General features: G+C 52.0%; 2 protein-coding genes across 2 annotated transcripts in view; both read right to left on the bottom strand.

The window, feature by feature from the left end:
* PADI4 (peptidyl arginine deiminase 4) overlaps positions 1-23,799 on the bottom strand; it is a 38,341-nt gene extending 14,542 nt beyond the window's left edge. Inside the window, 11 exon segments of the mRNA XM_059899616.1 lie at positions 361-464; positions 599-777; positions 2,079-2,204; positions 3,676-3,790; positions 5,263-5,330; positions 6,871-6,937; positions 8,521-8,701; positions 13,990-14,058; positions 14,745-14,884; positions 17,125-17,305; positions 23,708-23,799. Of these exon segments, the coding sequence (XP_059755599.1) occupies positions 361-464; positions 599-777; positions 2,079-2,204; positions 3,676-3,790; positions 5,263-5,330; positions 6,871-6,937; positions 8,521-8,701; positions 13,990-14,058; positions 14,745-14,884; positions 17,125-17,305; positions 23,708-23,799 (1,322 nt within the window).
* A 3,497-nt stretch (positions 23,800-27,296) lies between these two features.
* LOC132348047 (protein-arginine deiminase type-1-like) lies at positions 27,297-63,340 on the bottom strand. The gene is made up of 16 exons (XM_059895197.1): positions 63,249-63,340; positions 47,001-47,181; positions 45,829-45,901; positions 45,112-45,173; positions 43,419-43,536; positions 43,207-43,332; positions 41,052-41,224; positions 40,800-40,903; positions 39,626-39,749; positions 39,087-39,194; positions 37,471-37,622; positions 33,774-33,918; positions 32,858-32,951; positions 31,706-31,785; positions 30,781-30,906; positions 27,297-28,099 (listed from the first exon to the last, which is right to left on the bottom strand). The coding sequence occupies exons 1-16, from the start codon at positions 63,338-63,340 to the stop codon at positions 27,866-27,868; spliced, it is 1,992 nt and encodes a 663-aa protein (XP_059751180.1). The 3' UTR covers positions 27,297-27,865.
* Positions 63,341-70,499: the final 7,159 nt, after the last annotated feature.

The raw sequence follows: 70,499 nt of genomic DNA, 5'->3' as shown, positions 1-70,499 counted from the left end.
TGTAAATGAGTGCCCAGGGGTTCCTGGTGCAGAAGGCTCACAGGCTGCCCTCTGAGGAGCCCTGGAGGCCTCGCCCAGGGACCCAGGGTTCTCATCTTCCAGGTCTGGCCAACTCTAGAGGCCCCCAGGAGCTAAAGCAGCCCTTGGCCTGCCTCAGGGCAGGATAGTGACACGGAAACACCACCAATAATGATTTTCCTGACCTTTTTATGGTTCTTAACAAGCCTCAGCCCTCAGCAAGTCATAGCACAGATATCACCTTTTCCCCATTTACACAGCAAGTGCGTGATGGGCTCCTGGTCCAGGGCTCTCCCTGGGGGTGTGTCTGTGCCCCGCCCTCAGCCCTCCAGGGCCCCTCACCTGCACACATACACCTCCTTCGGGGGCTGAGTATTGGGGGTCATGATCCAGGGAGCCACATGGAAGACCACGCTGTCTTGGAAAACCAGGGCCTTGGGGAGCTCCTGCAGGGGGAGGGGTAGGGGAGGAACTGTCACAGCAGCCAGGGCCCAACACCTACTGCTTCCCAGTGGCTGTTTGGAGCCCCCTCCCCAGCTGGGCCAGAGCCTGGAAGCCTAGATCCCCCCTCTTGGCCTACTGGGTTGGACGTGTCCAGCAGGGAGACATTGAGGGAAATGAGCCCTGGGAAGCTGGCATCTGGGAAAGCCAGGCCCTCCACGTAGAAGTCTGTGCTGTGATGTCTGTGCTGGAGCTCCAGGGGGTGAGAGGGGTGCTGTGGCCCCAGGATCATGCCGTACCTGGAGGGCTGTTTGTCTGCTGGGAGAGAGCAGGGGAGGCTCAGGTCTGCGTCCCTACTTCTGAGACCTTGTCTTCTTGGTGTGTGATGCCTTCCCAAGGCCATGGCATCTCACCCCTAAGGAACCCTCACAGCTGGATCTGGCAGGAGCCTCCCCTTAGGAGGAAAGGACTAAAGGCCCCGCCCTCACCCTCCCGATGGAGGTCCAGGAATGGAGTGATGAGGTTGCTTGAGTCATTCACAACTTTACAGAAAGTCCAATATACATTATAGTTCATTCATTCGTTCATCCATCCATTCACTCCCTATCACCTGCTCTCAGCTGACACCTGGAAAGACCAGGGCGACAGTCACTGTCCTGGTCCCCAGGGAGTGCACAGTCTCCTGGGTAAGTAGGGAGGAGCAAAGACAGTCAAAATTACAAATAGTAGTAAGTTCTGGAAGGTCAGGGAAGGCTTCCTGGAGGAGGTGATACCTCCACAGAGGCAAGGAGTTGGTTTGTGGCCAAACCAATGTCAGTCTAATCGCTGTGGTTTGAATGGAAGTCAGATCAAGTTGCACCTCTGCACAGCCCTCAGATGGCCCCCCACCTCCCACAGACTAAAAGCCACAGTCATTTCCTGCCTCCCTGACCCAGCCCCTTCCCCTCTGGCCTTTCTTCTCCACCCTCATCCCCCGCTTAACCTTTGCATGATGCACTCCAGCGGAGCCGGCCTCCCTACATTCCTCAAGCCCATGGGCACATCCCACCTCAGGGCCTTTGCACTTGTGGTTTCCTCTGCCAGGAGTGCCCTTCCCCTGGGTGTTCCCACACCTCCGTCTGCTCAGTGACACCTTCTGGGGGAAGCCTTCCCCGGCCCCCCTTCCCCACACCCCTCGTTCTCTTCCTCTTTGCTGTTGCATCCTTCTGTGTAGCATTTAATGCCGTCTGAGGCACTAGACACTTTACTTAATGATTTTACATATCATTGCTCTCAACCTGCTGAGATGAAAGTGACATGAGGGCAGGGACTTTGTTTTGTTCTTTGCTCCTTGCCCTGTGCCTAGAGCCGAGCCCAGCACTACCTTGGGAGGGAGGTCATTTCCTTCTCAGTGCTCATCCAGCCCCAGACATCATCTTGTTTGCCTGCATTTTGTCTGTGCCCTTTCTACAAGGTAATGGGCAGAGGTGTCCATCTTGCTCACTGCTGCATCCTCGGTTCTTAGAACCTGGCACAGGGTAGGTGCTCGGGAATTATTCACTGACGTGTGTGTGAAGGGGCTGAGTCCCATTGGCTGGGGTGGGAAGGGAACACCAAGGTGACGGCCAAGGGCGACTCACCATTGGCTCGAAACACCCTGACTTTGTCCATCTCGGATTTGGCCACATGGGGCACCAGCTGGTGCTTGCTGAAGAAGTCCCTGGGGGTCTTCGTGCTCAGGGTCACCAAGGACATGTCCTTCAGGTCTGGAATGAGAAGGGCGTGGCCTGAGACGCAGGCCCCTGAGACTACGCCCCCCTCACCAAGACCACCCTTCATCACGTCACCTGGCTTTATTTTCCTTATGCTCTTTCCAGTATTTAAACAATATTTTTCATTTTAGAATTAAAGGAATTCAAGGTTTTGGTCCTCTCCCACTAGGATGAGCTTAGGATGTAAGCTCGCCAAAGCAGAAATTACATTTATCTTGTTTGTTGCTCTATTCCCAGCTCCGAGAAGCATCTAGAACAATGCCTAGCACAAGGCAGGTGCTCAATAATTATTTGTGGGGTGAATGAGTGGAAAGGTTTCTCCCCGGGGCCTGCGTGGGAAGTGAGCCAACCTGAACAGTGGCCGGCAAAGGCTTGGGGAGATTGAAGCTGGACGAGAGTCAGAGGCTGGACAAGAGTCACGTGGTCAAGGGCACTGGAGTGGGCGGGGCTTGAACCCTGGATCTGTGTGAGCCTGGGGAGGTATTTCAGCTCTCCGTGCCTCTGCTTCCTCGTAAAAACACAGGGCTAAGCGCAGAGCCCACACGGAGGGAAGGGTGCAGTCACATGTGTAAAGTGCGTATTACAGCGCCCGGCATCCTGGGAGGGTACATACGGGCTGTTTGATTATTACTGGGTGCCAGGCACCGTGTAGAAGCTGCTCCCTGGCATCAGGCCAGGCCAACTCCACGCAACTTTAAAATGCATCCATTTCTAGGCCCTTCTAGCAACTCCCCAGGAAGGCGGCAGCTGCTGCCCTGGCCAAATGATCCTGCCTCCCTCAGTGCCCTCCTCCAGTGCAGGTCTTCCACCCGTGCAGGTCTTCCACCCTGGCCACGCCTCAGAGGTGTGCCAGCAGGGACCCTGCGCCCAACTTGTGCCCCTAAACCTGCCCTGGTGTTGGGATGCCCAGGTTCAAATCCTGAGCCTATGACTTACTAGCTGTGTGACCCAGAGCAAATTGCTTAACTTCCCCATACCTCAGTTTATCCATCTGTAAAGTGGGGGTGAGGACCATACATACTTCTGAAACTTGAGCTGAAGGATCAAATGAGTTAAGAATTCTGAACTGGTCCGAGCAGTGCCCAGCCTATGGCAGGGGCTCAGGGCTGCTCTGACGTGAATTTGGGGCTCTAGTCAGGCTTTCATTTTGAATTATTTTGGGCCCCAGGTTTGACCCAAGAGCAGAAGTTTGGGTTGGTCAACGGGCTGGGGATGGAAATTGGGCCCTGGAGGAGGCATTGGGAGACTCAGCATTGCTCCCAGCTCTTCCCTGGCTGCTGTGTGACCTTGGGCAGGTTACTTGCCCTCTCAGGACCCCTGTCCATTCCTTCACCTCCATAACGGGCATGTTAACAAGAACACGCTTCCAATAACCCTGGTTTCTGAGGGTTGTTACAAGGCTCAGGACAAAAGGCTTCACAAAAAGGCAAAGCTCTATTCCCATTGGTTCTTGGGGGGTCTTTACCTTTGCTGTCAAGCTGGTCATCCTTGCAGTCCACAGTGGAAGATATGGGACTGTCTCTGTCACAGTTCACAAGCAGGATGGCGCCCTGCCCATGAGGGCCCCAGGTCCAGGTCCTCTGTGGACACCCAGCAGAGATGGGACACACTTAGGATCCTGTGTATGTCCCTCCAACTCCTGGGAAAGCCCAGCCACCTTGCCCTAGCACCTCGATACCCTTGTGTGATTTACACATTTTGTTCCCACATCAGGTAATTTTTTGGTCCCAAGAGTGGATTTTTGCCTGCCCCAAAAGTCATAAACAAATTCCATTCATCCACTTAAAAAAAGGAGCCCAAGACAGTAAAATTGATTTCAACAGCTTTTAAAAACTGTTGGATTAGCAAACCAAACTGAGCTAAATATTTGTGTCTAGATTCAAATCTAAATAGCTCCTCTTCTGAGAACTCTTAATTACTCGTTCACCAAAGTGTGGGCACTGTTCTTAGCAGCTGGTTACTGTCTGCCCAAAGATGAAAGCAAATTGAGCAGCCCCTCCCAGCGGGAATCTAATAGTGATGACATCTTCTGTTTGTAGGAGAGCATTCTCCCCCAGGGAATGACTGCGTTTTGGGAGGGACCCAAGGATGAATTCCACTCCCAGAGCTATAATTCTTCCCCCCACTTTTGACTGACCCCACAAAGGGATCTTAATTTTTGACAGGTCATATCATCCTAAAGTGCACACCAGCATATGGGGAATTCCCTGGCGGTCCAGTTAGGACTCGGTGCTTTCACCACCCAGCCGGGGAACTAAGATCCAGCAAGCCACGCAGTGTGGCCAAAATAATAATCAATCAATCAATCAATCAAATCAAATCAAATAAAGTGCACACCAGCACAAAAATGTGCAGGCAGCTTTGGGGTTTCAGGGACACCCTGAGGTTTATCCACGCACCCCAGTTAAGACGATTCATCACCTGCATACCACACCACCCTATATTTCTGCAACATACATTCCCTTCCCCAACCTGGCTCCTTCCCTCCTCCACCCCCTGCTTCTTTTCTCTATTATTCACCCCATGTGAACCTCTCTCACTAGTCGCTAAAGTCTAGTATAGGGGATTTTTTTTTTTTTTTTTTTGGCTGCGCTTTGCGCTTGCGGGATCATATTTCCCAGACCAGGGATTGAACCCGTGCCCCATGCAGTGAAAGTGTGGAGTCCTAACCACTGGACCACCAGGGAATTCCCCATAATATAGGGGATTTTTGAGCCAGAGTTGAGACCTCCCTGCAAATTTTTTCTCTGCTGTGCATGAACTGGGTGAGGCTAGTTTCCAGTTTGTGGGACACACACATTCTCTGAACCCACAATCGTGAAAATCTAGCTTTGTAGGATAGATGGGACCTATGTAAACCAAAACGGTAATGGTATTCGTGATTTTAATTTTCTTTTTTTTTCCCTGTTCTTCTTAAATTTGTGTTTCTTTTACTATTAACATGGATACATGAGACAGACCGCTGTTCACCTCATCACCACCAGGGGGCGCGCTAGGAGAACCCAGTGGAGTTACGGGAGCATTTGGGGTGCCGGACAAGGTCGAGCCATACCTGGTCCTTCCTGCCTCCGGTGGACTTCATTTTGCCAGTGCGAGTGAAGTCCGCGCTCAAGGAGATTTCTGAAATCCCGGAGAGTAAGAGGAGAGGGTTAGCGAGGGTGCAAGGTAGGAGCACTCAGTCTGGTCCCAGATGGACAATCCTTTCCCCAGGAGACCTATCTGCACAAAGGCTTCTTTCTCACCGGTTCAGAGGAGACACAGGTTCTAAGACACCCCCATGTCTCCCAAGAAGAAGTCTGGCTGCAATTCTGACAGCAGAGCCGGGGCTTCTAACCACACGCATTCTCCTCTCATGGAGGACCTGCCACAGCTCTGATGCCAACCAGACCCTGCCTGTCTGGCCACCCCCAGGGGTCTCAGAAAGAGTTCCCGGCCACCCCAATGGATGTATGGTACGAAGTCCCTGCAAGGACACCTTGCCAGGCTCTCAAAGGCCTCTGGCCCCAACTCCAGCCCCCAGTGACTTTGGGGTAGGGGACACAGTGGTTATTCCAACCCCACCTAGCTCTTCGTTCTGTGTAGTGTGACTGCACTGGGGACGAACCACAGCCCCAAACATACCCTGCTCTGTCCAAATGGCATGGCTGAGAAAGTATATGTTCGCTTCTGAATCCTTCCCCTCTCATCAGAACGCATGACTATACGGTCATTCCAATGACATCGTGTAGCGACCTTGTGAGCTCACAGAATGAGATTGACCTAGACGACCTTTTAAACATATCCATAGCCATGTATCAATGTTGGGCCATAGAGCATAGCGCTTGGTGGCCAGAACTTCCTGGCTCCTTTGCTAACCAGCTGTGTAATCTTGGGCAAGTCCCTTTACCTCTTGTACCTCAGTTTCTTCATCTGTAAAATGTGGTAATAATAGTGCCAATTTCATTGGATTGTTGTAAGGTTTAAATGTAAAGGCTTGGCACCCTGCCTGGCATAGAGTAAGTGCTATATAATAATAACAACAACAATAATAATTATTATTATGAAAATGTGTATTAATGAAATAAATGAATGAAATTCATTAATGAAAAGAAACCTGAAGCTTTCACATGCTGTTCATATATTTAATGCATGTTTAAGTAGTAATAATAATATTATGATATTATTGCCCCAGATGAGGTCAAGTTAAAAATGTACTTTATTTAAAGAAGAATGCTAAATAAATATGAGTACAGGCAGATCACTGATGTGGCAAAAATGGTGAAGATGGGATGTAAATAATGGAATTTGGGGAACACTGGTCTATATTATTGTGTAAAACAGTCTTATCATCTACTTTTTCTCATAAATATTTGAGGTTTCAAAAAGGTATAGAGATTCATATGTTGAAAATCCACGTACCACTTCCTAAGCTGAGAAATAAAATTTTGAGATGTAATTGAAGCTTCCTGCAAACGCCCTCTCTCCCGAGCTCTATTCGGGGTTCACTGACTGGGGAAGGAATACTTATGAACTACCAGATGCATGACCGGCTAGAAATTATCCTTTTCTCTGCTCAGTCTAAAGTAAGCTTCAGGGTGTAGTTTCTCCTGGAGAGATGCCTTGCATGGGTGTGTGTGTGGAGGGAGAGGGGTGGTGCTCCAAGATCCCTGGCGTCACTTACCAACCCTGGTGACGTAGAGCAGGGCTTCAACTGGAGTGGTCTCAGGTCCATAGTATGAAATCTGAACCTATAGGACAGGAGCAAACCACTAATGATTTCCCTTAGTCATTCAACAAACACTAACTGGCCTGCTATGTGCCAGCTCAGAGCAGGGTGCTGAGGAGACAAGGAACAGGCGCCCAGCCTGTTAGGGACACCCCAACTGGTGGGAGTGGAAGGGGAGCAAAACACTCAAGTGACTATGATGTATAGAAGAGGGTCCTTTGGGAGACCAGGGAGGCAGGGGCTTCCTCTGCCTGCATGGTGTCAGGGAGGTACCCTTTGAGGTAGATCTTGGAAGGGCAGCGGGAGTTCAGCAGATGCAGATGTGGTGGAAGAGGCATTGGAGGGAGAGTGGCACCACCAACTCCCACTACCCAAGGTTACAAATCCAGGAAGAACCCATCTGATTGGCCCAGCCTGGCCAGAAGAGGGCAGAGTGTCAGGAACCACACTTCTAAGCAAGATGATGGAGGGGAGTTCCCCAAAGCAAAACCAAAGAGCTGCCACCAGAAGAAGGGGAGCTCCTGAGGGTCGCACTGAGGTGTCTCGACCTGTCCTGCAGATAATGGGAATCCAGGGAAATGTCACAGCCACTGTCACCTTGCATCTGGACCACGGCATCAGCCTCCTGACTGGTTGCCCTGCCCCCAGTCTGCTGCCTAGATCTAACTGACTCACTACACTGCAGCCAGTGGGTCTTTCTAACATACATATGTGGTCTTGTTACTCCTGGATGAAAGGTTTTCATTGGCTTCCTGTTGTCCTAAGAGAATGAGGTCTCTGATGCCAAACCCTCTAATACTGGCTCCCTCTCTCCCTCACCTTCCCTTCTACCTTCCTTTCTTTCCATACAGCTCTTCCTCAGCTTCCCCCAACACACATCTCACCCTCTCTTATCCAGAGTGTGCACACAGGCCACATCCTCTGTGTAGAGCTCTCGCTCCTCTTTTCCTCTCTTAAGCAGGTCACTGATACCATCCATCAGCTTGCCACTTCTCCCAGGAAGCTTTCTCTGATTGCACCCTTGCTGACCGGCTTTGATGCCCAAGGTCTGTATTCTTACAGCAGGCAACAACTCTGCCCCAGGAGGTATCCTGCTTGGCCTGTCCTGCTGGGAACAAGTGGTTGTTATCCCAGATCCCTGTGGGAATCCTGGAGGGTCCTGTTGAGTCCATCTATAGTCAATGCGGCTACAGTGGGTTGAATGGTGATTCCCCAAAAGATATGTCCACATCCTAATCCCTGGATCCTGTGAATCTGACCCTATTTGGAAAAAAAGATCTTTGCGGATGTAATCAAGGATCTTGAAATGAGATCATCCTGTATTATCCAGACAGGTCTTAAATCCAATGACAAGTGTCCTTATAAGAGTGAGGCAGAGGGAGATTTGACAGGTTGAGGAGGAGGTAATGGACCACGGAGGCAGAGATTGGAGCGATGCGGCCACAAGTCTAGGAATACCAGCAGCCACCAGAAGCTGGGAGAGAAAAAGAACTGATTCTCCCCAGAGCCTGCAGCGGGCTGGGGCTCTGGGTCGATTGAGTGGCTGACCTGTTATGACCTGCTGACCTCCTCCTACACATCCCAGCCCACGGCTGCCACACTCACCTTCCGGTCACCTGTGCTGTCGCTGGCAGCTGTCATCTTCAGGCTCACCTCCAGCCCAGGGTCCAGGGGCCACTTGGAGGAACCTGTGAGATTCTGCTTGGCTGGAGGGCGGTGGGCAACATCCACGACCACTCCTGGGGAAGCATTGATGCTAAAGGATGTGCAGTCCTTGGGGGCAAAGCTGTGGAAGAGACAGATGGGGAGGACAGGGGGACACGGTGAGGCAGTGCCTGGCCCACTACTGCTCTCCCCAGCCTTCTTCCTTTTCCCACCAGTGTGGACACCAGAAGGCAGCCAGACTGACCCTGACCATGGGAGTAAGTACTGGTAGGTTGTCAGGAGGTAGTGAGAAACAGAAAGAAAATCCCCTAACCTGAAGAGGTTACGTTTGAACTAGGAAAAGACACACACACACAGATGTATGCATAGAGCGATGTGTGCACCCAGAGGTTTATACTACACAAACATGCACACACAGTGTTGTGCATATATGAAGAATCACACGAACAGTACAAACAGTTCTCTGAAGGACCTTCCCCTTACAAAACAACTGGATCATGTTTAGAATATACTTTTCAAAGCATTGCTGAGATGTGAAAAGTAAGGGAAATTGCCAAGAATTCCCTTCTCTGCATACACACACACACACACACACACACACACACACACATCTCACTGTGGTTAAGAATACCAAAGACAAACAGATCTTAAAGGTATCCAGAAAGAAGAAAAGTCAGGTCACCTATAAAAGAATAATAATTATCAATAGATTGAAAGCAGACTTCACAACAGCAGTAATGAAATCCAGAAGAGAGATGAATAATATCTTCAAAGTATCTTGAAAAAATAACTATTAACTTAGAATTGTGTACATAAAAATTATATTTTAGGGCTTCCCTGGTGGCGCAGTGGTTGAGAATCTGCCTGCTAATGCAGGGGACACGGGTTCGCGCCCTGGTCTGGGAAGATCCCACATGCTGCGGAGCGACTAGGCCCATGAGCCACAACTACTGGGCCTGCGCGTCTGAAGCCTGTGCTCCGCAACAAGAGAGGCCGCGATAGTGAGAGGCCCACGCACCGCGATGAAGAGTGGCCCCCGCTTGCCGCAACTAGAGAAAGCCCTAGCACAGAAACGAAGACCCAACATAGCAATCAATCAATCAATAAATCAATAAATCTTTAAAAAAAATTATATTTTAATAAAAACAGTTTCAGATGAAGAAAAACTGATATTTTAAAACCAACACACTTTCACTAAAGCAACTTCTAAAGACATACTTTAAGAAGAAGATACCTAATGTCAGAAGCATCTGGATGCAAGAAAAAATGGTGAACAAATAACATGGTAAATATTTTGGTAAATCTAAAAAATATTGTCTGTATAAAAAAAGTTTATAAAAATATCAAAATTGTGAGATTAAAAAAAGAGCAGAATGTAAACTGGGAGAGGTAATGAGAGTTAAAGTGTTATGAGGTCTTCAATTGAAGAGGGAATTAAGATAGTGTTTAATTCTAGATTTTATAGAGTTAAAAATTTATTATTAAAAGGTAAAAGTATTGACCAAAAGAATAGAAATGGAGTTCATAAATTTTTATACATGGAGAAAATGCAATAATTTTTAAAAAGAATGGATAATTCCATACAAAAAGGCAATTACATAGAAAAAGGCAACATAGAAAAAAATAGACAACTAAAAACTAAAAAGCAAATGGTAAAAACAAACTCAAATATATAAATAATCAAAATAAATATAAATAATGTTACTAGTTAAAAGAGAGTTTTGGACTAGATAAAGAAAAAAATCCAGCTCCATGCTATTTATAAGAGATGAACCTAAAATACAAGGATCCAGGAAAGATGAAGTTTTAAAAAAAAAAAAGGAACATACATTAAGCCAATATTAGCCAGAAGAGAGCTGGGATGGATACATTAATATCAGACAAAATTAATTTTTAGACAAAAACCACACTATTAGCATATAATTTACATTAGGAAGAAATACTGTAAAGTACCTAGGATAAACCTAACAAAAGATGTGTAAGGCTTTTATGGAGAAAAATGATCAAACCTTATTGAAATCAATTAGAGAAGACCCAAATTAAAAGAAAGAAATACCATGAACATGGTTAGGAAGGCTTAATATCATCATGGTATGAATTCTCTCCAAATGGATTCATGTGGTCAGAGAAATTCTGGGGTTTTACTTGAACTTGACAAGTTGATTCCAAGGTTTACTTGGAAAACCAAGAGGCTAAGATAGTCAAAGTACCTTGTAAGAAAAAGAAGCAAAAGGTGAGGGACTTGCTCTACCAGGTATGACTTACTGTAAAGTAATGGATTGCGTTGTAATGGCTTAGGTAAAGACAATGACAGATGCAACTTAAGAGAGATTCTACTTGATCTATGACAGAGATGGTCTTGCAAATAACTGGGGAAAGTGAAGATTGTGCAATAAATGGTGCTGGGACAATTGCTTATCCATATGGAAAATGATTACATTGAATAAATAATTAAATTGATCCCATCCTCACATCATATACTAAAGACTTAAGAAAGACAGAATTTTGCATCTTTTTAAAAAAAATAGCTCATTTTCTAGAGAACTTTTAGGTTCACAGCAAAATTGACAGGAAGGTACAGAGATTTCCCATATGTCTCCTGCCCCAACTCATGCATAGTCTCCCCTATTATCAACATCTTCCCCCAGAGTGCTACATTCATTAGAGTTGATGACCCTACATTGACACATAATTATCACCCAAAGTCCACAGTCTACATTAGGGTTCCCTCTTGGTGTTTTACATTCTGTGGATTTGGACAAATGTGTAATGACATATATCCACCATTATAGTACCATATCGAGTAGTTTCACTGCCATAAAAATCCTCTGTGCCACGTCTAAAGACAAGTTGGCTATATCTATGCGTGGCCATTTCTGGTCTCTATTCTATTCCATTGTTTCATTTCTCTATTCCTTTGCTAATACCACATTGTCTTGATTACTGTAGCTTTACAGTTAAGTCTTTTTCTAAAAATAATTTTTATTAGGGTATAGTTGATTTACTTTATAGTAAGTCTTGAAGTCAGGTAGTGTCAGCCCTCCAACTTTATTCTTCTTCAATATTCTGTTGGCTATTCTGGGTTTTTTTTTGTTTGTTTTGTTTTGTTTTCTTTGTTTTGTGTCTCCATATAAACTTTAGAATCAGCTTGTTGATATCCACAAAATAACTTGATGGGATTTTGATTGGGATTGCACTGAATCTACAGATCAAGTTAGGAAGAACTGACAATATTGACTTTTCCTACCCATGAACATGAAATATCTCTCCATTTTTTTACTTCTTCTTTAATATCTTTCATCAGAATTTTGAAGTTTTTCTTGTACAGACTTTATACATACTTTGTTAGATTTATACCTAAGTAGCTAATTTGGGAGGGGTCAAGTGTAAATGGCATTGTGTTTTTAATTTCAAATTCCATTTGTTCATTGCTGGTATACAGGAAAGCAATTGACTTGTGTCCTGCAACATTGCTATAATTGCTTATTAGTTCCAGAAGTTTTTTTTGTCAGTTCTTTGGGTTTTTCTACATAGATGATCATGTCATCGGTGAACAAAAAAAGTTTATTTCTTCTCAGTAGGTATCCCTTTTATTTCCTTTTCTAGTTTTAACGATTAGCTAGGACTTTCCATATTGTGTTGAAAAACAGTGGGGAGAGGGAGCACATTTGCCTTGTTCTTGACTTTAGTGGAAAACTTCAAGTTTCTCACCATTAAGTGTGATGTGAGCTGTAAGTCTTTTGTAGATATTCTTTATCAAGTTGAAGAAGATCTCCTCTATGCTTAGTTTACTGAGACTTTTTATCATGAATGAGCATTTGTATCTTTCAAAAGATGTTGGAGACATCTTGATGACCTTACTTAAATAAGACACAAAATCCATAAACAAGAAAGACAAGATTGATAAAATTCAACTAGATGAAAATAAATAACTTCTGTTCATCAAAAGACTCTATACAGTGAAAAGGCAAGCATAATCTGAGAAGAAGATATTCACAGCATAAAACCTACAAAGGCTTAGCATCCATAATATTTAAAGAACTTAGGCTACTCAACATGAAAAAGACAAACAACTCAATAGAAAAAAATAAAAGGGCAAAAGATACAAACAGGCATTCACAGAAATTGTAACGCAAGTGGATAATAAACATATAAAGAGGTGCTCCACATCACTAATAAGTAAGAAAATGAAATATTAAAGCCTTGAGACAGGGTTTTACACCTATTTGATTGGTGAAAAACAACATCATAGACTATATGGTTCAAAGGCAACTTTAACACACCACTCATGGGAGTGTCAAGTTAAGCATTTTGTAAAAGAACTTGCTGTTATCTTGTAAAGTCAAACATTAGCCCACCCCAAACCCAGCAATCCCACTCTTGGAGAATCTTTTGCACACGTACACCAGGAGACACGTTCAAGGATGTTCAGAGCAGCCCTTTCTGTGACAGCGAAATCCCCACAGACAGTGAAATCCCCACAGACAGAAGGGCTAATAAATTGGAGCAGATTCAAACCGTAGTGGAAACAACTTAGAGAGGCAGCCCTCACTCCATCATGTCACAAGACATGGATTTTATGATTACACTTTTCATTTTTATTTTTGTAATAAAGTTCTTTGTCTCCATATCAAAAGCTGTAGGTATTCCTTATAGAGAATTAGGAAAATACAGGAAAAGTACGTGGCAGGCAGGCTTCTGAGATGTCTCCGATAATCCCCACCCCGGGTGTTCATGCCCTTGTGTAACTCCCTCCCCTTGAGTGTAGGAAGTCTCCCCAGAGACTTCCTTTCAACCAACAGAAAATAGCAAAACTGATGGGCTGTTAGAAAAGACCTCTTCCTCTGTCTCTCTTTTTCTTTCTCTCTCCTCTCTCCCTCTCTCTCCCCCGCACTCTCTCCCTCTCTCTCCCCCGCACTCTCTCCCTCTCCTTCTCCTTCGCTCACCTTGATGAAGCCAGCTGCCACGCTGTGAGCTATGGAGAGGCCCACATGGCACGGAACTGGGGGAGGCTTCCTGCCAACCACGTGAAGGGAACTGAGGCCCTCAGTCCACAAGCCCACGAGGAGCGCAATCCTGCAAGAGCCACATGACTGAGCTTGGACACAGGGCTGCCCTGGTCAAGTCTCAACATGACTTTAGCCCCGCTAACACCTTGATTGCAGCCTTTGAGCCCCCAAGGCAGAGGGCCCAACTAAGCTACACTGGATCCTGACCCACAGAAACTGTGAGATCATAAACGCTATTGTTTTGAGCCAGCACGTTTTGGGGCAATTTGTTACATGGTGATAGATAACTAATACAGGATCAGTCCTTGACAAAGATACCATTCCACTTCTGCTAAACTCTAACAGCAGGTGTCCCTGTGTGTCCCCTGGTGCAGGCACTGACTTTCCTACCTGCCCCCACCTGCTCCCAGCACAATAGTGGCCGGAGAGCAGGATGGCTGGGTTGTCGTCCCTGGGAGGCACTGACTGTCTGGGTCGGGGAGACAGCCAGGGTCAATGTGGACGAAGTATACAAACTATGCCTGCCACCACATCGAATAGCCCAGGGGCCAGTCTGTCTACACCAGCTGGCTAGGGCACATGTCTGTGGATGTGGTGTCTGCAGCCGGCTGGGGCTCTTTGTGACCAGACACTTGCCTGCAGACTAGCGGGGACGCAGGGGCTCAGCTGCCCATGGGAAACCTCTCCCAGGCCAGCCCGGGAACAGCAGGCAGTCTCAAAGGGCTGGAGATTGGCGATGGGCTTGGGCCACTTCTGACAGGCTGTGTGACCTTGGCCTAGGCACTGACCCTCTCTGGTCTCAGTTTCTTCCTCTGTAAAATGGGAATAATGTTTACTACGATGATGCTTTCTACGATGTTGTGCAGATTGAAGGGACCACGTGTGGTGCTCGCCCCTCTTCAGTAGCTAGGTAATAATATCAGAAATGAAGGGACATGATAGTAACAGTAATAATAAAGAATGCGTGGCCCTTGCTGGAGGAGAGTTCACATCCAAGGGATGGTACAGCAGAACCAGTGCCCCTCTGCTCAAGTGCCTCAGTTGACCTTACACCTCCCTGGCCAAACCAAAACTTAAGAAAGGCCCTGGGTTTCTCTGCCAAAGCCTGGAGGCTCCTTCTCTGCTCCATGCGCAGCTGTTTGCCTTTATGCTCACAAAGCCGAGGTGGGAAGCCGGGCGTCCCCAGCTGCCCAGGTGCTGCGGCAGGAGGATGGGGATGGGAGAGGGACACGCCATGTGTCTGTTACAACAGGAGAACGAACAAGCAGCTCAAAGAACAATGGGGAGACAGAGACCTGGAGACAGAGACAGTGGGGGACAAAGCAGGATGCAGGACCTGCCCGCGGGGCGGTTCCCCTCGGCTCGCTCTGCCCGGCATGGCTTCCGCTCCAGAACCAAGAGAAGGGCGCGGACAGATGGGTCTGCCACCTGCTGGGGCTCTACAGCCATTCTCTCTGCCAGATGGGAAACCGAGGCTCAGAGAGGTGAGGCCCTGCTGGGAAGTGGCACCACTGGGATTTGATTTAGGATGCGTGTTCTTTCCTTTGGCTGTTTTCCAGACCCTCTCAGGTCCTAAACAAGGGACTTTCATAAACACACAAGGGTTTTTATTGTGTTGGGGGCTGGGGGACCCGTGTGCGCTATTATAAGATAAACCAGAGCTGAATCTTCTAGTAACTTCCAATAGCCTCATAGAGGCAGCACCAAGAACTTGAGCCCCAGACAAATGACATCATTCCTTCAGCTCCTGCATCTAACATTTCCTTACAACGATCACCAGCTGGACAGCAGCGTCTGCAACACTCTCACGTGCAACAGCACATGCAATCCTTACAGAAAAGGGGGACCACTCTGCCAGACTCTTGGCATGCATTTTATAATTTAATCCTCACTGCAACTCAGCAGGGTGGGTGTTAATTTCCCCATTTTACAGATGAGTAAACTGAGGCTCAGAGACACTAACAATCTTTTAATTTCCCCATTTTACAGATGAGTAAACTGAGGCTCAGAGACACTAACAATCTTGCCCTGCTCCCCACTGTCACACTGAGTGGTTTCCTCACCCCAGTGATTGCAGCTCCAGAATGCCCACGGTCCTCCGTGGTTGCCACCTCCTGGACCCCCCACTCCCACCCTCACCCCTCCGTCCTGGGAGCCCCTGAATCCTGCAGTTTCTGACCCCCATGTGTCAAGCCCCAGCAATGATGCTCACCTCAGGCATAAAATTACCTGGATGTCCACTTCAGGGGAAGTAGGGGACACTCCGATGACCCTCCTCAGTCCCTGCGGTCCTCGGTGCCACGGAGCTCAGACTGGGGAGCTATCCACACAGCCTCTGGCTCAGTGCAGGGCACCCAGGAGCGGCCCCTCACAGGATGGCTGGTCCCCTTGCCCTGCTCCGGGGGCCTCTGTTCTGACTCCCACCAACTCCGCTACTTACTAATCATGTGACTTCAGGCAAGCCACGCCCCTTCTTGGTCCGTTTCCTTGTCTGTAAAATGGGTTCATTGAGTCCTGCCCCACCTGCCTCATGGAACTCCCTGGATAGGATAATTCAGACACATGGATGGTAAAGATGTGGGGGTGATGGAGGGAGCCTGTCCCCGGGTGTCGGGCAGCTCTGACACCTGAATTCTAGCCCTCCCACTGATCAGCTATGTGGTTCCAGGACAGTTACTCTGAACCTTGGTGGCCCCACCTGTGAAGTGGGGATCAGACCCTGCCTCTCAGGGCTGTTGTCGGGGCTGGGGGAGGTCACGGCTGCCCCATGCTGGGTGCATGGTCAGTGCTCCTTAAAGGGCCAGTTTCCCAAAGTATCGCTCCCGACATGGAGTGGGGACCTGCCACCCACACGACAAGGCCTGGTTCCCATCACCCCTTTAGGGGGCATCCCCTGTGCCCTGTGTCGAGGGACACCCGACTTCTCCCACTTTTTAAATCCCCCCCTGCCCTGGGGCCAGAACACTGCCTCCAGCTGGGTCTTGGTCTCAAACTTAATGGGCAGAGAGAGGAGAGGAAGCGGAGGCATCCTGCCTCTGAGAAGTGAATGGGGTCAGGAAGAGAGTGGCTTAGGGGAAGGTGAGGCCCCTGGGCAAAGGGGTCTCCCCAGGCAGCGGCTTCCCTCCCCCATCTCTGCTTTCTCTCCCTCATTCAGAGTATCAGAGACCACGAGTCAACCCTCAGCCTACAGATGGGGAAACTGAGGCCCGACACAGAAGAACTAGGACAACTCCTCCCTTCACAAGGGGTCCTGGGAAGCAAGAGAAGGAGCAAAGGCTGGCTCCTGTTCAACACTAGGAGGAAGGTGCTATGATTATCCCCATTTTACAGTTGGGGCAACTGAGGCCCAGAGCGGTGATGTGACTCACCAGCAGACTCACAGTTTGTGTTTGTAAGTTGCAGAGCTGGCTGGCTCCAGGGCCAGGTGCTTACCCACTGTGCTACCCTGCACTCTGGATAAAGAGAGGGCACTGGGCCCTTGTGGAGTGAGATCACTGCCTCCCCATCACTCCCTCAGACCAAGGGACCTGCTTACGTGACTGTCATTGAGGTCGTTGCTGGGAGAGTTCATGACCACGACGATCTGCAACCCCGCATCAAAGCACCACCACCTGGTGTCTGCATGCTCCCAGTCCCTCTCCACTCCAGGAGAGATGTAGATGTCCACGCCGGGGGTTCCGTAGACCTCAAACATCTCTGTTCCCTCAGGTACTGACCTGGGAAGAACAGGGAGCCACAGGAAGTGCTAGAGGGCAGCCCTTGTTCAGATGCTTGAGCTCTGGCTCAAACTCTTGCTTCCTCCAGGAAGCCTTCCCTGACTACCCCAGGCCTCTCAGATTCTCACAGCAAGCTCCTGGAAGTCAAGCCTGGACCTCACACACAGATAAACATTCTCACATTCTAAGGTTCTGTGTTCATTAACATTTCCCTTGTGAGTTCTCCAGGCATGAATTGTAGGGTTAAAAATTCCACGCTGTTCTGTGGCCCTGGGACCTCATTTCCCCCACTCCAGCTAGTCTGGGAGTCCTGTTTGAAATCAGTCTGTTCATCCTCTGATTGTCTGTGGGGTGCCTACTGTGCACGCTGGCACTGCTGGGCTGAGGAAGATACGCCCACTGCCCCCGAGCCTTCAGTCTGGCTAGGGAGCTGAGGACAGCACTGCCCAGGGCAGCCAGATGGGATTCAGGGTGACGGGGTCAGGGGTCAGTGGGATCCCATGTAGGGAGAGACCACTGTGGGCCAGAGGAACCAGAAGGCTTCCTGGAGGAAGCAGCACACACATCCAGCTGGGGGATAACAGTAGCTGACTTTGGTTGAGCCCTTGCTATGTGCCAGCCCTATTTGAGTTTCTTTATGTGCCTTATGTCATGTAATCCACTCAAAAACCCCAGGAGGTAACGACTATTATTGTCTCCCGTTTTACAGGTGGGAAACTGAGGTTAAAGTAAACTGTCAAAGGTCATGGAGCTAGTTAGTGGCAGGACTGGGGTCCAAACCCAGGCCTTCTGGTTCCTGAGTCCACATTCTTACCCAAGAGTAATAACAACAGTAATCATAACCCCCAGGGCTCCCATCCCCTGAACATTTACCATGGCAGGCTTAGCTAAGACTTTCCAAATATCAGCTCATCTAATCCTCAGCACAGCCCCAGGAGGAGGGGATCATTACTCCCGCTTAACGTGGGGAAACTGAGGCTCAGGATGGGCAAGAGGCTTCCCCAAGCTTGCACAGCTGGCCACAACCACTACCCAGGCCCTTTCCCTTCCCTGCCTCCACGTGGAAGAAAGCAGACCTCCTCCAAAGCACCCTCTTCACTCCTCTGCCAGCATGAGTCTGACACTTCTCAACATGCCTTTCCTCTAAAAAAAGAGAAATAAATGAAGCCTAACTGTACTCCACCAGGTGGGTCCCACTCCAGGGCTTGGCCCTGCCAGGTATCTTCACCAGGTGGGAGGGGCTGACACACCTGTGTCTCATTCCAAGCAGGGCTGCCAGATTTAATAAAATACGGAACACCCAGTCGAACTTGAATTTTAGATAAACAACAAACAATTGTTTTAGTATAAGTATGTCCCATGAAATATCTGGGACATACTTACACTAAAAAATTATTCATTGTTCATCTGGATTTCAAATTTAACTAGGCATCCTGGATTTTATCTGGCAACCCTACTCCCAAAGCTGTAATTTCCAGGGCTCTGTCCTATTGTGCCCTGGATGTGTGAGAATCTAGATAGAGAGACATGGGGATACAGAGACAGCGACAAAGGGACATGAAAAGATATGGAGAGACAGAGACTCATGGAGATAGACCCGGGTACAAAGGGCCCCCGGTATCCTCCCGCCAAACACAAGCTAGAGCGGAGCGCCTTGGATGGTCCTTCTGGTATGAAGCCCACCCAGTTCCCAGGCCCCAGCCTCTGGTTTGGGGTATCTCAGCCCAGCTCCCCTGCACCTCCCTGGCCCAGGCCTTGTATGAGGCACCAGGGGACCCCTGATGAAGACAGAAGTGCCCCTGCCCAGGAGGGGCCCAAAGAAGCCGAGAGCTTGGTAGTGCCAGGACCAAGGTCAAGAGTCAGGTTCTAGACTGGGCTGGGTTGCCCATCAGCCAGGTGACCTTGAACAAATCACCTAGCCTCCCGGGGCCCTGTTACCTCACCTGTAAAGTGGGATAATGACACCTACTGGGCCAACCTCACAGGCAATTGTGAGGCTCAAGCACGATAATAGATGGGGAATTCTTGGAAAACCACCGTCCCAGGACTGGGGAAGGGGTTACGAGGGTAAATTAGGGCACAGGAAATGGGTGGATGGGAGCAGGTTGAGAGGGTGTACTGGGGTGTCTGGGGAAGGCTTCCCAGAGGAAGGCAGGTAAACCGAGGACAAGGAAGAGACACATCTAAGGGGAAGGGGTTTCCACTGCAGAGCCTTAGGAGGTCAAGTGCAAACTCAGGCTGCAACGAGCTCACTTTCATTTCACCCCTATGTAATGGGAAGCCAGCGACGGTTCCTGATCAGGAGGGGCAACCCAGTGGAACCACGGCGAGGTGGTTAAGCCTGTGGGCTCTGGGGCCAGGAAGCCTGGGTTCAAATCCCAGCCCCACCACTCACTAGCTGTGTGACCTTGAGGGAGTGACTTGGCCTCCCTGTGACTCAGTGTCTACATCTATAAAGTGGGGTGATGAGAAGACGAAAGGAGTGTGAGTAAACACTGGGGATGAGTAAAATTTGGAGGCACCTGAACCCATGCCCTCATTTCACGGCTGGGGAAACTGAGGCCCAGAAGAGGAGAGACTAGAAGACAGGGCCCTAGACTCCCAGTCTAGCGCTCATGCTCCATCATGCAGCCGTGTGTTAGGAAGATCAAAGGGGAGGCTTCTAGGAGGAGAGCCTGCGTCAGGTACAGGAGGATCTGGATTCCCCATTTCCTGGAGGACAGGGAAAGCGGCCAGAGGCTCACGTGGATGAAGTTCTTCCTCCAGCCAGGCCCCCCCGAGTGCAGCATGCTGCTCTAGACAGCATCCCCAGCCCAGTCCTGGGGGCACTTGTGGCTGGGGGCCTCGTCATCCCCCAACAAGTGGGGCAGTCCAAGACCCTCCCCAGCACAGAGACCTTCTAGCCAGCCCAAGGGCCCAACTGATCCAGTGGTACAGCCAGCCTAGGAGCTGGTGCACAGTGGGGAAAACACGATGGGATGACCAACAGTTCTGGTTTGCCAGGGACTGAGGCATTTCCTGGGGTGCAGGACATTCCATGCTAAAACCTAGAAAGTCTTGGGCAAACTGGGACAGCTGGTCACCCTCACAGTGGTCAACTTCAGATCTAGCTATTGAAAATGCAGATTCCAGAACCATAAGTTCTGCAGTCAGAGCTCAGGAACCTGCATTTTAAACCACACTGATGCCCAGTGAAGTCTGAGGACCATGGCTAAGGATGGACTGTCTCAGAAACAGTGGACCCTGGTCCCCCGGGAGTGTGGGAGTGACTCAGTGCGAGCTCACATCCTCCTGGGAATCAAGACAGGTCAGGTCTTCCTTTAGAGTCGTGCCACCCCTTCAATGGTGAGGATGATGGTGGCGACAAGGGTGATGAAGACGGCTCTCCTAGTCATAGGACGTCAGTACTATTTCCCCCACTTTACAGATAAGAAAACGGAGGCCCAGAGATGACAGGTGACTTGCTCAAAGTCACACAGCTGGTGAGTGACAGAGCCAGGACTCACAGCCAGTTCTGTCCCCACTTCCTTGCTAACCAAAACCCACCCTCTCCCTTCAAGGGCTCAGGGCCTCCACCTCTGGGAAAACAAAATCAGACATTTCAGAGCCGGGAAATTGATAGTAAAGGTCTTTGTGGCTGAAAACAGGAAAGTTGACAAGATGACCACCAAGGTCCCCAGCAAGTTGGCCCACAGGAGCCGAGGAGACCAAGGCCCAAACAGCTCAGGTTCTGGGTACCAGCTGCCCCTCCCTCTTCAGAGAGGCTCCCAGATCCCCGACTGCACTGGCCTCGCCAACAGAACACAATTCAGGAAGTCACTGCCCCTCCTTAATTCTACGTCTTCCTGCCCCTGGAAAATGGCAGTCACACAAACACTTTTTACAAAGTCCAAATAGTTAAGAGAGTTAAAGGTGCGTCTGCCTCCCAGAGCCCAGCTCTCTGCACAGGCAGGTTGGGGCTTTACATCAAACAAAATCTGGTAGAGACAGAAGGGGAGCTGCTTTGTCAAATCAGGGAGGAAACTCAGAGGCCTCCACGAGCAGAGCTTGAAATCCACTCTTCTACGCCAACCTCCTCAGAGTACATATGGGGAAACTGAGGCCCAGGAAGGAGCAGAAAGTTACTCAAGGTGACATAGCAAAGGGTGAAAGAACTAGGGCCAAAACTCAGGGTTCCTGGCCCCCAGGTGCCCCAAGCCTTTTCTTTCTATTAGACCACCTCTGCTGAGCAAGGGGTGAGTTGTTTGCCCTTCCAGCTAGGGCAGCGGTTCTCAACCCCGGCTGCACATCCAGCATGTGGCTCAGCACACCTGTGTATTACACTTCCTTACCCTCCTCCCTAAGAATCCCTATTCAGGAAAGCAAAACCCCCTTACCAAGTCTGGGCCATCTCCAACTCAATGGAAGGAAGGAAGACAGGGTTTAATCCACTAGTGATTAGAGAGCCCCAATGGTCTTGCTCATCCTGCAAGGCTCTGGTTGGTGCCCTTTCTCCAGGAAGCCTGCCCTGACTGCTCAGCCTGTGTTAATTTCTCTTTCTCATTTCCTCCTTCTCCCAGTATGGCTCAGAGTTTGTTCCCCAGCCATCTTGTGGATGGCAGGTTTGGGGACGCTTGAGGCTGTCTAGAGATCCAGGAAGGATACTTAAAATGATGATGATGGTTATAATGGTAGCAGTTACTATAATTGAATGTTCACATGCCAGCCATCGCCTACGTGCGCTGCATGCACAATCTCATTCAATCGTCCCAATGGCCCTTTGAAGTGTCAATCGTCCCAATAGCCCTTTGAAGTGAAGGCCAAAGTGCTCGGGCTGCATCCTGGCTCTGCCTCTCCTCACTGGTTGTGTGACATGGGGCAAGTGACTTAGCCTCTATGTGCCTCAGTTTCCTCATCTCTGCAATGGGGATGAAGACAGTACCCATCTCACAGAATGGTTGTGAGCATTAGTTAACATATGTAAAGCCTTTAGGGCAGTGACTGGTATGGAGCAGCCTCTAAGTATCATTGCTGACATTATTATGACCTTCATTCTATAGATGAAGAAAGAGCAACTTGAGAGGTTAAGTGACTTTCCCAAGGTCAGACTTGAGAGGTTAAGTGACTTTCCCAAGGTCAGAGAGCTGCTAGGTCGCAGAGCCAGGACTGAGCCACCACGCCTAGTGCCCTTTCTCTTGTTGGCCCACAGTCTGAGCACCAAGGATTACTAAATCACTGTATCTCCGAGCCGGAAGGGACTTTAGAATTAGTCCAGTCCCGCTCCCCTTGCAAAACAGGAATCCTTTCCACAGCACCCCTGCAAGGCGGTCCAGCCTCTACTAGAACTGCAGGACAGGTTCTCAGAGGGCAGGGACCACGCCTGCTTGTTCACCATTGTGTCCCCATGCCTGGCACGCACTAGACCCCCCAAAAATACTTGAAATGCTTGACGAATGTGTGAAAGAACAAACTAGGAGCTCTCCCCCATCCCCAGTGTGGTCTGGTCATTGGAGGCCCAAGAGTCCCCCGTGTGAGGGTGCCAGAGGCTCCACCCCCCACCCTGTGACTGTCCCACCCACAGCTCCTTTGCAAACCCCAAAGTGGCCCATCTATCCACAACACCCCAAGATACTGCTGCCTTTGCCTCTCATGGCCCAAATCCTTCCTCCATCCTCTAGGAAGGTCTGCAGGGAAGGAACCAGCCCCCAGTTTCCTGGGGCAGGTCAAACTAGAGACACATCTGCCCCATGGGCGCGAGGAAGCCAGGGCACGAGGCAGCCATGGGCACACAGCACTGGAGGAGGCGGTGGTGCCAGCCGGCATGGGTACACCTCCTCCTTCATCACCCCTCTGTGGCTGCCCCCTGCTTCAGGATCAGCTGAATCCCCTTCCCACTCCTCACTGCCCACCCACCCTCAACTGGGCTTTAGCTCCTCCTACTAGCTTGGAGGGCTTGTTCCAGACTTGGTTCCCTCCCATGACCAGCTCCTCACCCCCTGTCATCTAATGCCCTGGGACCAACCCCATCTCTGCTTCTAAGTTCACTCCAGTTTTTAAAGTCTTAGTCTGAGACACTGGTTCTCAGCTGGGGGTGATTTTCCCTCCAGGGCACACTTGGCAACATCTGGAGATGTTTTTGGTTGTCATAAGTCGGGGGTGTGCTACCGGCATCTAGTGAGTAGAAGCCTCTCTACCCCCATTCAGTCTCCCACACTTAACACCCCCTAGCGGGGGTTCTTTAAGAAGCCTGGCTGAGAAAGACGAGGACCCAAGCTTCCACGATTGGCAGCTATGCGAAGGCCAAGACTCAGGAGAGGGCAGCCAAGTCAGGCCTGAGCCTTGAGGAAGCCCCACACAGCTCGCAGGGAGAGCCCAAGAGGTCAGCACCAGGGGCCTGCAAACCCCCAGGCTTCTGGCTCTTACCCATAAGTGTCCACGAGGGTCTCCACGCCAGCCACACACACGGCACTGGTGGGATGCCCCAGGGACACTCGCACGATCCTCTGCAGAGACATGCTAGCCTTGGGCTGGGCTTGGGCCACAAAACCCCTGGCATGTGGTTTAAAAGCCCTTGGCCTTTCCCTTCCAGCCCAAGATGCTAATTCATTGGCTCCTGTCCTGGAAGCCCAGCCCCTTCCCAGAGCCAAGAGCTCAGGATTGGCTGGAAGGAACCCAATATTTGCATATGAACCTGTTGCTCCCACCCAGGCGCAGAGAGAGTTAATTTCTCACTTTAAGGGGAGCAAGTAAGTACCTGGCCAAGGCACCAGGGCCCTGGGGGGCGTGCAGAGATGCAGGGTATGGACCAGGGGACCTTCCTTGCTTTCCACACTCAGCCTCTTCACCCCTTTTGCTGCATTTTCAGAGATCATTGCTTTAGTGGGGAGTTTCTCTACCCTGATGGAGGAACTGATGAAAACGCAGATTCCCAGGCCCAGCCTCCAATCTGATAAGCAGCCGGGCGTCTGGAGTCTTTTTTTTTTTTTTACAATTTTGAAGCACTTTGAGGAACACCAACTTTTTTCTTAAGAGCATGGATTTTACAGGCAGGACTGGATTTCAGCCCTGCCTCAATTACATCCTGACTGGGTAACCAGGGGCAAGTCACTTAATTGCTCTGTGCCTCACTTTTGGCATCTGAAAAAATGGTTGTTATGAGGGTTAAAGGGGAAAACGTGGGTGGAGCTCTAGTGCGGAGCTCAGTATTATTTTATTATGGATGTTGTTATTGTTATTATTGTTAGATGCCAAAAGCCTCTGGAAGGAGTTGGTGATAAGGGTGAAAACCCTCTCTGGCCAGGAGGAGCTTAGAATGTCAGAGTAGGAAGGCTCACTCGTTAGGTGGGGAAACTGAGCCCAGAGGGGGCATTCGGCCACCTGAAACGGAAGGAGCGAGGGCTCTGGGGAGAGGGGTCTTGGGTTTGGACCCAGGCTCCACCAGGCACTGGCTGTGTGGCCTTGGGGGTTATGTCCCCTCTCTTGGAGCCTAGGCGTCCTCATCCGTAGAAAATGTGGCTAATCACCAGCCCTGGCAGAGATAATGGTGGGACACACCCTGTCCAGCAAGGCTCAGAAGGTGCTGAATAGAGGTTCCCTCCCTCCTCCCCGGTGATGCTGACAATCTTAGGCAGGGTGGGGACCAAGATCTGCTCCCCAGAGTCCCCGGCTAGTGCATTCACACCAGTTCAAGGATCTCAGCAAGACTCTAAGACTGGCACCCCTATATCCCAGGTTCTGGTAAGGATGTTCTTCTCAAGGAGAGCTGCTGGGCTGCTGGGCCCAGGGACAGCTTCACTTTTTTGGCTGTAAAACGGCTCGGGGGCTGACTCAGCTCTGGGTAAGAGTCAGCGTTCAGGAGGAAGCCCCAGGCAGGCTCCATAGCCTGTTTTGCGGGCACAGCTGGGGAACAGATACAGAAGCAGGGGCATTCCTCTGGGCACTGGCCCACTGTGATGGCGACAGGATAGCCTCCAGCTCAGAGCCCTGGATCTCCCTTTGGAAGTAGACTCATGCTTTCACTTCTCCCCAATTACTACATGCCAGCTTTTAAAAGAGATCGGTGGTTCATTCAGACTAAAGTGTCCATGACTGATGGGCAGCAACTTTTTGCCTCTTAGTCTACAACAAATCTAAAATAAAGTGAATGAGTGAGTGAGTGAGTGAGTGTCAGGGGAGCAATCTGAGGCAGCACCAAGTTATGTAGGATGAGAGGGGTGATAATTTCAGGTCCCTGAAATCAGACCACTGAGGCTGGGTAGTTTAGTAGCTTTAGAGGCAGGAATGCAAGGGAATTATATTGGCCTGTGGCCCTGGGCACCAGTCCTGCTGGGGACTCTCCCACTCTGCCAATAGGGCCCAGCCTGCCTGCCCTCTGAGAGATGGAGGAGATAGCCCAGGGAAGGGAGAGGGCTGAAGAGATAGGACCCACCCTCCCCGATGGCCATCTCAGCAGGGCAGGCAGCCTCACGGCAATGGGCGTGTGCCAGCCATCCTGCTGCGTCAGCCTGCCTGCCTGGCACTGGCCCTGGGGGCTCTCCCAGCTGGGTAGGAGCTGCCCATGGCCAGTGGAAGTTGAGCCAAGGAGCTGGTAGCATAGCGGGTGGAACTGAGAGCACCTCTCCCCCCCTTCCCTCCCCTCCTCCCCACGGCCCAACGAACAGAAGCTAAGGAGGCAGCCGCTTGAAGAAATGCATGTTGACATTTTTATTAATCCGAAAGGAGGTGACCAGTCACCTGGAACATTCTCAGAGGGAACATCAGCAACGCACCCCCCAAACAGCCCAGCAGCAATTCCAGAGCTCCCCGCACTCAATGCCACTCCCCGCATTCAGTGCCACCATCCCCATCTCTCTGCAATGCCCACTCCCCTCCCACCCGCAGCGCTGTCCCTGGGGAACCCCGGCTGCACACCCTTGGCCGCCGAAGAGATTCCTTCTCCTCTTGGCTCAGCCTAAGGGGCACCATGCTTATGAGCAGAAAGTGCACGGGCTGGACCAGGGGCTTGCAAATGGGGTTCCACAGAACCTTCTGGAAGGGGAGGATCCTCGTACACCACCCCCACCACCTTAAACCAGAGCAGCTCCGTTTTCATCAGTTTCACATGCTGGGTCTCCGTGGTAGCCTCTGATGGCTAAGTGTTCCACAGCTAAAAGAGTTTAAGGGTAGATGGCTCAATCTAAATCTCACCAGGAGCCAGGGAGAAAACCCAGAAGGTAGAGGCCCAGGGGCTGAGAGCCACTGAGATGGCCCCAGAGGCTGTGGGAGAGGAAGGCAGGCTGGTTCCCTCCTGCCCATGCTTATCTGGGGCAGGGGCCACCTCTTGCCCTGCACCGGCCAAGCCAGCTTGCCTGTGCATGTCCCGGTGACCTCACCTGGGGCCAGGCTATTAAATTCCCATGGCAGCTCTGCCTTGCCTTCTATGGGAGGGGACACAGGCCTGCCACGGGGCTTTACTCACAGGTGAAACCCAAGCTACATGCAGGGTCTCTGAGTTGCTGAGAGAGACTGGGCGAGCCTTCCCTCCCACTGCCGGCAGAAGAAAGGGGGATAATTAACGACTATTAAAGGAAATTAAACCCCACCCTCAAAGATAACCTAATGACCCCCCACCACCACCCTCTTCTAACATCTGGGCCCCCTCTCCTTGCTGCATCTGGAACAGCCAGACCCCATCACATCCAGAGTCCGACACTTAAAGCCTAGGAGGCCTAGGGCGCAGAGGCCAGGTCACAGGTTTTATTCCCGTGCCTCAGCCTCCTCTGCCATCCTGGCCTCCTCCCCCTGCTGCCCAGCCTTCCTCCGTGTGCCCTCCTCGGGCCTCACTTTAGCCTCTCAGCGTTTGTGAGCCGGAGGCAGCCAGCATGTGTAATTAAAGGCTTTCCAAACAGATAACAAGCACCCTTCTGAGGAGGGAGTCAGGTATTAAAGGGGTTTTGTTGCTTTTTCTTTTTAAAACAGTAAAGCAATTATGCTCCAATAAAGATGTTTAAAAAAAAAAAAGAAACAGGCCATCAGACGCTGAGTTTTCCTGTCCTTATTTGCCTACATAAATATGGCTGAGGGGTGCTAGGAGATCTCAGCATGGGGGCCCCCTGAAGGAGAAGATAGCCAGAAAAGGAAAAAGGGGGCCCCAAATCCCCCTTCCTGGTCTTACAAGAGCCACCGGTGGCCTAGACCCAGGGCCCTCACCCCAGGCCCCAGGCCCTGTGAGCCCCATTCCTGGTGCAAACACGAAGGGAATGTCAGAACAGAGGAGGGGCAACTCAAATTGGGGCAACTGCTGAGGCCACACGCTGCCATACTTGCATGTGCTAAGGCTGTTGATCTTTTCCAGAACCTCTGGGAGTTGTGGTTGGGGAAGAGGGGAGGGAAGAGTGAAAGCAGTCCTTCTTGAGCTGGCAGGCCACGCCAGAGGTGAGGATCTGTGGTGTCCATCCCTGTATCCTGGTACCCACGGTGACCAGCACACTTGTGAGCACACAGGAGGAAGCGTCCAAGGCTCCCCCAAGAGGATGGAGGCCAGGTGGAGGTTCCTTATCCTGGCGGGATTCCCTGGCAGGTGGGGAGAGAGCCTGAGCAGGCTCAGGGCACCATGTGCCACCACTTGAAGGGAAAGGGCTTCCGGCGCACGTTGGTGCCGCAGTGGATCTCTCCAAGCAGCTTGTGGTAGGACAAGTAGTCATCGATGAAGATACAGTAGAGGCCCAGGGGCTCCAAAAGGGACCTCACCTTCTCCTCCAGACAGCAGCTGCCGTTGATTATGGGCCCGAAGGGTTTGGGGATGCCCAGGTACTTGCCTAAGACCACCATGTTCACCTGTAGAAGCGAGAAGACAAGAAAGAGACCCTGTTAGCTGGGATGCTCTACACCTGGGGCCCCTTCTGGGTTCTGGCTCTGGCAGACCCATCCCCAGGGCCTGTCCCGTCTTTGCCAGCATCTCCGGCCACTAAGGCTGGCACTCGCTCAAGAACTAAGGTCTATGGAAGCAGAAAAGACGACGTAGATCCGTAGTTGGAAGAGAGGATTTATAACAGGCAGAGCTGCCAGTAACATACATGGTAACTTCATATAAATAAAAGTCACCCCTTCCTCCAACACTTTCCTCCACCTATCAGAAAAGTAGATTATAATGACTTTGTTAGAACAAGATTTTACCGTTATCTGCCAAAAACTTGTACAGCAAATGTATCCATCTACAAGGTCCACGGTGTGAATGTCGCAGGTGTGGTGCGTTTATTTGTGCAGTACACACCAAGCTCAACCGTTCCTGGAAGCCCTGATAATTGTTACCGTTTATTGAGCATCTTCTACGTGCCAGATATAGCATCCGTAAACCTCACAGCCTCCCTCCGAGGCCATAGCTTGGACCGGTTAAGTAATATAATTAAGGCCACACAGCCAGAGAACAGGGAGACTGAAATTTGACTCAGGTCTGACTCATGCCAAAACTCGTGCTCTTTCTACGCTGCCAGAGTGTAGCACTGTGGCTGCCTGGGGCGCTAAGGAGTTGGGGCAAGGGGCTGGGAGCCCTTGGGGGCACCTGGGTTTATCTCCAATGGCACTTCTGCTTCCCCGGCTGGGGGACCTGGCAGGGGGCCCTAACACCAGGGAAGGGAAGTCTGCCCAGTGCAGGGTATGGAGGCTCCTTGGAGGTAACTTCTGGCCCAGTGGATGGCCAGAGGAGATGTCCTTGGTGTTCAGAGGGGACACTCTGACTCGCTGGGTCATCTCAGTGTAGGGTGGGCTGCCCTTACACTCTCCACGCCCCAGCCCCTCACCCTCAAGTCTGCCCCGCAGGGCCGTCCGCGGCTGGGACCAACATGGAGCTGGAGGGTCCCGTGGGGGTCAGTCACATGGCCTTGGCCCTGACCTGCTTGGTTGCCCACTAATGGGCCAGAACATGGGGGGTGGGAGTGGGGCACACAGAGGGACAAAGGGCAGGGAGAGGAACAGGGAGCGGTAGTCGGGACCATTGCCAGCCTGGCTCTGCTTCCTCCTAGATGAGGACTCAGGAGACTGGAGGTCGGCCCATTTGCTCGCTGGAGACCTCGGGCAAGTCAACCACTCTCCTCCGAGGGCCTCTTTCCCCTTCTGACAAACGAGGGGTTAACTGTTCCCTAAGGGCCCTCCAGTGAGAACATGCTGGGATCCTCTAGCTGGGCCTGGACTGAAGCTGGGAGATTCCCACGGAGGGCTGTGTGGTGGGGAGGGGCTCCCAGCAGGGGAGGGCAAGGCCACAGCCCAGGGCTGACCACGGTCATGGGCCTTCCCCCACGCTCAGCCAGAACCAGAGGCAGGTCACCCCGTAGAGCTTCACTGTCTGATACGGTAGCCATCTGCCACATGTGGCTGCTTTTTACTTTCATTAAAATGAACGTAAAACTTCCGTTCCTCAGTCACGCTGGCCACATTTGAAGCGCTCCGTAGCCACATGTGGCGGCAGCCACATCATACTGCACAGATGTAGAACATTTCCATCACCCAAGAAAGCTCTGACAGCACCGCGCTAGAGCAGTGGTTCTCAACCAGGGCGATCTTGCCCTCCAGGGCATTTTGCAACCATCCTACGATGCACAGGACAACCCCCAGAGCAAAAGATTCTTTAGCCCCAAATATCGGTAGAACCAAGGTTGTGAAGCCCTGACTACGAGGTCTCTGCAGGGGCCTCACAGCGAGGGGTCAGGAGTGAATGCGACTCTGGCGGGGAAGCCTGACCCTATACACTGGCTTCCAATCAGGACCCCAGGATTCACTGGCTGGTCCAATGACAGGGATTCGAGTAAAGGCCCCAGGCTGAAGAGGGAGGGTCTCCTATCCTAGGGAACCACCCCTCACTGCTGCCCATGCCCCAACATCCTTTCCCAAGGGGTTACTGGGTACTATGGGCAGGGCTGTGCCAATAGCACCGCTCAGACCCCTCCCAGGGGCCACACTGGTGAGATCACATCTGCTCATCTGCATGTCAGGTGCCTGAGTTAATGACAGCCAGGGTGGCAGCTGCCACCTGCCACGCCTGCCCAACTCAGGATCCCTCTGGGGAGCAGACAGTGGGGTGCCAGCCTGGGGAGCAGAACAGGCAGCTGAGACCCAGAAGCAAAAGCTTGAAACATTGGAACCAAACCACGCTTCCATGTTCCACTTTGGGGGGGGGGGCGGAAAGCCCTTAGTTGTGGGGCTGCCCTGTGCCCTGTAGGATGTTTAGCAGCATCCGTGACCTCCACCCACTAGATGCCAGTAGCACCCTCCTCGTGTGGCAATCAAAGTGCCCGCGGCGGGGTGGGGGAAGAAATCACCCTGGTTGGGAACTACCGATGGAGATTTTCTATATCTGCCCCAAAAAGCAAACACTGGCGAGGTCCGCAGGGCCCGTCCCAGCCTCCTTGCCACTCTGCCCCTGGATAGGGACGGCTCCTCCTCTGGACCCCCAACTGACCGCCGAGCAGGACCCTGCCCAGCACCAAGGATGGAAATGACCTGTCCTCCCTCCACACTCTCACCATGTCGGGGAAGAAGGCTTCTGCATAGGAATCCTTCAGGAAGAAGAGCTGGGGGATGTCCACAATGTCTCGCTCCGTCAGGCCCAGCTCCCGCTTCAGCACCTCCCGGTTCCAGTCGATACATTTCTGGGGGGGGCGGGAGGAGGGACACAGGCACCCAGGGAGCCAGGAAGGATCCAACGTTTCTGAGAGCCTGCTACGTGTCGGGCTCTGTGCACCCGACATGTAGGTGCCCTCTGCACCCTTTAGCTTGTTTGATCCTCACAACAGCTTTGTGCCATTGCTACCGCAAATGGGGAAACTGAGGCTCAAGTGACCTGCCCAAGGGGACAGAGCTAGGAAGTAGTGGACCTGGGGTTTGGATCCAGGCAGCTTCTGGTTGCAAAAGTGCTTGCCGTCACCACACACTGTCCCAGCCACAGCCGGGCTTACGCTCCTCCCCAGCTCAGCTGTTTAGGAGGAAAGGTGTCGGGCGCCACTGGGGAGAAGCATGGGGCCTCCTCCCATCTACTGAGCAGGACTCCATGCCAGGCCTACACCAGACACGTGGCAGGCATTAGCCCTGCCCCTTCCTGGGACCTCCTTCCACCCCATGTCCTCACCAGGTCACCCTGATTCCCACCCACCCCAGCCCTCGCCCCTACAGGGCCCCATTTCCCCACCACATCTCTCCCATCTTCCCAGATTTCTTGGGGAACTCAATTCTACTTCCGCTGAAACCCATCATTTCCCCAGAATGGGGGCAAGATCTCCCCCACCGGACTGGCACAGCGGTGTCTCTTCCATCAGACTGTGGGTTTCCCAAGAGCAGAGGCCCTACCCAACCCACAGGTCTCAGCAGCCCCCAGGAGAATCAGAGGCCCAGGGCTGAACCCCTCACCCCCACCACGGCAGTTCCTGGGGCTGCTTCACCCCACCCCCTCACCTGTACATGGAGGTTGTCATTCCTGAGACGTCTGTCTTCCAGCATCTCATTAATGCTTCTCTTCGCCTGGCGCTTCAACCCTGCAAGAGAAAGAAGACCACAGCCTGCTCAGGGAGTACTGCCTGGGGCCACCTCAAGCCTGGGCTGCAGAATCCGGGCCAGGATTTTTCTCCCACCTCAGCGCCAGGGTCTAAAGCAAGGACAGAGAAAGCCAGAGACTGGAAACTCTGATGGGACCAAGCTCTGGCTGCAAGTAAATCCTGGTGATGGATTATAAACTCCTTAGGAAGGGATGCCTGAGCTCAGAGCCTAAAAATTACAGAAGAGCTACCGTTATTGAACACCCACTATGCTCTGGGCCTCCTATTATATTTATTATTGATCTCTAAAACAATGCTAGGTCAGGTTAGTTATCACCCCGCATTCAGAGAAGAGGAAATGGAGGCACTGAGAGGTTCAGAACACATCCTTGATCTCATAGCCAGCAAGTGGCAAGACCAGGATCTGAATCCAGGTCTATCTTTGCTGAAGGCTATGCCACATCCCTTCCAATGCTCCATTCCTCAGGTGAGAACACTGAGATCCCTGGTGGGGAAGGGGGAGGTGCTCAACGGGGCCAACCTGGCCCTTGGAGGGTCTGTCGATTCCCCGAGGAAGGTTCACAGAGGGGCCCTGACCACCCTCCTGGCTTCTCACCCCTCCCTCTCTTGAGCCCCTGGCCCTGCTGCTCCCTGCTGCTTAGCCCTGGGCAAGCCGCTTCCCCTCTCTGAGCCTCAGTTTTCTCCTCCATGAAAAGGGATGAGGAGAAGGGGGTGAACGATCTGATTGGGCAAGAGCATGAAAGTGCATGCACGGACAGGCACGTGGGAAGGCTCATGGCTTCCTGTTCCTTTCTTCCCCTGGGGTGTGGCCAGGAACAACCCAGTGTATGGAGGAGGCCACCCAGGCTTCCATCCCTGGCCCAAGAAAGGGAGAGCCCTCATCCTTTGCTCCCATATGAAGGTGTTGGGAAAATCAGTGATGGACTCTGAGCTGAGAGCTGGCAGACGAATGGCCTGTAAACAGAGCGCAGCCGTGACAGGCATCAATGGCGCCCAGGGCTGGCAACGAGAGGGCATGGTCTGGCAGGGTGATGGGCTCACTGGCACTCACCGTCAAACTGGGCCGCCTCCCCGTAGCCCTCCTCCTTCTTCTCTTGGAACAGTTCGAGGCAAGCGCTGGGGCTGGCCAGGAGCAGCCGGAAGCCCTGGCACAGAGGATGGGAGAGCAGCTCAGTGGACAGGTTCTCCCCTGATGCAGGAAACCCCAAACTCAGGAGGGGCCAGAGTTCAGAGGCCAGACTGCACATGGCACACCCCCCTCAATCCCCCCCACCAGCCACAAAGGACTGTCTGTACTCCCCCCAATCCTCCAAGCCGGTTCACACCTGCAGGCCTTTGTCCATGACCTTCTCTTTTCCTGGAAGCCCTTCCCCACTTTGTACACCAGGGAGCTCAACCACTGGTCACTGGGAGGCCTCCCCTCCCAGGCTGCCTGCTCCCTGAGGGCTGTACCCTCCCTGATCACCTCTGCAAGGCAGTGAGTGGTTAACATGCTGGTCCCGAGCCCACCATCTTGGTCTGAATTTTACCCTACTAGTTAATTGCCCTTCTGAGCCTCGTTTTCCTTATTTATAAAATGGAGGAAATGATAATAGTACCCACCTCATGGGGTTGCTAGAGGATTAAATGCATTAAAACACATACATCTCACAGGTGCTCAGTAAATGTTACTAGTTATCACCAGTGTCAGTCCTGGGTCTTGACTGAGAGGTCTGGATCAGAGCAAACACCCAGTAAGTGTGAGAATGAGTGTATGAGAAGTGAGCGAACGAGTTCCCTCCTGACCTGGGCTCTGACCTCCTCCAGGAAGCCCCCCCTGATTAACACCACCTGGCCCAGAGGGTACCCTGACTCCAAGCTCTCTATGGACAGAGGTGGTGAGCTAGTTTCAGGTGGTTTTGCCCTATCCTGACCCATCAGGATAGGGAGGGGCAGAGGTAGCTCAGGCAGGAGGAGAGGGGATGTACCTTCTGGTCGGAGGTGGGCACAAAGCTCAGGAACTCGTCCACGTGGCCCACGTAGAGCCAGTCAGAGTAGAGCTCCACGGGCGCCTGCACCTGCTGGGCCTTCAGGAAGTCGCGCACCACCTTGGCCATTTGCTGCCCGCCAGACCTGGCCAGGGAGGGAAAGAGCAGGGTCACCTCGTGCCTGTTGTGTGCTGCTTCCCTGCAGGCACTTCCTGAGCCCCTCCCTGCCCACTGTCAACCCTCTGAATGGGTCTTCTTTGGTCCCTGCTTCCTGGCCCCAGCGCCCAGGTGCTCCCAGGAACTCGCTGTCCATCCTGAGTATCGCCCAAGAGAGTCTGTCCCTCCCTCACCTTAAAGCATCCTCCCCAAGGCCAGAAAGGTCCTGCCACCCCTTCTTGCAAAAGAGAGTCAAATGAGAGCCCTCCATCTGCCAAAGGGAACTGAAGACCCTCATCTCAATTCCTGGGACTCAGAGAGGTTGACTCTTTACCCAAGGCGCCAAGCTTTTTGTTCAAAACATGACTGGGACCTGGCAAGCCACCCCCCACCCTGCTTAGTCCAGTGTTTCCCAAAGTGTGGGAATTGTTGCCCACTCCCCATGTCCTTCACTTTCTTCAGGTTTAACTCAAATGTCACCTCTTTCTCTATGTGGACTTTGGAAATAACAACAACCCCTCAACTCCTTTCCCAGCTTTATTCTTCTTTACAGCATTTGGTACTATTTGGCATACTTGATATCTTGTTTATTGCCTGGCAGCCCACTAGAATGTAAGCTCCAGGAGGGCTGGGATTTTTCTCTAGGTTCACTGCTGTATCCCCAGCACCTCTTATAGAATAGATGCTCAAAAATATTTGTGAATGATATTAAGGCTTTTGAACAGCTGTGTAAGAGTCCACAGTCTATATAACTTGAATACGTCCTCAACGAAACTAGAAGGGAGACCCAACAGGCAGTGACACAAGACAACACTGATTTGTTTCAGGGGATGGGAATGCGGAAAATATTTTTCTTGTATTTCTGTTTATTTTAATATAATATTTAATATTTTAATTTCTGTTATTTTAAGTCCCTCCTTGGGACTCTGCAGCCCTCTGCCTGGAGGCAGGGGAATGCACCAGATGACTCCAGCCTTTAGAAGCATCAGACCTGGTCTCTGAGTCACATCAAAGCTGCCACCAGGAGGCAGAATTGTTCCAAGATCGTTTTAAATGTGGGGAGCAGAGCTTAGAGAACCCAAGATAGTAGGGAACAGAGGAGCCATTTGCTGAGCACCTGCTGTGCGCCTGCCTGAGGCTCCTCACACTGGGTGTCTTGTTTAATCCCCATGATAACCCTATTATGTACGTAAAAATAACAGGTCCATGTCATGATCTGAACTCTGCCGGACCAAGCTCTCTGACCTCATCCCCCCACACCCCCTTGTTCACTCTGCTCCAGCCCCACTGGCCTCCTTGCTGTTCCTCTAATGTCTACAGCACACTCCTGCCTCAGGGCCTTTGCACTAGTTGTTTCCACTCCCTTGCACATTCTCCTCCCAAATAGCCACATCTTTAACTGTCTCATTTCCTTCAGGGAAATGTCAGCCTCTCACCAACACTTCTTTTACCTAACATACTAGATGATTTACTTATTTATTATGTTTGCTTATTGTCTGTTTCTCTCTGCTAGGATGTATGTAGGTTGTTTTGTTCACTGCTAAGGTCAGAAGCCAAGACAGGAACACAGGACAGCAGCCTGGATGTTAAATTTTAATTCGGGGTCCCAGGAGGAGATATGAATTCTGACTATTCCCCTAACTTGCTGTGTGGTCCTAGGCAGTAGCTGCCCCTCCCTGAGCCTCAGGGTTCCATCTGTCCACCAAGAGCTTTGTGCCTGGTTTTCAACACAATAGCCAATGGAGTGAGGCCCAGCTCTGCTAGTGACCCCCCACACGTTCCCATCCAGGGTCCTTGCTCTGAGCCTGGGATTTTCCAGAACGTTTCTTTTATCCCCAGAACGGGGCCCCGAACCTGGCATATAGGAAGTCTCAATAAATATTTATTGAATTGATAAATTTATCATTTATCTAAGCCTCAACTTCCTCATCTGTAAAATGGGGATAATAGTCATCTCAACCTCATAGGGCTGTTGTAAGAATTAATGGAGGTAACCTGGGTAAAGCACCATGTTCATGGCATGTAGGTGATCAATAACTTTTATCCATTGAGTTCCAACCAACTTCAAGGCACATCCACTGCCAGGGGTCCAGCTAAACAATACCCAAGCATTCAGAAGTTGGTTAATGTGAATCTTTTATCCCCAGTAACGGCTATTATATAGCTAGGACAGGGATTTTTTTATAAGCCCATTTCACTGAGGAGGACACTGAGGGATGACGTATAAAATAATTTGCCCATTTAATAATGTATCTTTGCCACCTGATGTATCCCTAGTACCTTCAACAGTGCCTGGCACATGGTAGGCATGCGATAAATATTTCTAAATGAATTAATCAAGCACCTACTATGTTCCAGGCCCTGTGGTAGGCACTAGTTAGGTGATGTACCCCAAATCATGTGGCCAATAAGTGGCAGAGGCAGGACTCGAACCCAAATCCATTAGTTTTCAAAGCTTGTGCTCATTCCTCCCGGAAGCACAGAATGACCGCCCAGAGGTCCCAAGGCCCTTCTGCTCCCAGAGCTGGGGGCAGGATCCAGCCCCAGAGTAGTTCTGCACATGAGTCAGCAGCAAGGTGAGTGCACTCCTCTTGTCCTGGCCAACCTCAGCCCCGGGCACCCAGCCTGGGCACCCGGCTTCATGCCTGGGGTTGGTGCCAGGAAGTCTCACCTCACCTGATCCAGAGCCGTGAGGCCACCAAGGTCACCACTTGAGCCTGGGTAACCTTCCCAGGACTGTCTGGCTGCCTCTGGGCCCAAGACCAGATAGCCGGGGCTTGGGGACGCAAGCTGGGCACGCCTGGGCTCCATGCCAACCCCACACAAACCGGAAGGCAACCTCCAGGGCCTGGGGTGGGCTTCATCTTTAGGCAGGAAGCAGGGGATCGCACTAGGACCCCTGTGTTACACACCCCATTCTTCGACTGCCCACAGGCTGGGTGGGGACCCACTCGGGAGATTTAGCAGGTGCTGTCATCTGTCTGAGCCCTAAACCCTAAATACCTTGTTTCCTGCTAGATGACAGCTGTCCAGGGTAGGACCTGTCAAGTTACCTCTGTCACCCTGGTATCCTGACCTGCAGCCTCGTGGTGACGGCTGTACCCTTTCTAGCTGTTGCTAGGACAACAGCTGTTTTGATTTCCTCCCTGGAGAGGTCAACGGATCCATCTCCTACTTCTGCCCTGGATTACACATGACCTTCCCGCTCTTCTGATGTTTCAAAAGAAGTCAGAAATCTGGCTTTTTACGTGAAGTCTCCTGATATATGTATATTTAATGTTGGTGACGAATTATGCTCATAAAATACTAGGCAGGGCAAAAGACCGTGGGCCAATAGTTTGTTTTTTCCTAAGATTCTGTGATCTTTCCAACCTATGATTCTAGGGCTCTATTCTAGGATTCCACGCAGGAACTTAAGACCATTTTTCAGACTGGAGAATTGTGTTTGCAGTGGAGGCAGGGGGGGTTGGAGAGTGGACGCTGCCTTGGGTCCCCCGGGCCCGCCCGTGACCTCCACCACCCTCCTACCCTGTCTTCTCACTTGGGAAAGCTGCTGCCAATGAGGATTCGGCCCAGGGGGTACTCCTTGCCCTCCACTGTGACGGGCGGGCTGACGTCCAGGTTGCCGAAGGAGTCAAGGCCAGAGACACCAGCGAACGGGATTTCCCGGGTTACATATCCAAAGTCCGGACCCTGAGGGAAAACCGTCGAGAGCCCCCCACCCCCAGAAGGAGGGGTCAGTTAGAAAAGGAAGAGACAGCTCTTGGGGTAGGGGAGCGAGGGGTGCTCCCGGGGGAATCCCACTCCCTGAAAAACAACCGCTATTCACTTTTCACACATCCTCCCGGTGCCCTGAGCATTGTGCTGTTAAAGCCGAAGCCAATAACAGAACAATAACTAGAAAATCCCTGAATGTTTGGAAATGAGGCAACATACTTCTAAAGAACCCATGGGTCAAAGAAGAAATCAATGGGGAGGTTACACAGTATTTTGAAGTGAAAGGTAAAAACCACACAGCACGTTAAAACTTGAGGGGATGCCAGTAAAGTTGCACTTCTAGGGAATTGCCGCAGCTCTAAACACATATATTAAGAAGAGAAAGGGTTGAAAAATCTTAGCTTCCGTTTCCAGCTAAGAAAAGAACGGCTAATTAAACCTAAAGAAAGTAGAAGGAAGGAAATGATAAAGACAGAGCAGAGAACAGTAGAAAAGGCGCTGGCCAGGTCAAGCCCAGGGCTTGGGGTCAGGCCCTTTGTTGATGCAGACTCACCCCACAGAGCTCACTGTCACCTCCCCAGGGACTCTTCCCTGATCCCTCCAGGCTGGGGTAAATGTCCCTGCTCTGTGTGCCCATGAGTTCCTGGACCTTCCCCATCATATCCCCCACCAGACCCTGGCATTGTCCTGGAGGTGGGGGACAGGGGTCAGTAAACAGGCAGAGATGTGAGTTCTGGGACCCGACCCACCTCAAAAGGGGGGTTAGCCTAGCGGTAAAGTTCAGGGGCCGTGGAGGCAGCCCCTCTGGTTTTGAAGCCACTGCTAACTAGCTGTGTGGCCTTGGGTAAGTTGCTTACCCTCTCTGAGCCTCAGTAAAGAGGGAATAATAATATCCATAGGAGTATGGATATCCATACTTATCCATAGGAGTCCACGTGGATTAAATGAGCAACTGTGTAAAGCTAGGAGGGAGGGCCTGGAACTTGGGACACGGTTGCTGGAGTGGCTCCTGTCGCCCTCCCGTGTATAGAAGCAGCATTGTGCCTGGCACACAGTAGGTGTTCAGAAAACATTCATTACCTGAAGAGAGGACCTGGCTCACAAAAGCAAGAGCCATGAGGGCTCACTAAGGGTGCGTTGCCCTCAAAAGGCAGTTTGGTTTCCCCAGAGCTGACTCCTTTGTTCACTCCCTCTTTGGGGAGAGGAAGGACCCCAAGGAGGACTTTGCTGGCCTGTCCCTCCCAGAACAGGGGTGATTTGCGTGAGATTTGCATTTCATTTACATATTCCTCCCAAACCTCCCACTAACTCCCCATTTGCCAGAACCCACCACCTGTGTCCTTTTGTAGCCCCTAAAGGACTAGGACCAGGCAAGACTGACTGGAGAATCCTATAGGAGGAGCCAGCCATGGTTTCCCCACTCTGCCCTTTGCCACATACCAGGATACTCTTATAAGGGAAATACTTCAGGCGTCTGTTTCGGGGGGAGTCAAAGACCACTGGGAAGGATTTGTGAGGAGCCTCGATGTAGCCAAACTCCATCTCATCCTGGGAGGGGAGAGAAAAAGACCACAGTGACTGCCTCAGTATAGTATTAAGAATGGGTTAATCCCCCCAGGCCCGGGGCGGGGCAGGGCAGGACAGTGGATCTTCCCCAAGACCTGGAGGGTGCAGAGGCCAGGGAACAGTGGTGGAGTGAGGCCTCTCAGGGCCACAGCCAGAGGAGGACTCTGCCTGGGACCAGAGCACTTGGAGGGAAGCAGGAGAGACTGGGGCGATGCAGGCAGTGGCGGGGGGGGGGCGTTCCCCTAGACTGCATGTCCCCCACCCTAAGTCCTGGCACCCAGGCCGGCCTGGCTTCTCTAGGGAAACGGAGGCCGGTAGGAGCCTGCGCAAGCCAGCTTTCCCAAAGCCAGTGTAGAGGACGGGGTTCAGGCCTCCCGGGCTGCCCTCCTCTCCCGGATTGCTCCCGCACCCACCTGGATCCAGCGGTCATTCCCATTCTCAATCCAAGGGCAGACGATCAGCTTGCAGTTGGCTTTCGACGCCAGGTCAGACATGTCTTTCAGAAACTTCTCATTTGAGCCATGGGAGTCTACGACACTGCGAAACACAGGGAGAGGGGAGCGAAATAATGACCGCTGACTGTGGCCTTGGCCTCAGGGCCAGGAGGCAGGGGATGGATGGGGTGGCCTTGATGCGGTCTGTGCTAGGCCCCGTGTGGCCCCTGGGCACAGGGGTTCAAACCCAGTCTCTGCACTAGAGAGACTCATGGGCTAATGACAGAGACAAATAATGTCCCCAGATCACATCAGGTGGCAGGTGCAAGGGGAGGGACAAGCCCGGGGCTGTGGAGCCCAAAGGCAGGGCACCAAAGTCCTGGAGAAGGTGACTGGGGACTGAATCTCACTGGTTAAAGTGGTAGTGAGGGGGCAGGTAGCCCCATCTCCTCCTGTTTCTCACAACTGGCCTAAACAAAGGAGTCAGGGTGGGGTTAGTGAGCAAACAGAAAGAAAGAGTTCCCTTCTGAACACCTGGGCCCTGCTCAGCAGAGCAAACCTGTTTGGCCACACCCTTCCTGGCCTTTTGACTTATGTTCCAAGTCATCTATGGCCCTTTCCAGTGGTCCAACCTCTGATGCAGAGGCCTGGAGTAGCCTTGCCAATCCAGGCTCACCTGCCCATCAAGGGGCCTGACAAGGATTCTGAGAGATGGCAGAAGGACCAGGGACCCAGGCTGGGGCAGGGCTCACAGAGGATTTTGGAGTCTGGGTCCCAGGTTCTCTGCAGGCCCAGGAGTACACCCACATCTGAGCAAGGCTGGGTCTCCTGCAGCTGCCATCAGTCTGAACGGGGCCTGGCCCCACTGCCTGGAATAAATCCTGGATGTTCTGGGGCTGCTACATGCAGGACAGGGTAGGGCAGGTGTGCTGGACTTGAACCATTGACCTCAGCCAGGGCCTTAGCTGCTCAGAGCGGGTAGGGCTGACAGGCCCAAGCCAGCCTGCTGCTATCCTATTCCCAGCTTGTGCCCATGGGTGCCTGCAATGAATCCGTCCAGTATGAGTGCAGGGCCAAGCCTGGTACGGCATTCTGTTCCTATCTCTATGAGTCCAGAGACGGTGGGAGAGCTGCAGGAGGGGCGAGGCCTCACCTGCACACATACAGCTCCAGGGGGCTTTGGGTGTTGGGGGTCATGATCCAGGGGGCCATGCGGAAGGTCACGGTGTCTGTGAAGTGGGGCACCTCAGGCAGGGTCTGGGGGGAAAATGAGGACTCAGTGGGCCCTGCAGGGAGCCCCATCAGGCTTCAAGACCCCGCAGCCCCCAGTCTCCCAGCCCTGGAGCCTCCAACCTGGTCCCTGAAGCCCCTCATCCCCTATCACAGCCCCCAGCGCCATACATACCTTGGTGTCCACCAGGCTGACGCTGAGAGAGACCAGCCCCAAGAAATGAGCGTCGGGAAAGGTGAGCCCCTCCACGTAGAAGCTGATCTTCCGCTCCCCCGGATGCCGCTCCACATCGTAGGACAGACGCCAGGGCCCCAGCACCTGCTTGTAGTCTGAGAGAGAATTCCCACCTAGGGGGAACCAGAGTCAGCACTGGGGGCCCAGTGCTGGGACAGGGGTGTGGGGCTGCGAGGATGCGAGGACAGGAAACCCGAGGCCAGGAATGTAGAGGCAGAAGCACCTTTGTGTTAGATCTACTTGGACTCCTCTCCAGCTCTGCCATGTGCAAGCTGTGTGACCTCAGCTCAATGACTCAACCTCTCTGAGCCTCAGGTCCTCATCTGTAAAATGGGCTAATATTATGTTTCTCATGCGGTCAGTGTAAGCTTTAAACTAGATAAGGAAGTAAAAGCAGCTGGCACAAAAGGTGAAAACAACCTAAATGTCCATCAACGGATGAATGGATAAACAAAATGTAGTATGTCCATATGCTGGCATGTTATTCATCCATAAAAAGGAATGAAGTATTGATACATGCTACAGCACAGATGAACCTTGACATTATACTAAGTGAAAGAAGCCCAACACAAAAGGCCTCATATCATATCATTCCATTTGTACGAGATGCACAGAATAGGTACATCCCTAGGGACAGAAAGCAGATTAGCTGTTGCCTAGGGCTGGGGGTTGGGGGTTGGGGGTTGGGGAGTGACTGCTAATAAGTACAGGCCTTTATTTGGGGGTGATGAAAATGTCTTAGAGCTAGAAATTTTGTGGTAGTTACCCAACATTGAGAATGTACTCAATGTCACTGAATTGTTCACTTTAAAATGGTTATCTGGGGACTCCCCTGGTGGTGCAGAGGTTAAGAATCCGCCTGCCAATGCAGGGGACACAGGTTTGGGCCCTGGTCTGGGAAGATCCCACATGCCGTGGAGCAACTAAGCCTGTGCACCGCAGCTACTGAGCCCGTGCTCTAGAGCCTGTGTGCCACAAGTACTGAGCCCACGTGCCACAAATACTGAAGCCCACGTGCCTAGAGCCCGTGCTCTGCAACAAGAGAAGCCACCGCAATGAGAAGCCCGCTCACCACAACAAAGAGTAGCCCCCGCTCGCCGCAACTAGAGAAAGCCCACGCCCCTCAACAAAGACCCAATGCAGCCAAAAATAAATAAATTTATAAAAAAATAAAGTAAATAAAATAAAATGGTTAATTTTATGATATGTGAATTTCATCTCAATTTTTTAAAAAAATCGCCTGGCACCTAGTAGTTCTGGCCCGTCGCCTTTTCCCCTCCCCTGAGGGTTGTCTGGGAAGCGCCACCCTGGCACACTCTTACAGCATGAAATGTTCTCAGCTCACTTACGGAGACTTTGCTTATGTTCTGGTATCACAGAAAGTGTTTCCAAGCCGGACTCCTGGGTAACATTCCACCATTGGAACATTCTGGTCCCTGCCAGGCTCATTTAGCTGGGACAAGTTCTGAGTCAGTTTGAACAGAGGAGGATGAAGCGGAAGAAGGAAGGGGCAGGAGAGGTCTCTTGTGATTTATGAAAATGTAAGGGCACCTCAGGGTTAAGGGTTAGTGTTTTTGCTGGGGTTTTTTTTGTGTTTTTTTTTAATCCACAGACTTTGATTAATAAACTGTCAGAACAACTGGATTCTGAAGGCAGGCCTGGGCCTCAGCTTTGCTAGTCCCTGCCTCCACCCTACCCAGCCTGGACAGTGCTTGTTTTACATCGAGAACTCATTCCATGCTAACCGACCAGAGGAAGGATGGGCTCGGGAGAAGGGGCAAGGGTAGTGGAAAGAAGAGGGGCTTTGGTGCCCAAGAGACTGGCTTTGAATGCTTGCTCCATCCCCAACTGGTTGTGTGACCTTAGGGCAGTGAATTCACATGTCTGAGCCTCAGTTTTCCCCTCTATAAAATGGGTCTAGTTTGGGAACCTCTTTCTTGGGCGATATGTCGTGTCCTGATGGAGTGGCTGTTTGTAAGTGGTAGTGAGAGTTACAAAATGATGATGGAAGGAGGGAGAGAGGTGGATAAGAGAAGAATGGTTTGGGAAGCAGAAGATGGAGCAGGGAGGGGAGAGACCCCTCCAGGCCACTCACCCCTAGCGCAGAAGACCCCCACTCTCCTGGAATCAGAAAGCGGCACGTTCAAGACCAGCTTGTGGCTGTCAAAGAGCTCATCAGGGCCATCGCAGTTCAGCACCATTGGGGCCATGTCCTGCAGGTCTGGAGAGAGTGGTGCCCATGAGACAATCCTGCTCCATCCCACACCATCACCCGGGACGACCCCATACACCCCTTCTGGTGCTCACCATCCAGTGATGTCAGCTGAGTGTTGGCGAGGTCGATCCCCCTGGACCTGAGACTATCCCGGTCACAGTTTACCAGCAGGACAGCCCCATAGCCCTCAGGGCCCCAGCGCCAGGTTTTCTGTGGCAAAGCAAGAGGCCTTAGGGTCAGTGGGATCCAGGGGTCTCTGGGAAGGGGTTCTGGACATGGCTAGAGCTGTCTGCTTTGTTAACTTGGAGACTTCTGTATTCTGGGTTTGCTTAAAGATTTATAGAGGGATCATAGATTTGGGGAATGGAGTTCCAGGTCCCTACACCCAGAGCCACTCCACGCTTGTGCAGTGAACAACTTGAACAACAGCTCCTCCCAGCCATCACACTGGAAGAGGAAGGGTGATGGCGCCAAACCCAGAAATGGCCTTTGTCAGTCTGCTGAGCTTTGGTCCTGCCAGCAGACTAAGACTGCCTCGCCCTGACCTTGATGGGGCTGGAGAATTCCTGGGAGACTCTCCCCATCCCAGTCCTCTCCTGGGGCCTGTCCCACAGTTTTCTCTGACTTTCACTTGAGATCCTGCAGGCCCTGCAAGATAGTCTGAGCTGAGAGGTGGGGAAGATGGCTGGAACCCTGCCTCTGTGATCAAAGCTCTTCCTGATGTGCTTCTTTTTTTCTCTTTTAATTTATTTGCTTATTTATTTTGGCTGTGCTGGGTCTTAGTTGCGGCACACAGGATCTTTGTTGCGGCATGTGGGATCTTTAGTTGCAGCATACATACTTCTTATTTGCGGCATGCGGACTCTTAGTTGCGGCATGCATGTGGGATCTAGTTCCCCGACCAGGTTTGGAACCCCAGGCCCGCTGCATTGGGAGTGCAGAGTCTTACCCACTGGACCACCAGGGAAGTCCCCTTCCTGACGTGCTTCTACTTTATCCCCACTAGACTCTGCAAGGCAGGGCTTATTTTCCCCATTTCACAGAAGAGGGAAAAGAGGTTCTGGGGTGTGAACCCCAAGTCACATAGATGGGATTCAAACTTGGATCTGGGGGACCTGACAGGACCACTGCTAACTTATATGGCACTCTTGTTCACCCCTCTGGGTAGATGCTTCTCTGTACACGGCCCAAGACATGATTTATATCATAGGCCCCACCCACCACCTTGCCCAAGCAACCTTGTGCAGTGAACAACCTGCACAGCCATCCGTGGCAGCCCTACCCCATCTTGTCCACAAAGTCTTATATATGATTCAGGCTTCCTCTCTGGGGTCTTTCCCTGAAAATCGTATCTTCTACCCTCCCAGGATGGCTTTCAGATACATCTGGCGGGGTAATGCCTTGAGCCCACCTCATCTTCGTCCTCACTCTTCAGGATCTGTCAGTCACTTGACAAGTCACCTACCATGCTTGGGGGTCCAAATACAGCCCAGGAAATAGAAAAGGCCTCAAGAAAAAGAACCAATCCCAGTTCTAAGGTGGCACAAGAGAGACCCAGAGAGGGTAAGCTGTTTTCCAGGAGTCACACAGCATGTTGATCACACAGTGTAAGTTAAGGCCCATTCATGCTGATTTGGGAGTCCTCAGATGGCTTCCCTATACTGCTGGATACGACAGACCCTAGGAATCCATCACCCTTCTGGAGGAAGAGCCCACTCCACCCCAGGACCACCCCCAGGTTTGCCTGTCAACTCTGCCATCTTGGGGTAACCAGGAGAGTCCCACCTTGTCGCCTTGGCTCCTCTTCACCTTGCCCGTGCGGCCCGTGTCGACGTCGAGGGAGATGTCTGCAAAGAGATGTAGAGGGACTACCAGGGCTCCCCGGTCCCACCCTCGCACCATAACGTCCAGGTCGGGGCAAGCTTCGGCCCCTCCACAAGCCCTTGAGAACCAGGAAGCCCTGTTCTGGGGACCACACCCAACACCTGAGAGGCTCTTGTGGCAGCCCCCTGTGGTTCTGGGCATTGGAGGGACCCAAGGCTTTGGCTCTTGAATTTTTGACTCATCTATGTGGGCTGAATTGCTAGCTCTTGGGGGCCCTGACTCTGGAGGTCGGGATCAGGCCTGAGGTTCTAGGTGCTGGTTCTGCGGTTCACAGGGCCAGCTGCCGGGGTCTGGCCAAAGGTAGCATGTGGCTCTCCATGGTTTAGTGATGTCTGGAAGTTCCAGTGAGTGTGATAGGCAGACTCTGGATGAAGGAGGCCTATTGTGAGTCTAGCTGGTGACCCATGGGCAGTGCAGCTTCCAGATTCTAATGGCCCTAAGTATGGCTGCGAGTCCACCCCTGAGGCTCTAGAGTGGATGAACCGCCTCTGAAGAAGCCAAGCTCCTCGATGGGGGAGAAAGATGTCCATGGGCCTTGCACTTGGGGGCTCCCCTAAGACCCTCAAGCAGCCAGCATGGAGGGGTTGATGTACGGAGAGCCAGGGAGGTGGGACTTACCGGTGCCAGTGAGGTAGAGCACACTGTGGCCCAAAGCACTGTCCTTCTGCTGCCCGAAGTAGGAGACGTTCACCTGTGGGGACATGGTCAACCCTAAGCCAGCACGGCCGCCCCTTCAGAGATGGCTGTGACAGGGGGAGTGAGGGGACACTCCGGCGGCCCTGCTTAGAGGCAAGGGAGGCATGGGGGCCCAGCTACTCCCTGCTGCTGAAGGCCCAAGGCCCACGGGCTCCCGCCTTGGATCCAGAGCCCCCTTCTCCAGCTGGAGAGGCTGTGGATGCCTCCTCAGCTCCCAGGGCTGAGCTGAGGGGCAAGGAGGGCCAGATGGGGTGCGGGAGGATCCCAGAGGGAGCAGCTGGACCCTCAGGAATCCATGGGGATGTCAGAGAGAAAGAATGAGGGAAGGGACAGCTGTCACTAGGGGCAGGCAAGTTATTCAACCTCTCTAAGCCTCTGTTTCTTCATCTGTAAAATGGGAACAATGACCACCCCCCACCCCCACCCCATAGTAGCAGCCCAAGCTCACAGAGCTTTCCCCATGCCCTAGAACCCATGGCCAGGGCTCGACCCGGGCCATCTCAGTGGGCCCCCAGGATGACCCCAGTAGATGGGGCTCAGAGGTAGGATTTGAGCTCCAGGGCCCCTACTCTCAACAGCTGCACAGTCCCCACCTTTTTGGTGTCATTGGAGAAAAGGCTGAATCAATGAATCAGGGGTCACTGTGTGTGTGGTGGGTGCCTGACGGTGAGTGAGAAGGGTACCATCTGGGAAAGAGAAGGCTTCCTGCTTCCTTAGGTGGGACACACACACCCTGGTATGTACCTGTGTCCACGTGCGTGCATGTGTGTATGGGTGCTGTCGAGGACTCCTGTCTGCACAGGAGTTGGGGGCTTGTTTGGGGTCTGTGTGGAGCTGTGTTAAAGGGGGCGTTTGTGAATTTGAGGGGGCGAGCAGGAAGGCTGTGCTTTTACGGGAGCATTCGTGTATGTGTGCATGTGACGTTGGGGCATTGGGGTGGGTTTGCATGTTTGGGTGTCTGTTGAGTTGCACTAGGATGTGTCGCGTGGACGTGGGTGGCAAAGCCTTGTGGGGTTTGGTTGAGTGGGGGTAATGTGTGAACGGGGTATGCTTTGTGGGGGACTCTTACCTTCTGTGGGGAAGTAGCCTCTTACCTTGAGATCGTTTAAAGCCTTACTGGCTGCGTCCACAGATATGATCACGTCCACGCCAGCATCCAGGGGCCAGTGGGCCTTGTCTATGGGCTCTGTCACCTGTGCTGTGTTGTAGACCGTGAAGACCTCCACCCCGGAGCTCCCAGAGACCCTGAAGGTCTCAGCACCCTTGGGCACATCACTGATAGAAAAGAGAGAGGAGAGCATCCGGGGGCTCAGGAGAGAGACCAGCGGGGTAGTGGGCTGGGGCTACCCGGCTATGCAACAGCACCCCCTAACAGCTGGAGTGGGGAGCGGCGGGGGGGGGGGTGGGCCACTGGCCAGGAGACCAACCTGGTTGGGCCCCAGGGCTCCATTCCAGCTCTCCACTGATTCCCATGTGACCCACCCTGGACACGTCGTCCCCGGGCCTCAGTCTCCCCCTCTGCAACATGAAGGGCTTGGAGCAGAGCAGTGGCTGTTGAGCTCTGTTTTAGTGGCAGAGCCCTTTCAGTGGACCTCGCGTGGAACCCCAGACAGAAGAAGGACAAAAGGGGGCCGGGGGGTGGTGCCGAGCCACGGTGTTTAACCCTTCCACTCCCACCGCGGCCCCTGAGGCTCCAGAGAGCAGAGACTGAAAACCTCTGGACATCCTCAATCCCCCTCCCCCAAAGCTTCCTGCTTTTATGCTTCCAAATTCTCTAACCCAACAAGAAATCCATTCGAGACCACCTCTCACCTCCTCCACTGCCACCCCTGCACCCACCTAGAGCGCTGGGCAGCTTCCTAAGCCCACCTGTGCCTGCTCCAGTCTGTTCCCCACTCAGAGCGGATCACGTTGTTCTTACGCTCAAAAGCAATGGTTCGCATCACACACAGCAAAGTCCTCACAATGGCATACAAAGCCCCTCCTAATATGCCCTCTGCCACCCCCCAGGAACCTCCTCCACCCCACTAGGCTCAGTCCTCACTCACTCTGCTCAAGCCACACTGACCTTCCTGATGTTCCATGAAGCTGCCAGTCTGTCCTGCCTCAGGGCCTTTGCACTGGCCATTTCCTCTGCATAAAATGCTCTTCCCCCAGATATCCACAAGGCTCACTCCTTTACCTTCTTCAGGGCTCTGCTTAAATGTCACCTTCTCAGTGAGCACCCCCCACCCCGCGCCCATCACTCTATTTAATGCTACACCTTGTCCCACCTTCTCCCACACTCTCCTTATCCTTGCCACTCTACTCTGATTCTTTTTTGTTTGTTTGCTTGTTTGTTTTTAACATCTTTACTGGAGTATAATTGCTTTACAGTGTTGTGTTAGTTTCTGCTGTGTAACAAAGTGAATCAGCTATATGTATATATATATCCCCATATCCCCTCCCTCTTGTGTCTCCCTCCCACCCTCCCTATCCCACCCCTCTAGGTGGTCACAAAGCACTGTCTGCTCTGGTTCTTAATCATACTGTTAGGTATTGTCCGTCTCTCCTGCTAGAAGGTCAGGTCCACCAGGGCAGGGAGTTTTGTCTGTTTTGCTCATTGCTATCTCCCAGCACCTATAACAGTGTCTGGCGTGTGGTCAGTCTCATAAACACTTGTTAAATGAATGAATGGATTCAGTTGCCCCTAGTCTGCAGGGGGATTCAGGCCCATCTGCACCCAGTGGTACAGAACTTGACTGAGGCCATACCCTGCAAAGTTCTCCCCGTCTACCTGATATACCACATCCACCCAATACTCCAGAGCTCTGGGCTCCAGAAATGGGGATCAGGAAGCCCTCAGTCTGCCAGGCCCCAGCCGGGGGCACCCATCTTCTGGGCCTCCACGCTACTTCTCAAGCCACCAGCTGCTTCCAGCCACAGCAGGTAGGGGCCAGCCTTCCTGGGCCGTAGATTCAGAGGGGTTGCTCTGCAAACTCGGGCTACAGGGCACCAGGAGCTAAGCCAGCAGGGCCTCTGGGGGCGCTTGTCCTTCTTCATCCCCTGAATAAACCTGAGCTGTGTGCCTCCCTGTCCCAGCCCTGTGATGGGCCCCAGGGTTCCATGAAGCCCTTGGCCACGTGGAACACACACACTGGAGGGGAAGTCGGACAAGGGAACTACATGTCAGGGCTCCCCACTGCCGTCCCCCAGGACAGAGCCATCAACCTCAAGGCCACCACCCAAGGTCAAGTCAACTTGCAAACATTCACCCGACTGCAAAGATGCCAGGGCCACAAGGGTCCTTTGATGCATCCTCCTGCCTCCATCGTTTCCTGTATCCCTGAGAAACCACCCAAGTATTAAAGCCCCTGGAGAAACCAGACACCCCTCCCAGATCCCCACTGTGGTCACTCAGTCCCCACAAACAACTGCCCCCATTGACAATGGTGGTGATGGTCGTAGTTACAACAGTTCAAGTCCCACGCGGGACCTGGCTCTCTGAGGCACATCATGGCCCCATAAGGCAATTATTATTCTCGTTTTAAAGATGAGTCTGGGGTGGAGAGGGACCCCTGAGCCCTGCAGGCTGCTGGCAAGACCCACAGGCCCTCACCCCACTCCTGGCCTCACCGTCCTCAAGAGGCACTTTCAGGCATCTTCCCACCTTACATGCCCTTTGCCTTTGTTTAGTCAGTTGCCATAGGAACCCAAGTCTCCCAGACTTAGAACCCCCATTTTCCATCTCCAGACTCAAAGCTGTCTTTTGAACATCTCTTTAGGGTGTCTAACAGGCTTTTTACATTTAACGTGTCCAAAACGAAACTCTTAGTTCCCCACTTCTGCCCCGTCCAAACCTGCCCGGGTCAGGCCACATCATTGGATTCATCCTGGCCTTCTCTCCTTCCCTCGAGCTCACATCCAGTCACCAGTGAACCCTGTCAGCTCTCCCTTCACAACATCACCTGCTGACATTCACATCTCTTCCACGCCTAACGCCCTGGTCCAGGCACCAGTGTTTTCCGTGTGGATTTTCACAATAGGCTGGTCCCCCTGCTTCTTCTCCTGCTGCCCACGATCTGGCCTCAACACAGCAGCAGAGGGATCCTCTTAACACAAAAGTCATTCAGCATCCCTTCTGTTCACAGCCTTTCCCCTGGGGCTCTGCAGTCTGCGCCGAGTTGGCTGCGCCCTTCTCACTCCTGCAAACCCAGCTCTTGCTCTCCCTCCGGTTGCCAAGCTCCCTCCTGCCTTCGACCCTTTGCACTTGGGTTCTCTTCGTTCACAATGTTCAGCTCCCGAGCACCCGCTGGGGGCTCCGTGCCTCGTTTCCTTCTCAGAGGTCTTCCCTGACTGCCCTATTTAAGGCTGTGTGACATGGGTGACACCACGAACCCCACATTCCCTAACCCCATGACCCAGCTTCATTTCAACCCATGGCACTTGTCACCTGACATGTCATGTTTATTTGACATGTTTTTCTCTTGTCCATCTCTCCTGTTTCTCCCTCTAGAATGTAGGGAACTTTCCCATTTTACTGTCACTAAAACTACTGTCATCTCAGCACCCAGCGTGGTGCCTGGTGTGGGCAAGGGGTACAAGAAACCCCTGTTTTATGGATGAGGGCAAGGCAACCCAGGAACGTGGAACTGTACCCGAGCAAGAACCTATGGACCTTCCCGGGACAGACCCCCCCCACCTCCACCGTGTCTTCTGCCTGCCTCTTGTTTGTAATTTTAGCCTCCTAGGCCTTCCCCAAGTTCCAAAGAATAAATTTAATCAGAAAAATGAGAAAATGCAGAAACAATGGAAAAGAGCCAAGCAAGACAAAATAATAATAGTTCAGCCATTAAACAAAGTCAAGGATCTTTAGTTCCTCCTCAAGGGCTATAGATAATATTGTGAGCCACATCCTTTGAGCTGTTTTACAGATACTGAAGCCCCCACCAGGTGGAAGAAGTTAACGGTATGCTGCCCACAAGCACATAGACCCCAGACCGGTTGGAACCAGAAGGTTGATGATGTTGACTCCCAATTACCTCACCACCAACCAATCAGAAGAATGTCCACGAGCTGATCACACACCCCGAAACCCTCTCCCTCACCCTGTCTTTAAAAACCTTTCAATGAAGTTAGAACACTCCCTCTCATACACAAAAATAAACTCAAAATGGCTTAAAGACTTAGACATGAGACATGACACCATAAAACTCCTGGAAGAGATCATAGGCTAAACATTCTCTGACATAAATCGTACCAATGTTTTCTTAGGTCAGTCTCCCAAGGCAATAGAAATAAAAACAAAAATAAACAAATGGAACCTAATCAAACTTACAAGTTTTTGCACCGCAAAGGAAACCATAAACAAAACGAAAATACAACCTAATATTTGCAAACGATGTGACCAACAAGGGCTTAATTTCCAAAATATACAAACAGTTCATACAACTCAACAACAAAAAAACAAACAACCCAATCGAAAAATGGGCAGAAGACCTAAATAGACCTAAATAGTTTCTCCAAATGAGAAATACAGATGGCCAATAGGCACATGAAAAGATGCTCAACATTGCTAATTATTAGAGAAAGGCAAATCAAAACTACAATGAGGTACCACCTCACACCGGTCAGAATGGCCATCATTAAAAAGTCTGCAAATAACAAATGCTGGAGAGGGTGTGGAGAAAAGAGACCCCTCCTACACTGTTGGTGGGAATGTAAGTTGGTGCATCCACTGTGGAAAACAGTAGGAAGTTTCCTCAGAAAACTAAAAATAAAATTATCATATGATCCATCAATCCCACTCTTGGGCATATATCTAGACAAAACTATAATTCAAAAAGATACATGCACCCCTATGTTCATAGCAGCACTATTCACAATAGCCAAGACATGGAAGCAACCTAAATGTCCATTGAGAGATGAATGGATAAAGAAGATGTGGTACATATATACAATGGAATACTACTCAGCCATAAAAAAGAATGAAATAATGCCATTTGCAGCAACATGGATGCAACTAGAGATTATCATACTAAGTGAAGTAAGTCAGAAAAAGACAAATACCATGTGATATCACTTATATGTGGAATCTAAAATATGACACAAATGAACCTATCTATGAAACAGAAACAGACTCACAGACATAGAGAGCAGACTGGTGGTTGCCAAGGGGGAGGAGGTTGAGGGAGGGATAAAGGGGGAGGTTGGGGTTAGCAGATGTAAGCTTTTATATATAAGATGGATAAACAACAAGGTCCTACTGTATAGCACAGAGAACTAGATTCAATATCCTATGATAAACCTATGATACAATATCATAGGTTTTTGTACCTATAGGTTTGTATACCTATACCACTTTTATACCTATACCTATAGGTTTTTATACCTATACCACTACAATATCCTATGATAGTGGATAAGAATATAAAAAGAATGTATATATATATATATGTATGTATGTATAACTGAATCACTTTGCTGTACAGCAGAAATTAACACAACATTGTAAATCGACTATGCTTCAAGTTAAAAAATATTGGAAAGAAAAAACATACCCCACAACCCTCTCCCTCACCCTGTCTTTAAAAACCTTTCCCTCAAAGCCATCAGGGAGTTTCGGTCTTTCAAGGACTAGCTGCCTGGACTCCTTGCTTGGTGCCTGCAATAAACGCTGCCCTTTCCTTCACCATAACCTGGTGTCAGTAGATTGGTTTTTCTGTGCGCGGGCAAGTGGACCCAAGTTTGGTTCGGTAACAGAGTGGCTTTCCCCAGACTGCTCAGCTGGCAGGTTGGTTGAGCTGGAATTTGGATCCAATCTGCTTGGCCCCAGAGCCCTTGCCCACACACCCCAAGAGCAAGTAAGCATGAGCCCAGGGCACCCAGCTGATGGCAGAAGGGTCTCCAGCTCCTGGGAGACCCCTACCCCCACCCCACTCAGAGGCTGTCATCGCCGGCACAGCCCTTTCCAGGGGAGCAGGATTCCATGGAGCAAATCCCCAGCTTTGGGCAAAAGATGACATTTCCAGGTCACAGCCCTGCCCATACAACCTCTTATTTGGAGTGTTGGTAGAAAATAATAATAATAATTGAAGATGAAGGAGGAGGAGGAGGAGAAGGAGGAGGAGGAGGGCTACCAGGACCTTTGGAGCCCAGCCTGGTCTCCTGCAGTCTAGATCGACCTCCAGCCTTGCTCTGCAGCTCACACCTATTTCACCCCTCTCTGGGGTGCTGGGATCCTGGTCTCAGCTTCTTTCTCCCCAGCAGGTGCCAGGTGAGTCCCTACAAGGAGACCTTGGGGAAAGGAGGCTTCCTGCAGGAGGCACCTGATGGGCAAGGCTGAGGCCCAGGGCAGGTCTCACCTGCCCTCTGGGAGGGGTCTGTTCGGCTCCTAGGCCCCCTGCCTTCCAGGCCCCGTCAGCCCATCCAGGTCACTTGCCTTGTGCTGTCTCTCAGGGTGGAAAAGGCGAGGGGAGCTGAGGCTATCCCAGCAGTAGCTTTGCAGGCTGTGAGGCAGGGGCTGCTGCTTTCCGCTTGGCAGGTTGTGCCAGGCAGGCACCTGGCCACCTTGGTTCTCATTCCCTCGGCATCCTACCCCCTCCCCTGCCCCCGGCCCTGGGGACAGGGTCCACACTGCCTTTCCTCACCTCTCAGACTCCCTGATCTGTGGGTGGGGCTGTGGATTAAGGGCTGCTCTTGGGGGCTGTAACAGGCAAGTGTGGGAGTTGGGGTGAGCCCCGGGCTGCCCCACAGTGGAATTTGTCTCACTGGTTTCCCCAAGCTGCTCTGTGGGTTCCTCCCAATCCACGCACCGCAACCACCCCCAAACCCCACCACCACCCTCACACACCCACCCCACTCCCTCCTGACCCCGGCAGCTACTTCCCTTTGGTCACGTCTCATGATGCAGCCCCCAGACCCAACCAAACCCTGGTATGCAGCCCTGGTTCATCCCCAAACTCAGAGTCAAGTGAGGAAATGGATTTAAAAACTCTCCTTTACTTTTTTTTTTAATACATTTATTTTATTTTATTTATTTTATTTTTGGCTGCATTGGGTCTTCATTACTGCGAGCAGGCTTTCTCTAGCTGTGGCGAGCGGGGGCTACTCTTCGTGCCGTGCACGGGCTTCTCACTGCGGTGGCTTCTCTTGTTGCAGAACACGGGCTCTAGGCACGCGGACTCAGTAGTTGTGGCTCGCGGGCTCAGTAGTTGTGGCTCATGGGCTCAAGAGCACAGGCTCAGTAGTTGTGGCACATGGGCTTAGTTGCTCCACGGCATGTGGGATCTTCCTGGACCAGGGCTCGAACCCGTGTCCCCTGCATTGGCAGGAGGATTCTTAACCACTGCGCCATCAGGGAAGTCCCAAACACCCCTTTATTAAATGAAGGGGACGAAGTCATTGCCATACTAGAGGCTCCCAGTCGCCCAGGCAGTAGGTGTCATCATTGTTATTATCTTTATCGTCATTTCCTTTGTTATTATCTTTATCGTCATTTCCATTGTTATGCTGATGAGCCTGTGAGCTGGTGCCAGCACCCTGCCTTCTTTCTACCCCCTCTCTGCGGAGGTGGGATGAGGATGGGGATGGGGAGGGGGCAGTTTTCTGCATTCTTGGAGACCCACTTCAAACGCCACCCCTTCCGTGGAGTGGAGTAAGGGCTGTGTGTGGAGTATGGCCTGGGACCTGGTCACTCAGCTGCTCTGAGCCTCGATTTTCCTCCTCTGGAAAATGGATATAATCCAAAGAGCTACTTCCTAGGGCTGTTGGGTGATTTCCATGAGATGATGCATTTAAAGTGCTTGGCGGGCTTCCCTGGTGGCGCAGTGGTTGAGAATCTGCCTGCCAATGCAGGGCACACGGGTTCGAGCCCTGGTCTGGGAAGATCCCACATGCCGCAGAGCAACTAGGCTGGTGAGCCACAACTACTGAGCCTGCGCGTCTGGAGCCTGTGCTCCGCAACAAGAGAGGCCGCGATAGTGAGAGGCCTGCGCACCGCGATTAAGAGTGGCCCCCGCTTGCCGCAAGTAGAGAAAGCCCTCGCACAGAAACAAAGACCCAACACAGCCAAAAATAAATAAGTTAATTAAAAAAAAAAAAAAGTGCTTGGCACAGTAGGTGCTCAATAAGTGTTAGGTGCCATCATCGCTGTTACTACCACTCTTCCCAGAACCCCCAACAGCCCAAACCCAGTCAGGCCAGGACCCCATGTCCTTTCCTCTGTGTCCCCACAGCACTGGTCCAGACCTTCCTTGCGGCCCCTTCACAGCCTGTGTCACCCAGCGTCCCGACTCACCCTGTCGCCAGGCCCAGAGCAGGGCCTGGTTCACCAGGTTAATAAAGAGGCTGCAAGGAGAGTGGAGTCAATTCTTAGAGAATCTCACAAAAGGAAGCACAGAGGATGGGACGGGGAATTTTCAATCAACAGGAAATTCCCAGCCTTGCCCACTTGCCTTGGCAAGACATGTGCCCACCCACCTGGTAAGGCATAAGGACAGCATGTTTCACAGGTCATATTGGGTAGGGTAGTATTGGGGTGGCATTTTCAAGCACCTACTATGTGCAAGGCACATGCTCAGCTTTTGATGCCTCATCTACACTTCACAACAACCCTCACAGGAACATGTTGCTGTCCTCATTTAGCAGATGAAGAAATCTTCTCAGAGAGGTTAAGTAACCTTCCTGGAGTCACACAGCTGGTAAAGGATGGAAGGAGCAGCAGGTTTGTCTTCTATGTTATGCTATCCCGCTGACTTGAAAATGAGTGTGTGTGCCCTGAGCGTGTCCCCGGCGGGGACCGGAGGAAGGAAATAGTCAGGGAAGATGTAGGAAGGAAAAAGGGAAATGTTGAAACTTTGCAACACAAGCTCCTCAATATGATCCCTTGGGAGCTGGCAGGATGTGGGGCACTGAGGCAGGAAAGCCCTCTTCCCCCTCCACGCACCTGAACTTTGCAGGGGTGAAGTCAGTGCAGACCAGGAAGATGGCACCGATGACCTTCTGGCCCCTTTCTGCCCTAAGACAATGAGACTGTGGAGTATCTTCATAGGCCTTGGGTCAGAGAGGGGTCTCAGAGGTCATCCTGGCCAACTCCTTGCCCATCGCAGAACTCTGTGCTTGAACAGGTCCTGTGACAGGCAGCTCACTACCTTACAGCCCTCTGTGCTTTGACAGCTCAGGTAATTAGAAGGCTTTTCCTTTTACTTGGCTGCAACCTGCATCCAGAAGCTTCCTCCCACTGGGGCTCCCCAGGCCACACCTTACCTCAACTACTCGGAAGTTGATCACCTGGTCTCTAGGGAGAAGAGAAACACAGCAGTCATGGAGTCCCTCCTATGCCGTCCATCTTACCTGCTACTTGGATACCACCAGCCCCTAGGGACGATCCCAGGGGTCAGGCCACCCTTCTGCCCAGCCTAGGGTCTGGGCAGGGAGGGCAGAATGGTGCTGACCCCGCCTCCAGCTAGGGGAGTGGGTATGGGGGTGGCGGCAGAGGACTTGCCCAGGGCATTGTGCTGGGGGAGAGGCGAGGGCAGAAGGGAGAATAATGCAGAACTGGATAGAAAGGCTGAGGAGCAAGCTGACGGGCAGCCCTTGAGCAGACCAGGCCAGCCAAGCCTGTGACTCCCCCTTCACACTTGATCAGCCACCTGTCTGCCCAGAGCCCCAGAGGTGCCACTCTCCAGGTGTCCTGGACTTGACGTTCCCTGGACTGAAGCCACAAGAAATGCCCTGGGACCAGCCAGCAGGACCTGGCAAGTCCTCTCAGGTATGACCAGCTCTGTAGTCGCTTCTGCCAGGAGCCGAGAACTGCTGTGGCCAACAGTCCCACGGAGCTGGCCAGACCCCCACAGGCTCCAGCCCTAAAGAACGGCAGCTCCGCGGAGCACACGGAGTCCTGTTAGTGCTGTCGGCCGCTCTGCCTCAACATGCATTTCCTGAGCACCTACTGTGCCACCCTGGGCACCAGGACAGAAGAGATGAGTCACCTCTGGCCCTGCCCTCATGGGATCCACCCAGGGCAGGGACATCACGGTCCCCAAAGTGCTTTTACTCCGTTCTGATTCCATCCCCACGGTCCCTGCTTGCTGAGCAGAGCAGTTATTCTTCTTCTCCCCATTTTACAGATGATGTGAAATTCAGAGGGAGGCCACATGCGGGGCAACAGCGGAGAGCTGAGATGTGACCCCACTCAGGGTCTGACTCCAAAGCTCATCCTCTGCCCTGCCTCCACCCACCCCTCGCACCAACCCAACAACGTAGAAAATTCCGCGATAATGGGCTCTCTTGGGGTTGAGCTCATAGAATTTGGGATCAGGCAAACCTGGGTTCAAATCCCAGCTCTGCCATTTGTTGGCTGTGTGACTTTGGGCAACTCTCTTGACATCTCTGTGTCTCAGTTTCCTTGTCTGCAAAATGGGGATCGTAGTAGGCACTACCTCATAGGCTTGTTGTGAGATTTAATTGAGATAGTACAGCAAGCACTGTGAGCTGAAGAAGGTGCTGTCACCATTGTCATTACTGTCACAAGGGGCATGGGGAGCAGGCAGACCCTGGGGAATAGGATTTGTCCATCTCCCTTCACTCTCAGACCTGCCCCCAAACCCGGTTAGCGATGCAATTGTTAGCGTCCACATTCTGAAGGTTTTTTAGCTCCCAGACTAAGATGGGAGACCCTCGGGGGCGGGGGGTGGGTCGTATCATCTCCGAGTGCCTCAGCCCAGCACAGAGCTGAACAAGGAGCAGGTGACCAGTAACATTTGTTAAGTGACCACAGCGGGGCAAAGGTCACAGAAGGTTCAGGCTCCTGTGTGGCTTCCTCCTTGGTCCTCCCTGGTTGCTGGCTGTGGCCGACAGAGGTCGGGAAGGCGATGGCCGACATCACATCACAGGCAGGGATTTTCCCCTAAATGTAGAATCACACTGGGTGTAGCTATGTCCTCTCCCTCTTTCCTTCCTTCCCAGAGATAAGAATCACGGGTGCGTTATGCCTTGTCATTGCTCAGCTAAGGCCACACCCAGAGAGCCTGCAAGGAGGGCTCGGGCTGGCCAGGCCTTCTTTCAGTGGACCCCTGCCTGCCCAAGGATGGGGGCTAGAGATGGGGGGTGGCAGCTTTCCACCCCGGGCCTTCCCAGCAGAGGCAAACAGGAGCTGGGGGCCAGAACACCCTTAAGAGAAGAGCCCTGAATGGAAAGCCAGAATCATGAGTCACTTCTCCCCTCTCAGCCTGTTTCCCCATCTGCAAGATGGGAAATTGTATGGCTGTGCTCCGTGGATTATGCAATTCTCATCTGTAAAATGGGGGCCAAATTCACAGGTACAATCAATGGGTGATATTATCCTCATCTAGCATGGGAGGAAACAGGCTCAGAGAGGCTAAGTAACTGGCCCAAAGTCACACAGCCTGCAAGGACCAGCCTGACCCTAGCTGGTGGTTATGACTGGTTACCAGACATCTTGTTCTCTGCAGTCATTGAACTGACTCTCGGAGGCCCCATCCCAATGGAGCTTCCTCCTCTGGGGCCCAGGCTGCACAGAGCCCAGCCTTCCTTCTCGTCCAGGTCCGGAAGCCCCAGCCCACCCTTTCACTACAACTGGCAGCCTGGCTCAGACCACACCCTCTGCAGGATCCTCCTGAGGAATTTCTGGCCTTCCCTTTGCCCACCCTCCCAGCACGGCAATGGAGACCCAGGTGGGGGTAGGCGAGGTCATAAATGTGGCAGGGAAGGTGTGCTGGAGAAACGCTTGGCAGGGCTTCAGGTGGCCTTGGTCTTAAATGCAGGGTGACTGGGTTCTCTGTTCTGGGGCCCAGGGTGCATTTGGAGACCCAACTCAGGTCTGTACCTGCTGCGAGGCCAGGCTCCTGAAAAGTTCCGGCAGGTCCCAGCTCCCTCGGCACCTGCCCCTGGGTGGCAGCATTCGGAATCGCTCCACTTCTCCCGGCCCACAGCTGAGGTCCCCCTCCTGGGCTCCCCAGGTGGCTGATGTCCTTGGCTGGGTGTGGATTTGCCAGTTCCTTCCAGCCTCACCCCCACCTCCCACATGTCTTTGAGCATCAGGACCACTTGGCAGAGCTGAACAGCTGCTTAGAAGCCACAGCAAAGGGAATGGAAGCTTCTCTGGACATAGCAAAGGAGAGGACAACACATCACAGGGAAAGCATCTTGGGGGTCAAGGAGGCATCTACATCACGGGTGAGCGATCACCCCTCCATCCCCTGCATCTCGAGTCTTCTCTCGGGGTCCACTGCCTGGCCCCGGGCCCGCCACCAAGAGAGGAAGGCGGGGATTGGGAGGAGGAGAGAGAAGTGGAGTTGGAAGTGATGGGAGCAGGAGGGGGAAGAGGAAACGGTCAAAGATGAGGAGAGATTCCAAGACCAAAATGATGGGAAGGAGAAGGGGGGACAGGGAAGGGGCTATAGGGCCAGAAGAGGGGAGGGAAGAGTGACGGAATGGATTCCCAGGTCTCAAAATGGGAGTTAGCAACGAGGACCAGGGAGGCAGGGACATCTGTAGACTTAGGGGGCTACTGACCTCTGGTACCCTCTCTGATGCTAGTACTTTATGTTTCAATAACTCACACTGCCCCATTTCACATCCAGATCCTGTAACTCCCTGGCCTCCCCTGGCTCCGTGGACCTTACAGGGGACCCCGGCCTCATAATCTCCAAGAAGCCTCAAATCTAAACGTTAACATCACTTCCAATAAAGGAATGCGATGCAGCAACAAGATGGAACAACTAGGAGAGGAGATCCTCACCCGGCTTCAAATCCAGGTCCCAGCCCGGCTCTTGGAGCCTGTCAGTCATCACGAATTAGTGTTGGCATCAATCCTGTAATTATCCTGCGAGGAGCACGATTATGTTTCATTGTACTTCTTCGCAAGTTAAAAGCATTAATTTACTCAATGTAAACATCAAGAATATATAGATCAGGACTTCCCTGGTGGTGCAGTGGTTGAGAATCCGCCTGCCAATGCAGGGGACACAGGTTCGAGCCCTGGTCCGGGAAGATCCCACGTGCCGTGGAGCAACTAAGCCCGTGCGCCACAACTACTGAGCCTGTGCTCTAGAGCCTGCGAGCCACAACTGTTGAGCCTGTGTGCCGCAACTACTGAAGCCCACGAGCCTAGAGCCCCTGCTCCGCAACAAGAGAAGCCACTGCAGTGAGAAGCCCGCGCACCGCAACGAAGAGTAGCCCCTGCTCACCTCAGCTAGAGAAAGCCCGTGCGCAGCGACGAAGACCCAACGCAGCCAAAAATAAATAAATAAAATAAATCTATTTTTTAAAAAAAGAATATACAGAACACAAGTTTTACAACTCTGTTTTGGCATTTTGGGTTTTTGAAATACAGGGAACCCCAGAAAACAGAAACGGTCTGGGTCTTTTCTCTGGCTCGTCTGAGAGGCCCTACGGAGACCCCCTTCCCTGTGCTCCTGGAATTCTAGTCATCTTGGATCTAAGAGTCTATTTGGCTTTGAGGCTTGTGTAGGGCTGGGGGTGGCTTAGAAAAATCCAGGAGACCGTCCCCGGCCCCACGCAGCCAGCCTTCTCCTCCATCCCTAAGGATAAATGTTCATGTGATCTCCAGCCTGGGGCTCCGATCTGGCCTCTGGGCAGCAAGGGAGCGCCAGGCTGGACCACTAATGGATTCCCCATGCCACACCCCCTCTTTTTTGGCATAAATCCTCTGGGGACCACCACCAAGAAAAGGACAGAGACAGCCAGGGCCGTCTGGCCAAACCCAGGGGGTCGCGGTGGAGAGCTAGCCCGCTGGGGTGAGGGTGTAGGATCTGCAGCACATGCTGAGTCAGGGGATTTCTAAGGTTCCTTGGGCTGGGACACCCTGGGGCACACAATTATCCCCAAATAACCAGTCTAGAGAGCACATGGGGGAATTAATCACATCCCATGACGTCACTGCCACAGGCCCATCTCCACTGGCTCTGGAAGGCTGGGACTCTGGGCAGCTCAGGTGACCAGCATACCTCCTCTTCTGGGGGGCTTCCGCCTTCTACCAGCAAGGCCAAACAGAGGCCCCTTGCTCGGCCTCAGCTGGAGCCGGGCACCTGGCACTGGGGGTGGGAAAGCCCCAAGTTCATCATCAAGTACAGCCCCTTCCTCCTAGCCAGACAAGGCCCTGGAGTGAGCTCCAGGCTCCTCTTAAACCTTCCCAGGTTGTCAACCCACGGCCCCCTTCCTCCACCTGTCTTGACAATTCTACATCGCCTTTCTCCACCTATCAGAGACCTCAGTGGCTGGAAGTTCTTCTTTAGGTCTACTTTTAAACCAACTTGCTGCAGAATAAACTTCTGTTTTCTAGTTTAGAGATTCTCTGTGGCTATGACGCTAGTCACTACCAACGTCCAGGGTGAAGTTTCTTGAAGGGCTCTTGGGTACAGGTCCCTCACGGTGCTCACTCAGGACCCCAGGGCAGCCCCTCTCCCAGAGTCAACCAGAGCACAGACAACTGGGCGGCTTCCCCTCGGCTGGGCCACGGCCCACACTTGAGGATACTAAAGCGCTTGGCGATCCCAAAGGAGTTTACAGATGGCATCGCCCCGTGTTCCCACCACACACCCGCCGATCTATCCTCTGCTCCTCCCACCCTCTGAGACATGATGGGAAGAACAAATAGTGGAGGAAAGGGAACCCACAGAGCTGTCAGAGCTGTTAGCACTTCCCACTCTCACAGAGCAAGGGGCCCTACACATGCATGCTCACCTTCACCCTCCCCCTAACCCATGAACATCAGTGCTATTGCTTCCCCATTTGTCAGATGAGGTAACAGGCTTAGAGAAATGCAGCAGCTTGCCCAGGGTCCCACAGCCAGCAGTGGAGCTAGGATGAGAAGCTGAGTCTGTCCAAGTCCAGAGTGTGGGTGCTTTACCGCCACGCTGAACTGAATAGGGGGCTCAGTTCAGCCTGCCAGGGCCCAGAGAGGGCCAGTGGCTTGGCCCACGCCAGACAGCAAGTCAGCGGCAGAGCCAGAACCAGAACCTAAGTCTCCTGGATCCCAGTCAAATGCTTCTGCCCTCAGTCAGCAGCACAACCTATCATGTAGGGCCTGAGGTTCTGAAATTACCTTCCAGAAATAGCCATCCGCTGGGATGAGAACAGGGGTCTGGAATCGGGAAGCTAGGGGCTCACTAGAGACCTCTTCCCTACTCTTGGTGTTAAAGCAGAGTTACCAGATAAAGTACAGGGTGCCTAGCTAAATTTGAATTTCAGCTGAACAGCATTTAAAAAAAAAAAAAAGTACGTTCCATGCCATATACTAAAAAAAAAAGCATTTTTAAAAATCTGAAATGTAAACTTAACTGGGTGCCCTGTATTTTCATTTGCCAAGTCTGGCAACCGTATGATAAAAGGGCAGCAGAAAATGGGATCTCTGTTGGCCACCCAGATGCAAGAGAACCAGCCCCACGCCAGGGCACCCAGCATGACTTAGAGCCGAGGTCTGGCCTCCCAGGGCTCCTGGCTCTCCCTCCCCAGCCCCAGGCCACTGCCCCCTCCCCATCTGCAGGGGCTCTGGTCCCATCCGATCCAGTAGGGATGGAGCTCATAGAGAGTGTGTCGAGTTGGAAAGACCCCCAGAGACCCCCAAGACCAACTTCCTCAATGGCCAGGTGGGGAAACTCACACTGGGCCAGGTCCCTGGACCTCCATCTGGGTAAAGCCAGGCCAGGGAGGATTGGGACCAACAGCGGAAGCTGATGCTTCCACTGCCCCTCAGGTGCCATCATTGCCATAATCGCCATCATCCTCCTGGCAAACACAAGCCCCGGGCTTGTTCCAAGTTCTTTTCCTTTATTAACAAACACATTGAAATGTAAGCCCCAGGCTTATTCCACTTCTTTTCTTTTATTAACACATTGAATCATTCCCTAACCACTCCCACTTGATCCCAGTTGCCCTGGCTGGCCTTCTAGGATCAAGCTGCACCACATACACTGCCCCTCCCCACCTCAGAGAGATGGGTCATTGGCAAGGAATTGAGGGCAAAATCAGGGGAGGCCAGTCCTGTCCCCCGTCTTGAGCAACAATTCATTCTGATGCTCCACACAAGTTCCACTGGGATGTCAGAACGCAGAACCCAGACCCTAAAGTCTGGCCCCAGGGCTCAGAGCTGGAACCCTCATCCAGTGGCTTGAGGTCAAAGACTTGACCCTGGTGCCAGGAGCCAGAGCCTCAAAATGGACCTGATAACCTAGCCCCTCTGCTCTGCTGTCAAAACAAACTCTTGTCAGCATCCTCCAATATGCCCCATTCGTCCACCAGGCGCCCACCCCGTTGCCGCGGGTCCTCCAGCCCAGCCCAGCCCAGCCCTCTGCAGCCAGGTGGGTGCTTTCGGCTCTCACCTGTGAACATCCACGTACGTTTCGATTCCCACCACACACACAGCGTAGGTGGGCTTTTTCAGGGACAGCTGCACAGCTCTCTGTGGGGCCATCCTTTCCCCCGGACTCCAAGCCTCCGTGCGCCCTGGCTTCCTAGCTCCTCTCCCAGGCACCTCGTCGCCAGGAAGGAGTGTGAGTTCTGAAGATTCTGTGCTTTCCTCCTCCCTTTTAAGTTCACACTATAACCTGATTAGCCTGCCTGAGCCCGTTCCCCACCTCCTGGCTCCATGCCCATCCCTCCTCGCTTGGGCCTGTCAATCCAAGAGGCTGAGGGTGGAGGCACCCAAGGCCTCTCTGGGGGATGGGGAAGGGGGGACCCCTGGTGGAGCAGGGCTCAGCTGTCAACAGAAGACAAGCTCCCCAGCAGCCCCCGTCCCCCTTTCTCTAGCTTCACCTCTATCCTCAGACTCTCAGTGCCTGAATCCACACGGTAATGATGTCAGCATTTTCTGAGGGCTCTGTGCTGGCTAAGTGGCTTGCAGATCTTATGTCATACATTAAGGGATCAGTTAGCACATAAAAGCACAGTGCAATCAGACTGTTCCTGCTCTGCCACTTACAACCTATGATCTTGGCAAGTTCTCCAACCTCTCCGTGGCTCCGTTTCTCCACGGAGAAGAAGATGGCAGTTGTAGCCGTAGTACCTATTCCATTGGGTTGATGTGGGGATTACACGAGCTATGTGTAGGAAGGTTAGCACGTGCCTGGCACCTAGTATTCACTAGAAGAAAGCCTGGCAACTATTACTAGTCTCCTCATTTTACAGGAAGAGTCTGTATGAGGGGACACAGTCCCCACCTCCAGAAATGCCCAGCCTGATTAGGGAGATGGGAAACACAAAAATGGCATAGACTTTTACTTGGTTACTTTGGATTTCGAAGATCTTCCTGGAATGATCTTTCTTACTGCCAACATACCTGATTGCAAATGTTCTTGATCTGCAAAGTTCATTACACCCAAAAGCACTGAGGCAGAGTCTAGGTTTGCCACATGGATGCGGAACCCAGCAAAACAGCACTTCAAGGACGCGCGATGATTTTGTTTCCATCACTCTCACCCCTCCCCATTAACCAGGACCTGAGCCATTTTGTTTATCTGTAACGTAATGTGGAGTGTATAACACAGGTTCCTAAAGAGCATGTGGGGATATTCCCATTAGAGAAGGATGGATGGATGGGTGGATGGATGGATGGGTGGGTGGACAGATCGGAAAGAGGGAGGAAGGCAGGTTGGTGCATAAAGAGCTGTCTGCAAAGATGATGATGATTACGGCGATGCCGATGGTGTTGATGATGATGGTGATGAAGATGACAGATGATGGTGAGATGCTAGCAAACGCGTCCATAGCCCTCACTGTGTGCCAAACACTGTTCTAAGCCCCTTCCATGGATTCACTTATCTAATCCTCACGACAGTACTAGTTGGCAGGTACTGATTAAGCCTGGAATCCCAAGTTCAAACAGACCACAGCCTGGGTATGCAGGATGTGTCTTTTAGGGGTTGTGGGCAGGGCAGGGGCCTGGGCAGGTCATGGTGTCTTAAAAAGAAATGTACTCAGAGCTGGAGGAAAGAAGGAGGCAATAGCAGAGAGTGGGCAGAGAGGCTGAGAGGAACACAAATATCCCCATTTCACAAGAAGAAACCGAGGCACCAACAAGTTAAAGACCTTCTCAAGATCCGTAGCTGGAAAGCGGTCAAGCCAGGACTTGAGCCCAGGCCATCTGACCCTAGAGGGGCTTGTACTGTGGAGGCTTCTACCTGGGAGGCTTCTACATGGGAGGAAGAAGAGCGTGTCCTTTTTACCTTCTTCCTCATGCTTCTGTGTAGTGTTTGCTCAGTTTTTATGAGCAGATCTTTTTACCTTTGAAAAAAATAAAGTCTCTATTGGAAGAAAATTAAGAAGAGTTTCCAGCTCTCGGTCTCCCTGCCCACCCTCTGCAACTTGCTCCCTTCCTCTCGTTTCTTCTGGTTCTGAGAACACTTAAGACACCACGACCTGCCCAGACCCTTGCCCTGCCCACAACACACAAAAGGCACCTCCTGCACACCCAGGCTGTGGTCTATTTGAACCTGGGATTCCAGGCATGATTGGTCAGGTTTGGGAGGAGGAGGGGTGGGGGAGCCAGATGACATCATGGCCTCTCTTCCTTCTGGCAGGTACAACACAGCTGGGTTTGCCTCCAAACACAGCGCTGTGCAGGGGCAGAGGCCTGGGGGTTGCTGGGTGACTGTGAGACTCCAGCACAACTCCAGGACATCCCTGGAACCACCCAGGGAAACTGTAGCAGGGATCGGATCTGGGGCTGGTGCTACCATGCCTAACGCCTCATTTTCCCCATTCTTCAACAATTTTTTTGAGCACCTACCATGTGCCAGGCATTATTGTGGCACTAGGGATACAACAGTGAAACCAAGTCCCTACCCTCATGGGGCACACAGAGCAGCAAGAGGGACAGGGAATAAACTGGGAGGCTAGAGACTGGGATGTCAGGAGGTGATGAGGACAAACAGAGCAGGGTACGGGACAGAGAGGATAGGGGCGCTGCTTCGATCAGGGAAGGTCTCCGAAGAAATGATAATGGGACAGAGATCTGAAAATGAGACCTTCGTGATCTCAAGGGCTCTTCCAACCTCTAGGTCATCTAGGATTCCATTCTCCCTTTCCACAAAGCAGGGCTGTCGAGCGAGCTCAGAGTTTCCAAATGCCTTCCGGGGTCAGGCAGATAACATGTGTGAAGCTACCAAGTGCAAGACAATAGGGACAAGTGGCAACTGTGGCAAAGGGAATAGAGCCTGCTTTGACCAATGTATTGAAATTCAATGTTTCTTAAAAAGCAGCACACTATGGTTCAAGCAAAACTAACTCATTTGTAAGTCAGACCTGACCCTTGGGCCTTTAGTTAGAGATCCCAGCAGCACTGACTGTTTATGAATTGCTGGGTAAGGAGGGTATAACTCTGGTTGGGGAAGTCATATGATGCCCATGGGGATAAGCTACCTGGGCCCAGGTGAGCCTTGGCACCATCGGGGCATGGAACCTGCCTGTCTCGGGCCTTGTGACCAGTCAGAGTGGGCTCTGAGCTGTTCCCATGATAGCTGACACCAGCTGTGGGCTCTTCCACTCTGGGGGAGCCCCCCCACCAACACACACACACAGAGTCTGTGCCTGAGCTTTCCTAGGACAACAGTGGAGGGAGTGAGGGAGGGAGGGAAGACCTGCAGAGCTTAGCTCCTAGACACCCTGCCCGGTGGCCTTTCTCCACGCCCCACACCCCTGAGCACCACGGGGACAGTTCCCTCTGCTTTCCAGAATCCTCAACTTCAAGCTGGAAGGGTCCCTGGAGACCATCAGACCAGCTCTTCCATTTTCCAGTTGGGTGAGCCAAGGTTCAGAGAAGAGCAATGACATCCCTGAGATGACACAGCAGTCACTGGATCCAAGGTTTTCCTTCCTTCCTTCATTTCTTCATTGAAAAAACATCTACTGGGCACTTTTTGTATATAGGTGCTGTTCTAGAAATCGGAGTTCTCACCACCTGTTGAGTCCTCTCAGTTTCTTATGTGGACACACCCCTATGGGACCTCCCAGGTCACCCCCAACACCCTTCTGTGCCCCTGATACCCAGAGCAGGATCCTGGATCCCCAGGTGGATGGAGGAAGGGCCCCGAGGGCTCTTGAAACCACTAGGTGGCATTTTGGGGGTGCTCCGAGGAGCCCCGGTTCTTTATGTCTCAGAGCAGAAAGAATTCAGCGAAAGGCAAAGTGATAGATAAGAAGTGATTTATTAGAATAGGGCGCTTGTGAGGCTGACAAGCGAATGGGCAAGAGGGTGCCACGCCCCGAGAACTTAGTGGGCTACAGTTTTATAATCAAGGAGAAGTGGGGAGGAGGAAATGACCACCTTCTTCCTCATTCTTGAGCAGATGTCATGCTTTCATCATCAGCTCCTCCTCCAAGTTGGGCCGGGGAGTTTTCTTGTCCCTATGTGGTCAAGCCACGACTGTAAATTATTGATTTTTATGTGTGCAGAGAGCATGTCCTAAGGGTCATTAACTTATTGAGCTCACTGGGCAGGATGTGGGACTCATGCCACCATTGTTTTATTGTTTTGGGGCATGTCTCATGCTTCTGTTGAATTGTTTCACTGTTAAGCAAGGCTGCTTGCTTCTGTGGCTAAGCAAACCTGTTTTCTTGAACGATCATTAACTTACAGACGTCTCCCATACTTTTTTCTTTACTTACAATCCCCTAGTGGGATTAACTGTTTAATTTGTCCCTTTACTCTCTCCCTATTACTCTCACTCGGCCATTGTGAGAGGGCAGGATACCCATTGATTCCTGCAGGGCCAGAGCGCCTGGGGCTAGCGGCTCTAATGGCAGGAAGTGGTGGGGGCCATGAGTCACCCAACTCGATCCACACTGTCCCCTCAGAGCCCCGAAACCCCAGCCCAGGTCACCAGGGACGTTCAGGAATCACCAACTCCTTCCTCGGCTCTGGGACATCTATGGCGCCACGTGGCAAGGTCAGCAGAGCTAATGACACCGCGTGGCGGGCTGGACTGGGGAAGGTCCAGGCCTGGGGGGCTGTAGTCAGGTAGCATCAGCCCCACCTCCGCAGGTGGCCGACTCAGCAGCCTCCTCAGCACATCTTCTCCTTCCCCACCCCCAGCATCGAAAGTCACACCACCTGACCCGTCTGCCCTCCCTCCCAAATCTCTCTTGACCCCACCCCATCCTCTCTGTCCCCAGCCTCATCCCCGTTGCTACCCTGGTCCCAGCCACCATCATCTCTCAGCAGAGACCTGAGCTGCCTCCTGGTCCCCCAGGACCCAGACTGACTGCATTCCATGCTGCAGGCAGCAGTGATCTGTCTGAAACCTACATCTGATGACATCATTCCCTGAGAAGCCTTCCACGGCTCCGTATGGTCCCAGGATAAAGGAGGGTGGGCAAAGCCTACAGCTGGGGGCTGCTGTCTGGGGTTCCAGTATGGGTTTTGCCATTTCTTAGATTTCAGGACCCTGGGCAGATGATTTACCTTCTCTGAGGCTCAGTCTCCTAATTCATAAAGCCTGGAATAATGTAGAAATTATTAATGGCATATGTTAAGTGCCTGGGGCAGAGTGGATCCTCAAAAAATAGAAATTTAGGAATTCCCTGGCAGTCCAGTGGTTAGGACTCAGCGGTCTCACTGCCAGGGCCCCGGGTTTGATACCTGGTCGGGGAACTAAAAGCCCATAAGCCACGCGGTACGGCCAAAAAAATTTAGAAACGTAGCATGGCATTCAAGGCTCCCAGACCAGGCCCCTGATGAGCCTCTTTCACTCAGTACCCGACCCCTATCTTGATCAGTTTCCTCTGGGCTGCACTCCTTCCCCTCCTGGGGGTTGCTCCCTGACCTGGGCTTTTCCATGAACCTCTGCCCATCAGCAGCCTTCCTGCTCTCCCTTCCCCACTTTCACCTCTCTTCCTCCAGCATCCACTCCACAGGAAGACTCAACACTTCCACTTCTTTCATGGATTCATAGCCCACATCCTAATAAAAAGGATTTGGGACAGCTTACAAAATACATCCAGGATGTGATTGATTTTTTTAAGTGAGAAAATGAAGTCAAAGAGTGGGAAAGAAAGAAAAAGACAGGGAGAGACGTCCTATCTGGTTGGCAGACTTAGCTGTGAGTCTCCTGGTGGCCCAGGAAAAAAGGGAAATGCAATCAATTCTGTGACTCATGGTGCTCAGAAGTTAAAACTAAACCAGTTGAGGAATAGAAGCCTGGCTCTTCCAGGCCCTGAGAACTGTGAGAAATGCCCCCACCACTGGGTGTAGTTTAATAAATGGGGCAAGTGTGGAATATTAAACTAAGTGATTCACAACATCGTTATGGTTGGGTTTGGCTTGATTCACAGGTAGATTGGGGAAGAGACTGTCTATAGAAATATGTGCTTTGTATCCTTCCAATTCTCCTCCATGAGCATCCTTATTTTATCCAAACCTTTGATTAAATAGGGAGTGGCAGAGAATTTGGGGGTATCCTCTTTGATATTGGCTCTTCCTTGTGCTGAGAAAGCAGAGATTCAATACCTTCGAACGTCAGCCAACCTGGCTACCGCTGACATCCCACTGTGAGAATAAGCCTGGATTCAGCACCTTCTACCGGCTTACCCAGAGCTGGAGAATCATTCCTGGAAAGGGGCTTGGGGACAGGAATGTGTTAGGGGGCGTCCCCTAATGCTGAACTCCACATCTAGGCAGGCCCTTCCAGAAAACTTGGTCTGCGGGCCTCACAGAACACACAGAGACAGAGAGGTCCAGAGAAGGGGAGTGACTTGCCTTAAAAGACACAGCCAGGTGGGGGCAATGTGGAGTAAAAGAGAATCAACCTCAGAGCTAGAAACTTGGATCCTCAAGTCGTCTGACACTCCATCTACATCTGACCTGTCCAACTGCTGTTCTCACCAGCTATGTTACTGACGAGACATCATCAGCCAAGACTCCCACTGGAGGAACCATTGTACAGAAGGGTTCAGCATCTTGCCAAAATCAATCACTCATTTATTCAACAAACATTTCTTGGACATCTACCGTGGGCCGGGCCATGAATAGATGAGAAAGACCAGATCCCAATTTGCCTTATAGGAAAGCATGGTTTATGGGGAACGTGGACGTGTGAACACGTTGTCACGAGGAAGTTTTGTAAAAGCCACAATAAGGGGATGTGCTGAGGACCAGGGACGCATGCACGGAGGGAAGGGAGGGTAAGAATGCGAGCCAGCGTTGACTGAGCACTTACAACGTGCCAGCTAAGCACTTTGCAGGCATCATCTTTTCCTCTTGCACCAAACCTAGGAGACAAGCACTGTTGTTGCCTCTGCTTTGCAGAGAAGGAAGTCTAGTCTCAGGGAGTTTAAGCAACATGTCCAAGGTGTCCTGCTAATGAGGACAGAGGCAGAGCTGCAGCCCCATCCATGGGACTCAGAGACTGTGTATTAATCACCATGTTCCACTGCCTCCAAGGAGGATGAAGCCAGGGTAGCTCTTGTGTTGTTATAGGCTGCAGGGGCCACTGGCCTCGGCCTCTCCTGTTACGTCACATGCACCCCCAGCTTCTGCCCTGGGAAGGGCGAGACTGTCCTGTGTCTGGCCTGCTGGTCCCAGAGCAGCCCCGATCCCAGACCCCCGCACAGAGGCCTGATGGCAGGAGGACCCAAGA

This window comes from Balaenoptera ricei, chromosome 1 (assembly GCF_028023285.1).
Source record: "Balaenoptera ricei isolate mBalRic1 chromosome 1, mBalRic1.hap2, whole genome shotgun sequence".
In the NCBI taxonomy this organism is placed as follows: Eukaryota; Metazoa; Chordata; class Mammalia; order Artiodactyla; family Balaenopteridae; genus Balaenoptera; species Balaenoptera ricei.
This window is presented reverse-complemented; position numbering and strand designations above follow the sequence as displayed.

Bases quoted from the DNA above. Each gene is read 5' to 3' on its own strand.
- LOC132348047 (XM_059895197.1), bottom strand. From the start codon at position 63,340: ATGGCCCCACAGAGAGCTGTGCAGCTGTCCCTGAAAAAGCCCACCTAC. The intron at 39,750-40,799 runs GTGAGGCCTCGC...TGTGTTTCGCAG, and splicing joins CTGGAGCTGTATGTGTGCAG to TGTCGTAGACTCCCATGGCT. The intron at 30,907-31,705 runs GTGAGGGGGTGG...CGCCCCCCCCAG, and splicing joins ATGACAACCTCCATGTACAG to AAATGTATCGACTGGAACCG.